The following is a 72,089-nucleotide window of genomic DNA, read 5'->3' as shown; positions in this document are numbered from 1 at the left end:
CACTGTAGGGAGTGTATTGGGTAGGTGATGAGCAGGCATAAAGCATTGAATTGAGGCCTGAACTTTTGGTTTCATTAGACCGAAAATATTGTTTTTCAGTCTTTGGAGTTTATTTTTTTTTTTAAACTCCAGGTGGCTTGAATGTGTCTTTTACTGAGGAGAGGTTTATTTTTGTCTACTCTTACATTAAAGGGGTACTCCACTGGAAAACTTTTTTGTTTTTAAATCAACTGGTACCAGAAAGTTGAACACATTTATAAATTAGTCCAATTAAAAATCGTAATCCTTCCAGTACTCATCAGCTTCTATATGCTCCACAAAAATGTATTTTCTCTTTGAATTTCCTTTCTGTCTGACCACAGTGCTCTCAGCTGACACCTCTGTTCAGTTTAGGAACTGTCCAGAGCAGAATAGGTTTGCTATCGGGATTTGCTTGTACTCTGGACAGTTCCTAAAATGGACAGAGGTGCCAGCAGAGAGCACTGTGGTCAGACAGAAAGGAAATTCAAATTAAAAAATAACTTCCCATGGAGCATACAGCAGCTGATAAGTCCTTGAAGGATTAAGATTTTTTAATAGAAATAATTTACAAATCGGTTTAACTTACTGGCACCAGTTGATTCAAAAAAAATTCTCCAGTGGACTACCCCTTTAAACCCCAATTGGTGGAGTACTGAAGTGATGGTTGACCTTCTGGATGTTTCTACCATCTGCACAAAGGATCTTTGTGGCTCAGCTAGAGAGACTATTGGGTTCTTGGCAATTTCTCTTACCAAAGCCCTTTTCTCCTGTTTCCTTAGTTTGTTGCCCTGGAAGCTGGAGGAAGAATCCTGGTTGTTTGAAACTTCTTCTATTTAGGAATGATGAAGGCTTCTGTGTTCTTGGGAACTTGCCGCAGACTTTTTTGTATGCTTCTCCAGATCTATACCTCCATACAATATTGTCTGGAATTGAGTGATAAATAAGTGGCATTGAGTGAAAAATAGTGGGGAACAAAATAGATTTTTTTAAATTTTATTTCAGCACGAAGCTGTGACATAAAAAGTGAAAGGGTCTGAAAACTTTCCAAATGCTTTGAATGTATATACATGACTGTATATACTGTATACATAGTGTCTTTATTTTCTGGTTGTCCAAAAGGCTAGTTTCAACATTCTGCCCATGCTGCTTGGATTTATGTGCCTGGGGTATGAATTAATTTAGAGGTCTGGGGTCTGAATTGTTTAAGGGTCTGAACTATAGGGGTCTGGATTTTGAGTTCAATTAATGTCTTGGGTATGAATTTATTCAAGGGTCTGGTGTATAAATGTATGCATGGTTCTTTTGTAAAATTCGTCCTTAGGATCTGAATTTATTCAGGTGTCTGAGGTATTTATAGGCATATCATAGGAATGTATTTAGGAGTCTGGGGTCTGAATTCATTTAAGGGTCTGGGGAATAATTTAATCAGGAGTCTGTGTCTCAGGTTATTCAGGGGTCTGCAATATGAATGTATTCAGAGGTCTGCAATATTATTTAGGTTAGAATTTTTAGGGGTCTAGAGTATGAATGCATATATTCAGGGCTTGGAGTAGGAATTAATTTAGGGGTCTTAGGTATTAATTTATTTAGGGGTCTGAGATATGAATTTATTTAGGGGTCTGAGATCTAAATTTAGTTAATGGTCTACAGGTTTAAATTATTTAGAGGAGTGAGGTCTATATTTATTCAGGGTTCTGAAATTATTTGTAAGGAGAAATCATCATTGGGGTCTGGGCTGGATGGAGAAGAAAAGGTAAAGAGACCGACTCTGATCAGAGAAGGTGTCACCTGTGAGTCTCTGGATGTAACTGCACTGTAATCAGTTATATGGATCATGGGGGGAATTCATCATTATTATATACATAGTTTTCCCTGTCTATATTGTGCAATCTTTTTTGCACAATTACGTATTTTGTGTGTTTTTTGGTGCACTTTTTGATAGAACTTTACTAGTAGAATTCTAAATCCCGTTGTACTGTAGAGCTAATTATGTGGTGGACATCGATTTATCAACTGCGTCTTTTCTATTTACATGCACACATTTTGCTGAAGTTCTTATTTTATTGTGCAAATATACACCATCAAGGAGGACACTTAAAATGTTATAAGAATAAGTCCAGCAATATGAAATACATATTTAGATTAGAATCCAATCTGTACAGACTGGAGATCTCTAGAACTATGTAAAATTCTAACTCAGGCTGTTCTTGATGAGTGCAGGAGATTGCGCCTGTGTAATGTAACCATGGTGACCGCACACTGTATATGCAGGGAGGAAGAAAGAGGTACAGCTGTTAGGTCTATGTATAGGTGTGATCATGTGTATACAGCAGAGCTGAGTGTGTTATTGTGTGAATGCAGCAGAGCTGAGTGTGTGATTGTGTGTATGCAGCAGAGCTGAGTGTGTGACTATGAGTATGCAGCAGAGCTGAGTGTGTGATTGTGATATGCAGCAGAGCTGAGTGTGTGACTATTAGAGATGAGAAAATCAAATCTGACGATCCGAATTTGTTACGAATTTCATGAAAAATATTGATTTGCAAAGAATGTGAATATTTCTGTGATTCTATTGTGTGAATCACTTCATTTAACTCCATTTAGTGCGGTCCAGGCTCCAGGGCATCTAAAATGGCAGATCCACATGTGAGGACATGGGGCAACTCTGTGTCTGTGTTCCACAACAAATGTGTTATACTAGTCTGTAGACGGTATAATACATACCCATCAGTCCATTCCTAATAGTCTTTGAGAGAGAAAGTGCAATTTTGTGATTAGTACACAGCGACTGTGTGCTGCAGCACTGTTGTGTACTGCTGGTGTTGTGCACAAATACTTATTTAAGCGTACTGTAGCGAATATTTTTCTGCCCTCATAAGTGCATACCACATACCTACATCTAAGTAGTGTACTAGTTATTACCTGTTAATCTCTCAAGAGCCTAGATACTGTGAAAGTCCAGGCAAAAGTAATCAACGGCTGGCGTTTTACTCAAATACTTTATTAAGCGTACTTTATTGCATTTTTCTGCCCTCATAAGTGCATACCACATACCTACATCTAAGTGGTGTACTATTTTGAACATGTTAATCTGTCAGGGGCCTAGATACTGAGAAACGTTTCAATGTGTGTGGACCATGGCATGGAACACACAAAAAATGAGGACTTGGTCCAAGGCGCTTCCCCTCTTGGTATAAATGGCACGTCCAGGCAAAGGAATTATTAAGATGAAAGAGGTTTATTGGCAACAATTACTTTTGAGTCCTATGCCGGACTCTTCTTCAGGCATAAGAGAATCCATACAAACACACATGGTTAAAAGACCCGGGAATGGTATGAATCCGGGTGAAAGGTCACAATAGTATCAAATTACAATCCAGTGTAAAACAATAAAAAAAAAATAAAACCAGTAAAATTCACACATTTATCCTAATAAAACATGGTATAGTGACTAACATAAAATCTGCGCTGTGATTTGTGCATAATTCTAATTTCGGCAGCGCTGGAGGCTCATGAGACTGTTGCATCCATTGAAGTATCACAGCGGAGCTGAAATTTCTAGAGCGCATGCGCTACTATGTAGCAACCAACACACACAGAAGTGAGTGAGAAGTGTTTATAAATCGCTACTATACAGCGGTTAAACACACGGAAAAGTGTCAGAGTGAGGGTTACTCATCAGCAAACACGGCTGAAGATACCTTCGGCGCATGCGCTATTGTGTTAAGATATGTAAACATGAAAGAGAGGTTGGTCTTCAGCACACGTGCTATTAGTAAACAAAGTAGCGTAATGACGTCTGCCTGATTTATTTAGCTCATGAATGAAACCAGAAGCCGAATCGGGGATGTAGTTACAGAGGGTAACAGAGACTTCCGATGGTAAGTAAAGCTGACTGTATTGGGATTAAGATGAATATTCGTATTATAATCTTCATGTTGTTCCTATTTTAGTTCAGAGGGTCATATTCACACATTTCTCAAATTTGTAAGTGTACACTTGTCACAAAAATGTAAGGAATAATTCAGGAGTGGACATTTGGATCAGAGAAAAGGGGGAGGGGGGGAGCGCCAGAGTTCATAACACTGTTTCAACCATCTCATTGAGACCCTTCGGTGTCACTGTAGACAATTTATACATCCAGTATATACTGGATGTATAAATTGTCTACAGTGACACCGAAGGGTCTCAATGAGATGGTTGAAACAGTGTTATGAACTCTGGCACTCCCCCCCCCCTCCCCCCTTTTCTCTGATCCAAATGTCCACTTCCAGCCTCCAGCGCTGCCGAAATTAGAATTATGCACAAATCACAGCGCAGATTTTATGCTAGTCATTATACCATGTTTTATTAGGATAAGTGTGTGAATTTGACTGGTTTTAATTTTTTTTTATTGTTTTACACTGGATTGTAATTTGATACTATTGTGACCTTTCACCCGGATTCATACCATTCCCGGGTCTTTTAACCATGTGTGTTTGTATGGATTCTCATAGGCCTGAGGAAGAGTCCCGCATAGTACTCGAAACGAATTGATGCGAATAAACCTCTTTCATCTTAATAATTCCTTTGCCTGGATGTGCCATTTATACCAAGAGGGGAAGCGCCCTGGACCAAGTCCTCATTTTTTGTGTGTTCCATGCCATGGTCCACACACATTGAAACGTACTACAAGCACTGAGTGACTACATCATCCAGAGAGGACCCCGGAGCTGCTGACCCCACGTCTACTAAGCGAGACTACATACATGTACAGGTGTTTTGCCCTCAGCACAACTACTTCTGATAAGCTCATACTTTTTTCCTTGGGGGCTTACCTGTACAAACAATTCACACTAGGAGCGAACCTCTTTTTTCTTTTCTCTTACATATATAGATACTGTGAAAGTCCAACCAAAAGTAATCACTGGCTGGTATTTTACTCAAATACTTTATTAAACGTACTGTAGTGCATTTTTCTGCCCTCATAAGTGCATACCACTTACCTACATCTAAGTAGTGTACTATTTTGTACCTGTGAATCTGTTAAGGGTCTAGATACTGTGAAAAGCCAGGCAAAAGGACACATCTGCTGCTGTTCTAGACAAATGCTGTTTTAAGCGTTAAGTATGTCAGGCAGAGAAGTGCCAAGACATGGAGTGGCAGAGGCCTTAATTCATAAGGAGCGGGCAGAGGTTGCAGCAGACTAGGGGCGAGTGGCAGCAGGAGTCACAACGAGAGGCCTGATCTCCCGGTATCAGCTAGCGGTTGACAAGCAACCCATCTTACATCATCGATTGGTTACTACGGTCATCCACTTCATCACAAGTAGCATCTGATAACCCCAGTCAACAGTCAGTGGGTTCCTCAGACACAACCCTCAGTTGGCATGGCCCGGGAGCAATCCCTGTCCTCCCAATGCCTCTGTCCTCTGCTGTTCCCACCACTAAGGAAGTATCTTATGCTGTTGGTTCAGCGCCACTATTCAGTGAGGACAATCTAATAGAGGACAGCAGATATTGCCCAGCCAAAAAGTGGAGGAGACATCCGCTGCTTCCTCTGCCAGGCAGGCTAGTAGTGATGAGGAGAGTGGCGTGGGAGGTGGTGTTGCCAGCATTCAGGGTCCTGAAGCATACACTGTTGAGGAACCTGAGGACATTTAGACACAACTCGATGATGATGAAGTCGATAGCACTTTGGAGCCGGGTGCAGGAGAAGAGGGTTGCAGGTTGCCCGTGAGGCAGCAGCTGAGCCAGCAAGGTGGTAGCATGGTTGGCAGACAGCGTGGAGGCAGAAGTGGAAATTCAGCAGCCAAATGTGCCCGGGGGAGACCACCTTCTTCGCAGCAGCCTTCCTTCCCGGGAGGTAGTGGAACAGGGGTTCCTGGAGACAGCGGCAGTAACAGTCAATTAGTGGGAACTGTTGGTGGGAAAATCAACTACTCGGCTGTTAGCCAGCTTTTCATCAAGTATCCGGAGGAGGTTAACATAGCCACATGCAAGATGTGTATGCAGAAGGTGAAGCGTGGCAAGGGTCCCAATGTTGACACCTTGGCCCTGCGTCAACATATGCTGCGCCACCATAAAGCGGCCTGGGAGAACCGTGGCTCCGATGTGGTGGTCCAGCCTGCTGCATCACCCAGTGGCATGCCGCTCCCTCTTTTAGTCAGCCAAGGCTCCACCACCTGTGTGTCACACCCTCCTTCTGTAGCTCCAGATGCTCCAGCTCCTCCTACTTTTAGTGAGTCACTTTGCCAGCAATCGATCGGTGAAGCCATGCCCAAGAGACAACAGTATGCGCACACTCATCCAACGGCACAGAAAGTGAGGGTGCAGAGTCCACCACTTGAAAAGGGATGGACTGCAGCACCTTTCAGAGAACTGATGGCTTGTGCCGAGCCAAGGGGGAGAGTCCAAAGCCGCCATTTCTTTGTGAAGAAGGCAGTACCAGCCCTGCACAATTTTGTGGAAGAGAAGGTGGGCCAGTCCTTGAGCCTGTCAGTGTGTACCAAAGTGCACAGCAGCACCGACGTCTGGAGCTGTAACTATGCATCACTGCTTGCCTAGTGACAGCTGAATTGTCACCATTCGGCAGCCGGATAACTTCTGGCTTTCCACCTTATTGGACCCTCGCTACCACCACAAAATAGGGGTCATTTTTACACCCACTGAGAAGGAGGACAAAATGACCTACAACAGAGGCATCGTATGTAGTCAGTTGGCTGATGCTTATCGGCGCCATCGTCCATCCTCTCGCAGTTTGGAATCGGGGGGCCCCCTGTGCTCACCTTCCACTGCCAAGGCTTTTGGGGAGGGGTGGGGTGGCAGGAGCAGTACCAGCTCCATCAGCAGCAACCTGAGTCTGCAGTCGCTGATGATGACCTTTATTCACCCGCATAGTGAAGCAACTCATCAGCAGCAGGCAGACCTGGAGCAGGACCTGAACCAGCAGGTGGTGGTATACCTTGACATGCCCATACAAAAACACCTTGAAGATCCGCTGGACTTCTGGGCAGCCAAACTAGATTATTGGCTTCAACTAGCAGAGTTTGCCCTGGAAAAGCTGTCCTGCCTTGCCAGTAGTGTGCCATCAGAGTGGATGTTTAGTGCAGCTGGGGCGATAGTCACCCCTAGGAGAACTTGTAAATGTGGAGAGACTGACCTTTGTGAAGATGAATCATGCATGGATTAGCCAGGATTTCCAACTACCAATGCTAGATGCATCAGAGCAGATTGACCATGGTGCCACACCAACACTTCACAATTATGGATAGTGCCAAACAGATTTAAGGCGCTGCTCCCCAGTTATAAACATTCCTCCGCATCAGATCTTTTTTCACCCTTCATCACCGGGTACTGGTATTGCCACCCACCGCACCTCTCTGTCACCGGGTAACTTTCAGGACTCCTGATGCTGCTGCTGCCACCTCAAGGCTGTCTCATTCTGCAACCATATTGTTTCCTCATGCTTCCGCCACCTCCAGGATGTGTCATTCAGCCACTATATGGTCTCCTCGTGCTGCCGCCACCTCCACCCTGTGTCATTCAGCCACTATATGTTCTACTCAAGCTGCCGCCAACTCCAGGCTGTGCCATTCAGCCACTATTTAGTCTCCTCATGCTGCCGCCACCTCCGGGCTGTGCCATTTAGCCACTATATGTTCTACTCATACTGCCACCAACCTCAGGCTGTGCCATTCAGCCACTATATGGTCTCTTCATCTGCCGCCAACTCCACGCTGTGTCATTCAGCCACTATTTGTTCTACTCATGCTGCCGCCAACTCCAGGCTTTGACATTCAGCCACTATATGGTCTCCTCAGCCGCTACCAACTCTGGGCTGTGCCATTCAGCCACTATATGTTCTACTCATGCTGCCACCAACTCCATCCTGTGCCATTCAGCCACTGTATGGTCTCCTCATGTTTCCACCACCTCCAGGCTTAGTCATTCAGCCACTATATGGTTTACTCATGCTGCTGGGCCTGGGACATTACCTAAAATGTTTTCATGGTAGCACTGGCTACCATAAATCTTCAATTTAACCCCTTAAGGACCAGGCAATTTTACACCTTAAGGACCAGAGCGTTTTTTGCAAATCTGACCACTGTCCCTTTAAACATTAATAACTCTGGAATGCTTTTAGTTATCATTCTGATTTCGAGATTGTTTTTTCGTTACATTCTACTTTAACTTAGTGGTAAAATTTTATGGTAATTTGCATCCTTTCTTGGAGAAAAATCCCCAAATTTGATGAAAAAAAATTAAAATTTAGCATTTTTCTAACTTTGAAGCTCTCTGCTTGTAAGGAAAATGGATATTCAAAATAAATCTTTTTTGGGTTCACATATGCAATATGTCTACTTTATGTTTGCATCTTTTGGAAGACACCAGAGGGCTTCAAAGTTCAGCAGCAATTTTGAAATTTTTCACAAAATTTTCAAACTCACTATTTTTCAGGGACCAGTTCAGTTTTGAAGTGGATTTGAAGGGTCTTCATATTGGAAATACCCCATAAAAGACCCCATTATAAAAACTACACCCCCAAAGTATTCAAAATGACATTCAGTCAGTGTATTAACCCTTTAGGTGTTTCACAGGAATAGCAGCAAAGTGAAGGAGAAAATTCTAAATCTTCATTTTTTACACTCGCATGTTCTTGTAGACCCATTTTTTGAATTTTTGCAAGGGGTAAAAAGGAGAAAATTTTTACTTGTATTTGAAACCCAATTTCTCTCAAGTAAGCACATACCTCATATGTCTATGTTAATTGTTCAGTGGGCGCAGTAGAGGGCTCAGAAGGGAAGGAGCGACAAATGGTTTTTGGGGGGCAAGTCACCTTTAGGAAGCCCCTATGGTGCCAGGACAGCAAAAAAAAAAAAACACATGGCATACCATTTTGGAAACTAGACCCCTCAGGGAACGTAACAAGGGGTAAAGTGAACCTTAATACCCCACAGGTGATTCACAACTTTTGCATATGTAAAAAAAAAAAAAAAATTTTACCTAAAATGCTTGGTTTCCCCAAAATTTTACATTTTTAAAAAGGGTAATAGCAGAAAATACCCCCCAAAATTTGAAACCCAATTTCTCCTGATTCAGAAAACACCCCATATGGGGATGAAAAGTGGTCTGCTGGCGCACTACAGGTCTCAGAAGAGAAGGAGTCACATTTGGCTTTTTGAAAGCAAATTTTGCTCTGGGGGCATGCCGCATTTAGGAAGCCACTATGGTGCTAGGACAGCAAAAAAAAAAAAAAAAACACATGGCATACCATTTTGGAAACTAGACCCCTCGGGGAACGTAACAAGGGGTTAAGTGAACCTTTATACCCCACAGGTGTTTCATGACTTTTGTATATGTAAAAAAAAAAAAAATTTGAACCTAAAATGCTTGTTTTCCCAAAAATGTTACATTTTTAAAAAGGGTAATAGTAGAAAATACCCCCCAAAATTTGTAACACAATTTCTCCCGAGTACGGCGATACCCCATATGTGGCCCTAAACTGTTGCCTTGAAATACGACAGGGCTCCAAAGTGAGAGCGCCATGCACATTTGAGGCCTAAATTAGGGACTTGCATAGGGGTGTACATAGTGGTATTCTACGCCAGTGATTCCCAAACAGGGTGCCTCCAGCTGTTGTAAAACTCCCAGCATGCCTGAACAGTCAGTGGCTATCTGGCAATACTGGGAGTAGTTGTTTTGCACCAGCTGGAGGCTCCGTTCTGGAAACAGTGGCGTACCAGACAATTTTCATTTTTAATGGGGAGGGGGGCTGTGTAGGGGTATGTGTATATGTAGTGTCTTTTTACTTTTTATTTTATTTTGTGTTAGTGTAGTGTAGTTTTTTTAGGATACAGTCGCACGGGCGGGGGTTCACAGTAGTTTCTCGCTGGCAGTTTGATCTGCGGCGGAAAATTTGCCGCAGCTCAAACTTGCAGCCGGATACTTACTGTAATCCTCCGCCCATGTGAGTGTACCCTGTACGTTCACATTGGGGGGGGGGGGGGGGCGAAACATCCAGCTGTTGCAAAACTACAACTCCCAGCATGTACGGTCTATCAGTGCATGCTGGGAGTTGTAGTTTTGCAACAGCTGGAGGCACACTGGTTGTGAAACACCGAGTTTGGTAACAAACTCAGTGTTTTGCAACCAGTGTGCCTTCAGCTGTTGCAAAAGCTACAACCCCCAGCATGTACGGACAGCGGAAGGGCATGCTGGGTCTTGTAGTTATGCAACAGCCGGAGGCATACTACTTTGGCTGGGGATGCTGGGGATTGTAGCTATGCAACAGCTGGAGACACACTGGTTTGCTACTTAACTCAGTGGGCCTTCAGCTGTTGCAAAACTACAACTCTCAGCAGTCACCGACAGCCAACGGGCATGCTGGGAGTTGTAGTTATGCAACCACCAGATGCACCACTACAACTCCCAGCATGCACTTTAGCTGATTGTGCAAGCTGGGAGTTGTAGTTATACAACAGCTGAAGGTACACTTTTCCATAGAAAAATGTGCCTCCAGCTGTTGAAAAACTACAAGTCCCAGCATGCCCATAAGGGCATTGTGGTGGTCTGCCTCCTGCTGTTGCATAACTACAGGTCCCAGCATGCCCTTTTTGCATGCTGGGAGCTGTTGCTAAGCAACAGCAGGAGGCTGTCACTCACCTCCTGCTGCTGCTCCACGATGCCGCCGCACATGTCAGTCCCTCGCCGCCGCTGTCGCTCCTGGGGCCCCGATCCCAACAGGGATGCCGGGGATCGGGGTCCACAGGATCTTCTGCCCGCACCCGCTCACGTCCTCCGGAAGAGGAGCGGAGCGGATTGCGGGAGTGACACCCGCAGCAGGCGCCCTGATTGGTCGGCCGGGAAACCAGCCGATGAATCTGGGTGATCGTGAGGTGGCACCAGTGCCACCTCACCCCTGCTGGCAATGGCTGTTCTGGGCTGTCTCTGACGGCCCCAATCAGCCAGTAATTCCGGGTCATCGGGTCACTGGAGACCCGATTGACCCGGAATCCACTGCAGATCGCTGGACTGAATTGTCCAGCGATCTGTGGCAATCGCCGACATGGGGGGGACATAATGACCCCCCTGGGCGATATGCCGGGATGCCTGATGAACGATTTCAGCAGTCATCTGGCACCGGCTCCGCTCCAGCTACCGGCTGGGGCCGGAAATGTGCAGGGCGTATCCATACGCCCTGTATCCTTAAGGACTTGGAAACGGGGGCGTATGGATACGCCCTGTGTCCTTAAGGGGTTAAATTTGAAAATTCATCTTTTAATCTTAGTGATTGTGACGCCCTATTGTCTCTTCATGCTGCATCCAGCTCCAGGCTATGTCATTCAGCCACTTTTTGATAAACTGATGCTGCTGGGCCTGGGACATTTTATGGCAGCACTAGCAACCATAAATCTTCAATTTAAATTAGAAAATTCATATTTTAATTTTAGTAATTGTGAAGCCTTATTGTCTCCTCTTGCTGCCGCCAATTCCAGGCTGTGTGATTCTGCCAGATTATGGTCTCCTCATGCTATTGCCAGCTCTAGGCTCTGTCATAGTGCCCCCATGTGACTCCTTGTTAGATTGGGTTTTGTGATAATACAGTATTATTTCAAAGTAAACACCAGGACAATAAACTTGGGAATCTAATATAAATCTTGCATTTCAATTTAAAAAAATTGACGTAATCTTTGCAAGACTGAGGCCCTATGGTCATTGACGCCATATTACATGTGGAAATATAACAAGAATCCAATGAAACAGCTTGGAGTGATAACAATGAACCATAGCTGATTAAATTAAGCATTCACACTTTCACAGTCAGGGAGGCACTGAGAGGCAGAGGCTGGGTAGGTGGTATCTCACCTAGTCTGCCAGCTCGACGCTCACCAGAATGGGTAATTTTTTTTTTAATATAATTTCAAATTAAATTAATTAATGTGATTCTAATAGCGATGCCTGTAATCTGCATGTCATACTAAATAATAGTATTATTTCACTAACAGCACACTCCCGTGGTAGAACAATGCAAAGTGTTCTACACCCCTATGGAGCCTCTCTGTAGGCCAGAAATAGCTGTTTTTAATAGCGACTTGCAACAAATAAATTGGTACGAACCAAATTTTTTCAGAAAACTGTGTATTCAGCAGAGCTGAGTGTGTGATTGTGTATATGTAGCAGAGCTGAGTGTGTGACTATGTGTATGCAGCAGAACTAAGCGTGTGATTGTGTGTATGCAGCAGAGATGAGTGTGTGATCATGTGTATGTAGCAAAGCTGAGTGTGTGATCATGTGTATGCAAAAGAGCTGAATGTGTGATTGTGTGTGTGCAGCAGTGCTGAGTGTGTGACTATGTGCATGCAGAAGAGCTGAGTGTGTGATTGTGATATGCAGCAGAGCTGAGTGTGTGACTATGTGTATTCAGCAGAGATGAGCATGATTGTGTGTATGCAGCAGAGCTGAGTGTATGATCATGTGTATGTAGCAGAGCTGAGTATGTGATCATGTGTATGCAGCAGAGCTGAGTGTGTGATTGTGTGTATGCAGCAGAGCTAAGTGTGTGCGTGGTCATGCATACACATAATCACACATTCAGCTTTGCTCCATACACATGTTCTGCTACTAAGTTCTGCTACATGTACATGATCACACACTCAGCTCTGGTTCATGCACACCGTGCTTACCAACCAGAGTGCCTCCAGCTGTTGCAAAACTGCAACTCCCAACATGCCAAGTTTTGCAACACTTGGAGGCCTTCTGGTTGGTAATACTGATATACAGGGTGGGCCATTTATATGGATACACCTTAATTAAATGGAAATGGTTGGTGATATTAACTTCCTTTTTGTGGCATATTAGTATATGTGAGGGGGGGGACTTTTCAAGATGGGTGGTGACCATGGCGGCAATTTTTGAGTCGGCCATTTTGAATCCAACTTTTGTTTTTTCAATAGGAAGAGGGTCATGTGACACATCAAACTTATTGGGAATTTGTGCTTGGTTTTAACGTAACTATTGGGAATTTGTGGTTGGTTTTAACGTAACTTTATTCTTTCATGAGTTATTTACAAGTTTCTGACCACTTATAAAATGTGTTCAATGTGATGCCCATTGTGTTGGATTGTCAATGCAATCCTCTTCTCCCACTCTTCACACACTGATAGCAACACCGCATGAGAAATGCTAGCACAGGCTTCCAGTATCCGTAGTTTCAAGTTCTGCACATCTCGTATCTTCACAGCATAGACAATTGACTTCAGATGACCCCAAAGATAAAAGTCTAACGCCCACAACGACCAATCCACTTTCCAGGAAACTGTTCATCTAGGAATGCTCGGACCTGACACCCATAATGTGGTGGTGCACCATCTTGCTGGAAAAACTCAGGGAACATTCCAGCTTCAGTGCATAAAAAGGGAAACACATCATCATGTAGCAATTTCACATATCCAGTGGCCTTGAGGTTTCCATTGATGAAGAATGGCTCCAATATCTTTGTACCCCATATACCACACCATACCATCAATTTTTGTGTTCCAACAGTCTTGGAGAGATCCAATGTGGGTTAGAATCAGACCAATAGCGGTGGTTTTGTTTGTTAACTTCACCATTCACATAAAAGTTTGCCTCATCACTGAACAAAATCTTCTGCGTAAACTGAGGGTCCTGTTCCAATTCTTTTTTTTTTGCCCATTCTGCAGCACCAGAAACTACGGATACTGGAAGCCTGTGCCAGCATTTCTCCTGCGGTGTTGCTATCAGTGTGTGAAGAGTGGGAGAAGAGGGTTGCATTGACAATCCAACACAATGGGCAGCACATTGAACACATTTTATAAGTGGTCAGAAACTTGTAAATAACTCATGAAAGAATACAGTTACGTTAAAACCAAGCACATCATTGTTTTTCTTGTGAAATTCCCAATAAGTTTGATGTTTCACATGACCCTCTTCCTATTGAAAAAAACAAAAGTTGGATTCAAAATGTCCGACTTCAAAATGGCTGCCATGGTCACCACCCATCTTGAAAAGTCCCCCCCCCCCTCACATATACTAATGTGCCACAAACAGGAAGTTAATATCACCAACCATTCCCATTTTATTAAGGTGTGTCCATATAAGGGGACAGAGTAAGGGGACAGATTGTTTTAGCAAAATTACATATTTTTTAAACCCAGACATTCTGTGTACTTTATAAAGATGTGGGATTTCACTATTGTGCAGAGTTTTGTTCAGCACACACTGCTGTCCCAGCACTTTTAGCTATGTGAGCAGTGTACCGCAGGAAAATGCCACAGCTCTGTGAAGTGCAGCTCTGTGAAGTGTGAGGTAGAGAAGTAGTGAATGGTAGAGTGAGGGGGAGCATATCCCAGGGTAAAGAGAGTTGCTGCTTGCTTTGCAGCCCAGGAACAAGAGAGCGAAAGATTGGTTACAGCGCCCCTATATGGAGAGGGGCAGGCTTAGAGCTTATTGGTTCCCACCAGCTGTCAGTTCTTTCACAAAGCATTATGGTACATCATGTGACCACATCACATACCCTGTAAGGTCCTTAAGCTTAACTTAACTTTAGACTTAGCAGTCATGTGACCTAAGGTCCTGGAAGTACTATACATGTAATAAAATATATACAATTTAGACACATCAAACATAATAAAAATTAAAGAAGGAAGAGGTGACAAGGGTTATCCCACCAGGAGGATCCTACCGGTTCATAGGAACTCTGACTTTGGGGACTTAGCACACAAGGTACGGTATAAGGTACGGTACCAGGACACCACAAATGGACATGTAACAAAACAAAGTACTGATTCTGTAAGGCTATAGTACCCTACACATACTAAAGGTGAAGTTTACTAAGACTTCTACAACAGTCTTTATTTTTATGCAAGTCAAATATGGTCAAAAGCTTTGTGCAGTTTGTATACAAATTAAAGTGTCTGGGGTTTAGAAGCAAGGGGCACAGCCTCCATGGCCCAACACATTTAGGGTATCTCTGCATGTGGAATTTCAATCGGGAATTCCGCTCAGAGATTTCATTTGGCAGCTGCTGCCAAAACCTTCAGCAGAAGGATCATGTGGACCTGCACCCTTAACACTGATGGCAATGCATTGCATGCATAATTTTGTCAAAAGAATGAACAGGTTCATTTTTCGGTGGATCAATTTTTGCTGCAGAATTCTGAAATTTGGCAGTGTAAAGGGGTCAGGGAGGGCCCATTCACACCAACATTAAGGTGCCTGGAAATTCCATAGTGTAAACATACCCTAAGACTTTGGCTTTAAGCACATATTTTTCCTCCAAATTTTACAAAATCCTTCTTGATAACTTTTGTACAAAAAAATCCCTCCTTTACTTTTGGGTTGAGTGTGTATAAACTGCACCTGGTTGGAGGTGGAGTACAAGTGCATCTAAATTTGCATCTGATCAATCTCATAAGAACCCATGCTAATTAGAAACCACAGCTACATAGGATGAGTAATGCAAACTATGGCACACAAAGCTCAATGACTACAAACGCTTGCATAAAAATCATGATAAATTCTGGGCAATCAAAATCCTGTTCATGTTCCCCACTACACCCAAGATAAGCAAAAAGAGTGTGATAAATTTCCCTCATAGTGTGCACATAGCCTCACCATAACTCTCTACGGAAATTAAAGTGAATTGTAATGAAAATCTACGCACACTTCTAGCTGGCTTAGTTTTCATTATGGTCAGTATTATGCTTGGTATTTTTTAGCCAAAACCAAAAGTAGAACTGGCACAGAAAAAAACAATAATGAAAAGATTAACATCTTTTTTGTGGTTTGAACCCAATCCTGGCTTTACGTTAAAACATAAAATTGCTTTATAGATGTCAAACAGCAAATTGTTTTGTTTGAAAATGTGAATTTATAAATATCTCAGATACATTGCTTTTTTCTCTTACCTCTTGACAGTGTCAAACAGCTTGTGCATTGTGTTACTTTGTGATGTTTAAATGGTATTTGCCATAAGCTTATTCCTCCCGTGGTCCAGTGTTCAATATCAGGTTGTTTCATACATTCTGCAGATGTTTCTGGCAAAGCAGAGTGACAGTGCTTGAGGGGATTTGCAAGTTGGACAAAAAGTTGCTGAAATTGATTGGTAATTAGAGCTCGGTGGCCTTCCCCGGGGATTCCGGAATTTCTGGGACTGATTTTGATGAAGTGGTTTTATTTGTCTTTCTATGTATCTAGAGACTGCTGCTGAATTTGCAATAGAGCAGCACGTCTCCTGTTTAGCTTTGTCAGGCTCCACTTAGACATGTTATAATTTATTTTCGAGGAAAAAAAAATATATTTCTCATGAGGGCTCCAGGCTAACACAGTTACAGAACAGCTGGCTACTGTTTAATTCTTTTCTAAAGGCAGCTGTGTTGCTGTGCATTTGCCAAAACAGCGTTTTTATATGAAAGAGGGAAAACTTGTAAAATGCACTGTCTATTTGTTATTATATCAATGTTTAGTAATATAGAAAAGTCATGCTGAACAATATTTTTGTTAAAATGTCATTGTTTTGTGCGGTCAAAATAACAGTCAGAAATGATCAATGAGGCGGCATATATATTTCTTCTTCATAGGGTGTATACCCATATTAATGTCCATCTTATGATTTTTCTTTTTGGCACTGGACACTGGAAGAAGACTGGTTCCAGAACTGTTCATTGTCTATTTATTCCTCCATGGCACAGTGTAACATTTCAACCCTATTGTAAGTTTTTGTCAAAGATCCACAATAGGGTGGAATTGTTATACTGTGCCATGGAGTTTTTTTATTCTGTTATCACCGCTTAAGGATGCTGCTGCTTTCTTTGGATTGATGGATGCCCTTTAGACACGGGTATTGGTATATTGTTTATCCATCTTCATTGCAAGTGCTTCATTCTTCAGGAAGTGCTGTGAACTATACTTTCTATTGATCTCATTGTTGTCTGTGGGATCACTTCTAGCATCCTGCACACCAGTTGCTGAGTCAAACTAGTCCAGGAGCCAGATTTAGAAGCATTGACTGCAGCGTTTTTTTTTATCTGTTCTCCATTACAGTCCAAGCCGTGCCTAAGGGGATGCCAGGTGGAAAACATAAAGCTTCAGGCATTGAGAGCTTTCATCTAGCAGCCTTCTGCTGGGGCTTTGAAGGAGACTTCCACACTTGGCACAAAGATTATACCTTGATGAAATAGATCATTACTTCTTGGTTCACACAGCTTTGCAAGTAAATGTTCCATACAAAATATAATAATGTCATGGGGGCAATGAAAGGGCATGAAAAATTCTAACAACCCTGTTTATGGACTATAATGATGATGGAGACATTAGTACAGTGGGCCCCATAGGTTTTAGGGATCTGAGCGCTGGGGCCCCCCACAATCTCCTGTACAGAGCCTTGGCTCTCACCGGAAGTGGCTTGTCATGACCCCTGCATGAAGCAGGGGCTGCTACGTCCCCTGCATATAGCTCTATGGGAGAGCCAGAGATAGCCGAACGGCTCTCCAATAGATATATATGGATGGGGCGTGGGAGAGCTTTGGCCCCATAGAGGAGATTGCGGGGGTCCCAACTGTCGGACCCACCACAATCTAAAATGTATCCCCTCTCCTATCCTTTGCATAGGGGATAAGGTTTCTGGCATGAGATATTTTCTTTAAAGAGTTTCAAGACTAATCCTTAGAACCCATTTCTTTAAGAGGAAATCCAGAAAGATGGCATTAGAGGGAGGCATATACAACAAATAGTCAAAGCATGTGAGATAAAGATCATTTTGATCAACTATGTATGACCCACAACCTGTATAGGAAGTTTACACCATGAGAATATTTTATGCTGCATCCAGGTCTGAAGGACAAACTGCATAAAAATCTTGTGTTGTCTGATCCTGCAGTCAAACTCTCTTCTGTATGTCCATTGAAAAAGTATGTGATAAATGAAGGTTAACTTAAATGGATATTCCCAATATCACCTACCTTTGATCCCCTCCAGTCTGTTTGCAGCTGCCTGAGGTGGTCAGGACGCTTAAAAAAAACTGCCTTTTATACATTTAACCTAAATTCCATATAGGTAAACTGTGGTTGCGTAAATAGAGCACCCCTAACTACCGTATATACTCGAGTATAAACCGAGTTTTTCAGCACGATTCTTCGTGCTGAAAACACCCCCCTCGGCTTATACTCGAGTGAACTCTCCACCCTTAGTGGTCTTCAACCTGTGGACCTCCAGATGTTTCAAAACTACAACTCCCAGCAAGCCCGGGCAGCCATCGGCTGTCCGGGCTTGCTAGGAGTTGTAGTTTTGAAATCTCTGGAGGTCCGCAGGTTGAAGACCACTGCGGCCTTCGACATCCCCTTTAGATCTGTACTCAGCTCCGCTCGGTGGTACGTTAGGGTGCTGCAGGACTGTCCGGTGGGAAGGTCGTCCAGTGGGATAGTGGTTCCGGGCTGCCATCTTCTCCGCGCTTCGGGCCCGGCCCCGGAATAGTCACGTTGCCTTGATGACGACGCAGAGGGACGTTCATTACCAACGTCCCTCTGCGTCGTCGTCAAGGCAACGCCTCTATTCCGGGCCCGAAGCGCGGAGAAGAGGCCCCCCGGTGAAGATGGCAGCCCGGAACCACTATCCCACTGGACGACCTCCCCACCGGACATTCCTGCAGCACCGTACCAGCGCACCCTAACGTCCCGCCGAGCGGAGGTTAAGTACAGAACTAAAGGGGGAGAGAGGGGGGGCTGGATGATGTCGAAGGCTGCAGTGATCTTCAACCTGCGGACCTCCAGAGGTTTCAAAACTACAACTCCCAGCAAGCCCGGACAGCCGATGGCTGCCCGGGCTTGCTGGGAGTTGTAGTTTTGAAACATCTGGAGATCCTCAGGTTGAAGACCACTGTATCAGACATTGACAAGCGGTGATGATGAAGGTGGGGGGGGAGGCTGATGACATGTGGTGATGATGACAAGGGGATGATGAAGGGGGGATGATGACAGGGGGATTATGACAAGGGGATGATGAAGGGGGTGGGGATGATGACAAGGGGATGATGAAGGGGGGGGATGATGACAAGGGGATGATGACAAGGGGATGATGAAGGGGGGTGTGGGATGATGACAAGGGGATGATGAAGGGGGGGTGGGATGATGACAAGGGGATGATGAAGGGGGGGGGGGGTGGGATGATGACAAGGGGATGATGAAGAGGGGGTGTGGGATGATGACAAGGGGATGATGAAGGGGGGGTGGGATGATGACAAGAGGATGATGAAGGGAGGTGTGGGATGATGACAAGGGGATGATGAAGGGGTGGGTGGGATGATGACAAGGGGATGATGAAGGGGGGGGGTGGGATGATGACAAGGGGATAATGAAGGGGGTGTGTGGGATGATGACAAGGGGATGATGAAGGGGGGTGTGGGATGATGACAAGGGGATGATGAAGGGGAGTGGGGATGATGACAAGGGGATGATGAAGGGGGGGTGTGGGATGATGACAAGGGGATGATGAAGGGGGGGTGTGGGATGATGACAAGGGGATGATGAAGGGGGTGTGTGGGATGATGACAAGGGGATGATGAAGGGGGGGTGTGGGATGATGACAAGGGGATGATGAAGGGGGGTGTGGGATGATGACAAGGGGATGATGACAGGCGGTGATGAAGAAGGGGGGATGATAACAGGGTGATGATGATGAGGGTATTAATGACGGGGGTCTGGATGATGACAGGGGGGATGATGTATTTCCCACCCTAGGCTTATACTCGAGTCAATAACTTTTCCTGGGATTTTGGGGTGAAATTAGGGGCCTCGGCTTATATTCGGGTCAGTTTATACTCGAGTATATACGGTAAGCTGTTTCTGTAATTTAGGAGTCACATAACAAATTTACTCTCCCTAGAAGCAATATTTCTAGAGCTTTGCTTTATGAAAGCAGCGTATGATGACACACATAGTGCCTCCAAGCTCTTGATACAGTAGTTGTGTTGACATTTTTGCAGTTTAACATTTCACACTTGCCAGCAACTTTTCCAACTCATTGTTTAAGCGTGCAAAATTTCTGCAGCTGTTTAACGTGTAACACTAACAATTTTTTTTAGAGATGAGGGAGCCGAGTACGGTGAACCTGGTCTCACTCAGAACTTTGGAGCTGCTGTTATAGTGTGCCTTAAATTACAAATGGCCAAGTCATTGTTGGTTCAGGCTCTGCTGTAGCATATTCCTGATTCCATGGCCTTTAAGCAACTTCAACAACGTCTGTCCAGCTAAGGAGATACGTATCTAGTGGCCAATATTTAGCAAAAAAAAAAAAGTAGTAGTAGTAGTTGGAGTAGTAGATATGGCCATGGCCAATATATGTTTTTTATGGCCCATCGGCTTCACCACAATGTCCCACAAACAAAAAGCCCTATGAAGACGAAGAGGAAAAAAATTAAACGGAAAAAAAAAATAAATAAATTATGAAAAATCTTTTAAGCCTGAAAATGAGTCCATCAGAGTACCCCTTTAAGGACACAACCAATTTTGATCTGAAGGACACAGCCACTTTTCATTTTTTACGTTATAGTTTTTTCCTCCCCAGCCTTTGAGAAACATTCATTTTTTATTTTTTTATCTACAGGCTACCAATTGTACTTTGTAAGGAGACCTTCCATTTTACCATCAAATGTATGGAAAAAAGAAAAAGAAAAATTATTATTTGTGGGAGGAATTTTAACCCCTCAATTTTAACCCCTTTTGCACTTTCGTTTTTTCCTCCTTAACTTTAAAAAATCATAACTCTTTCAATTTTGCACCTAAAAATCCATATGGTGGCTTATTTTTTGCGCCACTAATTCTACTTTGTAATGACATCAGTCATTTTACCCAAAAATCTACGGTGAAATGGAAAAAAAATTCATTGTGAGACAAAATTGAATAAAACATTTTTGTAAATTATGGGGGCTTTCTTTTCTACGCAGTACATTTTTCGGTAAAAATGACACCTCTTTATTCTGTAGGACCATACAATTAAAATGATACCCTATTTATATAGGTTTGATTTTGTCATACTTCGGGAAAAAATCATAACTACCTGCAGGAAAATTTATATGTTTAAAATTGTCATCTTCTGACCCCTATAACTTTTAAATTTTTCCGTGTATGGGGCAGTATCGGGCTCATTTTTTTTATATTAAGTTTTTAGCAGTAACATTTTTGTATTGATCAGACTTTTGATCGCTTTTTATTAATTTATATAAAAAGTGACCAAAAATATACGCTATTTTGGACTTTGGAATTTTTTTTGCACTTATGCCATTTACCGTGCAGTTTAATTAGCACCCGGCGCTACCACATATGTTTATTTTTATTTACATTATTTTTTTTTCTTTAAATGGGAAAAGGGGGGTGATTCAAACTTTTATAAGGGAAGGGGTTAAATGATCTTTATTAACTTTTTCACTTTTTATTGCAGTGTTGTAGTTTCCTCTAGTGGCTATAATACTGCACTAACTGATCTCATAGGATAAAATTGATCGATGATTCTGCGCTGAGCAGTCATTCAGCGAATGGCGACGCAGGAGGAAGGTAAGGACCCTACTTGTGCCTGCCAGCTGTTCAGGACACTGCGATTTCGCCACAACGGTTCCGAACAGCCAAATGACCTAGCCGGGAGTAGCTTACTTTCACTTTAGACGTGACGATCAACTTTAAACGCCGCGTCTAAAGTGCTAATAGCGCGTGGCACGGCACAGGTCCCGGCCCACTATGACCCCTACGCTGTGGCCCCGCGTTAAAGAAAAGGAGCGGACTCAGGGCGTACAGGTACACCCTGAGTCCTTAAGTGGTTAAAGAAAAAAACACATTTGTTTATTTCTTTTATGGAGTGTGCTTTATGGTAAAAATAACATGTTTTGTTTATTATGTAGGTTAATATGATTAAAAAATACCCAATTTATATAGTTGTTCTATTATTGTATTACTTAACCCATCAGGGACATTGGGCATATAGGTATGCCTTTTGCGCCTGGGCCTTAACGCACCAGCATGCGTCTTCAGCACTATACGCAGTCCACTTTGCCATTGCAGATGCACGCCGTCATCACTAGCTTAGTTTGCTTGTTAATTGTCTGCGGCTGCTGCCCATCATTAACCCTTCAGATGCCATGATTAATACTGATCATGGTGTCCTAAGTGTAAAATAATCCATCCCAGCTAACTAGTGGGCCTTTTCATGAACACCAATCCCCCACCTCAACATGATTGTGGGGGTCAAATAAGGTAAAATGACAGCAGAGGGTCCTGTTTCCTCCAGTCACCTGCTCAACTCTACAGTGATCCAACCCGGGAGAGCCAGGATGAATCAGTGGATCGTCGATCTCACTGTTCAATGCTATGCAACATGAATCAAAAGTATCAAAATTGCGATCTTCTTATCAATTTCCCCCACAAATAACATTTTTGTACAATTTATGGAAAAAATTTAAGATGTCATTACAAAGTACAATTGGTCGCACAAAAGCAAGCTGTGGTTTGAAGAATAAAGAGCTATGGGTTGTAGGAGGAAAAGGAGGAAAAAATGAAAACACAAAAATTAAGGCCGAAATGGGCAGTGTATACTTAAAACTGCCCTCTTCTGATGACTTTAACTTTTTTTTTAGATCGGCTTATTTTTTTGCATATGGTCTGCAGTATTTATCCTTTCCATTTTTGTTTTGATGGGACTTTTAGATCACTTTTATTCCTCTTTTTTCTTACATATGATATTACTAAAAAAAAAAAAAAAAAAAAAAAAAAAAAGAACATTTTTGACCAGTTGTATGTTTTTACATTTATGACGTTCACCTTGTGGAATCACTTTGCGTATAAAAGTCCCCTTTGGGGATTTAAAGTGTAATCATTAGATTGCATTTACTGTATAATGCTATGTCTATGGCACAGCATTGTACAGTGTGATCAGCAGTTCATTGGTGCAGCATAACCAGCTTGTATCATTTATACCTTTAGATGCCATAATTGCCATTGATCACGGTGTCTAAAGGATTAATGACAGACAGTGGGGGAATTGCCAATCCCAGTCATTAGAGGTGAGTGTGCGACTACTGATAGTAGACATTATTCACCCCCTAGGAAATAAGTGCAGCCCCATCACTGGATTTTTAGTCACTTAATACTCCAGGTTGTACATTTACACCCTGGTGCAGACAGCCCAGACAGCAAGGACTAATTTGTCCAATGTTGTCTAGGGGTTAAGCATTATTATTGCTGTTGTTGTTGTTGTTTTATTTTTTGCAGTAAACTGAATATTCTAAATTTAACAATCTCAGTCAGAGGTTCTTAATGAACAAATTGCCAAATTTTTGGGTTAATGTTAAGCAATGACATCTGGATTAGCCTATTCTAGCAGTACATATGACTTATAATTGCATTGCTGTCATTTACACATCATATTTACAAATTCTCAACCATGTTATTCTGCATAATAATTGTTCTGCTGTCATAGAATTTTATTTCATATTTTATTATCTATTATAAAATGCCATTATACTGATAATTCTTCCTGAAATTATTTATTTAAATGAATATTTTATGCTATGTGAAACTATCCCAACATGACCACCTCTTATTTTCAGTATGTCAGATACAATTATTGTTCTATCAACTTAAATTCAGGTATTCATCAAAATAATAACGGTGGAACTCTGTTTCTGAAAGTTACTATGTAGCATTAAGGCTCCTGTCACACATGGCATTTTTTTTTTTTTTTTTTTTAGAAAACTACAACTGCAGTTTTTGAACTAAAGACTAAAATAGACTGAAAGGGAATGGAAAATATAATGGAAATACTTATCCTTCTCCTTCCTGCTGGATAGAATTCTGGCTTTGGCTCAAAGATTACAGTGGCACTTTTCCAACATACTGCCATGTGTGACAACAGCTTCAAACAGCATATAGAAGCTTACTGTCATTACATATTTTGGCTGACATACTTTAACATACAAAATAACTTTACTTTATATTTTACATTTTAATTAATCATTTTTTGGCGCTTTTTTTAACAAGTAAATTCCACAGTTACATAAGATAAATGTAATGATGATTGCAGAATTGCACTACATGGGGCATGAGGAAGTAGAGGCTAGCTCCCTCCCTGCTTGGTCATGGTGCTGCATGATCCTGAATCCCTGCGTTTGACCCTGCTTACCTGTCTGGATGTTGTAAGACTCCACCAGAGTTTAACGCTGTGGTCACCAGTCTTCCACAGATGCAGCTGGTACTGTGCCTGACAGTGCTCTGGTTATGGCCTAATAGCACAGATTTTGTAGCCATTAAATAAATAGCATTTTTTGTGTCCGATTTTTTTCAACCATTTTATTAGGCCAAAAAATAACCCTGCACCAGGGGTCCATGATTCTATGATCTTCCATGTGTAAAAGTGTTGGTAAACAGACTTTTCAGGGTGAATATAGGCATATTAAAGGGGCTATCCACCATAAGGTGATTTTAGTAAGTACCTGGCAGACAGTAATGGACATTCTTAGGAAGGATCTGCGCTTGTCTTGGGGCTAAATGGCTATGTTGTGAGATTACCATAACACTATGGCTAGCTTTTTGTGAACTGGTATTTCCTATTGAAACATAAATGAGCTGCATCCATTCAAAGACCTGTGGTTTTCAATCAGGGTGCCTAGATCTGTTGCATTAGCTGCAGATTGATCTCTCTCCCACCAAGCGATTGCTCCACCCATTGAAGCAGACAGGCTCCCTGTCATCAGCTGACTAGTGAGTCAGGTCTCAGCCACATTGCAAGCTGGGTCATTTTGTATGCTGTTAAAAATAAATATTGGGGTGGAAAATCACATAAGAATTGTGAGAAAACCGTCACACACAGGTACAGACACTATATTATGAACTACACTAACTTTACAGCCCCTGTAGCATAGTGAAATAAAAAAAAATCCTGAAATTCCTGTTTAATTGGTGACCATAATAATTTTAAGACAAATTATTGGGAATATGCAGGTGCCTACTAGTTGCAGCTTCCACTCCATCCTTTCTCTCGTTGCTAAAAGCACATTTGACCGGGTGGAGTGGGACTTCTCTAAGGGCTATCTTAAAGAGTTAGGGTTTAGGGGATTTGTTGATGAAAATGGTTCCAATATTTTTTAACGGATACAGTAGCATCTGTCTTAGTGAATGGCATGCAATCTAAATCTTTGCAGAGGTACAAGGCAATGCTGACCCCTTTCCCCTTCTCTTTGCCCTAGCTATAGAATCTTTTGCTATAATAATAAAATTAGAATCAAATATATGGCAGTTTTGAGCGGGAGGGATGGAAAGCAATGTCTTTGTATGCTGATGATGTTCTTTAGTTTTTAGATGACCCTATTAACTCTGTGCCTAAGATAATGGAAAATGTTCATCAGTTTAGTCACTTCTCTGCACTAACCATTAACTGTCTATTCTCTTACCTTTGGGAAATAAGTTAGACCTAAAATCTACAATCTTGAGTATAACGGAAAAAGGGTGATGGAAATATGTAGTAGTGTCCCGATTTGTAGAGCAGATAGGATCTTGTTAATTAAAACAATAAAAAGGCCCCAGTTGCTAAAAACATTGTCCCCCTATAGTGTTACACCATAACACCATATGGAAGAGAAGTCTACCAAATTTATGAAATAAACACTTTGATTACCATATTATTTTATCATATGTTTAAAATCTAAGTTAAATTTCTTATGGTAAACGTAAAAATCATTGGTCCTATCCTAGTTTGTTCTTTTTCATTTCAGTACATCTTGATACTTTCTTCATTTTTAGCATATAGTGACCTACCTTGCATCCCCTATTCCCTCTTCATCACTTTTACTCAAAAGAAACCTACTTCTTCATAAACTTTTGATTAGCTATTGATATTGTAAAATTATTGGTACTATTCTATTTAACACACTAAAACCCACAATGTTCCCTGATATTCCTTGAGACTTACAAAAGTAATGAATTATAATCATAATTAATAATAGAGATGAGTGAATTTTTGAAAAATTCACTTTGGACGATTCGCCCAATTTGATCCAAATAAATTCTCAGCAAATTTTTATTAGTAATATATTTTAATAACGTGTTTAGTAACGTGTGTCTGTTTCCCTTGTTTTCTCTATTTATTTTTTAGGTAGTACTACTACTCCCAGCATGGGACAGACTGTTCCATGGTGGTAGTAGGAGTACCTGTGCTAATAGACAGATTGTCCCAGGTGTCACTCCTGACACCTACTACGATCGTCCTGTATAATGTATAGATGCGGGAGGCTTTGTCGCATCTAGATAGGACGATCGCATCGGGTGTCAGGAGTGATACCTGCTGTGATCTGTCCAACATGGAGCACACTCTGCTTCATGCTGGGAGCTGTAGTACCTACATTAATAGACAGATCGCACTGTTACTCGGTGTTACTTCTGACACCCGATCCGATCGGCCTGTATAATGTAGTGATGCGACCGGCCGGCCACTCTTCTCTGGTCCCACTGTAGTATGAGTATATGCCGTATATATATACCTATTATTCATATTTTCCGCAGAGAGCTGTGGGTGGCTGGAACCATCTGGCCAATCATAGCTCTCTGCGGGAAATATGAGTAAGTGATGTGAATTCTATTCACATCACTGGCCAGCGGAGTATAGTGCAGAGATGCGAGTGCAGGAGAAAGCAGCTCCATCTCTGCCATAGATAGGATGATCGTATCGGGTGTCAGGAGTGACACCTGCTGTGATCTGTCTATTAGTACAGGTACTACAGCTCCCATCATGGAACAGTCTGTTCCATGTTGGGAGTAGTAGTACTACCTAAAAAGAGTAAAAAAATTGAGAAAAACAATCCACATACTGTACCACTAACCAATACTGGATATACAGGATATCTATGACACTTACAGTACGTGGATTTTAGCATATCTCCCTTTGACTCTTCATTATATGAATGGCATTTTTTATTCACTGTATGGTAAAAATGATGTTATTTTTAGTCTGTGGGTCAGTACGATTATGGTGATACCCAATATATATATATATATATATATATATATATATATATATATATATATATATATATATATGTGTGTGTGTGTATATATATATATATATATATATATATATCTATATATACGTAGACAGAGAGAGAGCTCCAGCTCACCCAGCCCGGACAGATGGAGCAGCGGATCTACGACACCAGACTGTGTCGGCCACAAGCAAATAGACAAGAAGAGATGATCCGGCTCTTGCAGGTAAAAACTGAGTTTTATTGGCACCCAACCACAGGAAACATAGACAAAAGTAACGCGTTTCAAGCGCCAAACACTGCGCTCTTAGTCATAACTTGTTGCAAATACTCACAGGATTTTATAGGTGGGGCAATCCCAGGCTAAAACAAATCATGTGAGAGCGTGGGAATTAACCCCTTCCATAGTGATTAAATCTAAGACACATGAAGAGATACATAATATCTCCGTTATATATAAATAGGAATAAATACCAGATCAAAAAATAAATGAAAGAGCACATAAATACAGGAATAGCGGAAAAAAGAGAGAGACACTCTCCTAGAATACAGAGGTAAAAAGAACATGAATGAGAAATGCTGACAATGATAAAAAAAACGCATGGTATGAGCAGATACCAGGGCCAAAAAATATTACCAAATAAAGTCAAATTAAACAAATCAATAATGTAAAATGACGTCCTGGCGTCTGTTCATGCCATGTGGAACACGGGTGGCTAGTTTTAAAATCCAAAAAAACTCTCAGTTCAAAAGTTTTTGTTTATGATTCCCACCTCGCCTAGGTACGTGGACTCGTTCTATTGCAGTGCATCTCAGGGATGAGAAACTCCCTGAGGGAAAATCTGTACAGTGTTTCGATACAGCTGAGACATTCCGAGAATTGAAATGTAGAATATCCAATAAATGTTTGCGGAGTCTGGTTTTTAACGAATTGGTCGTGCAACCGACATATTGCATGTGGCAGGTCGTGCAGGACACCAAGTATACCACAAATGTGGTGTTACAATTAATTTATTGTTTAATCTCAAAAGTATTGTTGTTGGTGTATGATGTAAAATACTTGGTGACCTGCATAACCGAGCAACATATGCCACGTGTATGCCCACATTTGTAGGAGCCAGCGTGTGTAAGCCAAGAGGGCACCTGGGGGCGAGTAGATAAAAATAAACTGGGTGAAACAATTTGGCCCACTGTTTGGCCCACAATTTGGCCCTCCCGGCAACACACCTGTATCCCACTTAAACTGAGGGTCATTTAGAATCATAGGCATGTGTTTTCGTACAATGTTACAAATACTACTGAATTCTGCACTGTAAGCAGTAGAAAAAACTACCCGTGAGGGTCCCTGTCTGAATTTAGGTTTGCGGGAACTGTTCAACAGGTCATTGCGGTTCTTGGAAAGGGCAATTTTTACAGCCCTGTCCAATGACCACTTTGGATAGCCACGAGCACTGAGTCGAGAATGAACAGTCTAGGCTTCAAGGAGGAAATCTTCCTTAGTAGTACAATTATACGTGCCCGGAACATCTCACCCACCGGCAGGTTTCGAATAACATGCGGTGGGTAACATGACCGGGCATATAGGATGGAATTGACAGCCGTGCTTTTGCGTAATGTGTTAGTAAATACCTTGTTATTCAAGATGTCCCCCCGCATATTCAAATCAAGAAAAGAAACGGAGTGAGAGTGATGAGTAACAGTGAAACAAAGATTGCATGCATTAGAATCAAGACTGCCCTTGATCTATTCCAGGGTGCTGTGGAATATGATCTTGACGTTTTATCACAGTCACCCATACAGTCACGATCTAATGTGACACATGCTCAGAAACTTGCCCTTGACAGCCTGTCCACTGCTGATGACCTGGTGGTGAGACAGGCTGACAAGGGTGGTGCAGTTGTTATTTTGGATAAAGAATTTTATAGAAATCTATTCCAGGGTGCTGTGGAACATGATCTTGACGTTTTATCACAGTCACCCATACAGTCACGATCTAATGTGACACATGCTCAGAAACTTGCCCTTGACAGCCTGTCCACTGCCGATGACCTGGTGGTGAGACAGGCTGACAAGGGTGGTGCAGTTGTTATTTTGGATAAAGGATTTTATAGAAAAATTCATCTTGATTAGTGTTGCTCGCGAATATTTGCAATTCAAATTTTATTCACGAATATTGAATATTCGTGAATTCACGAATATTCGTGAATATAGCGCTATATATTCGTAATTACGAATATTCGTTTTTTTTATTATTATTTTTCTTTTTTTTCACAGTACGCATCACAGTGATCATCCCTCTCTGCTTCCAGCTTATGTGGTGTAAGAAGGCTCTAATACTACTGTGTGAGACTGGTGTGCAAATTTTCGCACATGCGAAAATTTGCATATGCTAATTTTCGCATATGCAAATTTTCGCATGTGCTAATTTTTGTATATACAAATTTTCGCATATGTAAATTTTCACATGCGCGAATATTCGCATATGCGAAAATAAAACGAGACTATTACGAATATGCGAATATTCGCGAATATGACGAATATTCGTCCATATATTCACGAATATTCGCGAATTCGAATGTGGCCTATGCCGCTCAACACTAATCTTGATTTGTTATCAGATATAAATACTTATATTATGTTAAAGTCCGATCCAACCATTCATTTTAAATGCCAACTGTCGGAGCTTGTGCACTTGGGAAGAGAACAGTTTTACACCCAAGGAAGTGGATTTCATTCTAGTAGAACATCCTATCATTCCTATATTTCATTCTCTTCCCAAAGTGCATAAGCTCGTGTTTCCTCCACCTTGGCGACCCATTGTGGCCGGCATAGGATCTTTAAATGAAAACCTGTGCTCCTGGGTTGACAACCTGCTTCAACCCCTGGTCCCCTCCATACCTGGCTATATCCAGGATACCAAGCATTTACTATTTAATTTAAATTCACTTACTTGGGAGGGTGATTACTCTTGGATTTCAGCAGATGTCACTTTGTTATATTCAGTCATTTCTCATGATCTTGCCATTCTAGCACTCAGGTGGTTTATTTCTGTTTATTCTTCCTACTCTTCTTCTCTTTGTCAGTTTTTGGAACTTGCTGTCACATATCTTCTTCATCACAACTATTTCATGTTTGATGGGGCTTTCTTTCTACAGACAACTGGTGCTTCTATGGGGGCCAAATTCTCCCCGTCTTTAGATAACATTTACATGTCTTGATGGAAGGCTAACTATTTACTCACTCATGATAACACTTTTTCTTCACTACTTATCTGGTACGGTCGCTACATTGACAATCTCATCTTCATTTGGAAGTCGGGGGTAGCGACCCTACCAGACTTCACATCTTATCTCAATTCTAATGCATGCAATCTTTGTTTCACTGTTACTCATCACTCTCACTCCGTTTCTTTTCTAGATTTGAATATTCGGGTGACATCTTGAATAACAAGGTATTTACTAACACATTCCGCAAAAGCACGGCTGTCAATTCCATCCTATATGCCCGGTCATGTCCCCCACTGCTAGCTATTCGAAAGCTGCCGGTGGGTGAGATGACCCGGGCACGTAGGAATTGTACTACTAAGGAAGATTTCCTCCGGGAAGCCGAGACTGTTCATTCTCGACTCAGTATTCGTGGCTATCCAAAGTGGTCATTGGACAAGGCTGTAAAAATTGCCCTTTCCAAGAACCGCACTGACCTGTTGAACAGTTCCCGCAAACCTAAATTCAGACAGGGACCCTCACGGGTAGTTTTTTCTACTGCTTACAGTGCAGAATTCAGGAGTATTTGTAAAATTGTACAAAAGCATATGCCTATGATTCTAAATGACCCTCATTTTAAGTGTATAGATGAAGTGGAATACAGGTGTGTTTCCAGGAGGGCCCCTACAGTGGGCCAAATTGTTTCACCCAGTTTATTTTTATCTACTCACCCCCAAGTGCCCTCTTGGCTCACACACGCTGGCTCCTACAAATGTGGGCAAACACGTGGCATATGTTGCTCGGTTATGCAGGTCACCAAGTATTTTACATCATGCACCAATAACAATACTTTTAAGATTAAACAATACATTAATTGTAAAACCACATTTGTGGTATACTTGGTGTCCTGCACGACCTGCCATATGCAATATGTCGGTTGTACGACCAATTCGCTAAAAACCAGACTCCGCAAACTTTTATAGGATATTCCACATTTCAATTCTCGGAATGTCTCAGCTGTATTGAAACACTGTGCAGATTTTCCCTCAGGGAGTTTCTCATCCCTGAGATGCACTGCAATAGAACGAGTCCACGTACCTAGGCGAGGTGGTAATCATAAACAAAAACTTTTGAACCAAGAGGTTTTATAAAGAGGCGTAGTGATTGATCAACGGGGTCCACGCCGTCCCCAATGGAACCAAGAGTTTTTTTGGATTTTAAAACTAGCCACCGGTGTTCCACATGGCATGAACAGACGCCAGGACGTCATTTTACATTATTGATTTATTTAATTTGACTTTATTTGGTAATATTTTTTGGCCCTGGTATCTGTTCATACCATGCATTTTTTATCGTTGTCAGCATTTCTCATTCATGTTCTTTTTACCATCTGTATTCTAGGAGAGTGTCTCTCTCTTTTTTCCACTATTCCTGTATTTATGTGCTCTTTCATTTATTTTTTGATCTGGTATTTATTCCTATTTATATATAACAGAGCTATTATGTATCTCTTCATGTGTCTTACATAGTTACATAGTTACATAGTTAGTACGGTCGAAAAAAGACATATGTCCATCAAGTTCAACCAGGGAATTAAGGGGTAGGGGTGCGGCGCGATATTGAGGAAGGGATGAGATTTTATATTTCTTCATAAGCATTAATCTTATTTTGTTCCAGGAATGTATCTAATCCTGTTTTAAAGCTGTTAATTGTTCCTGCTGTGACCAGTTCCTGAGGTAGACTGTTCCATAAGTTCACAGTTCTCATGGTAAAGAAGGCGTGTCGCCCCTTGAGACTAAACTTTTTCTTCTCCAGACGGAGGGAGTGCCCCCTCGTCCTTTGGGGGGGTTTAACCTGGAACAGTTTTTCTCCATATTTTTTGTATGGGCCATTAATATACTTATATACGTTTATCATATCCCCCCTTAAACGTCTCTTCTCAAGACTAAACAATTGTAACTCCTTTAATCGCTCCTCATAGCTAAGATGTTCCATTCCCCATATTAGTTTAGTCGCGCGTCTCTGCACCCTTTCCAACTCCGCAGTGTCCCTTTTATGGACAGGTGCCCAAAACTGAACAGCATATTCCAGGTAAGGCCGTACCAATGCTTTATAAAGGGGGAGTATTATGTCCCTGTCCCTTGAGTCCATGCCTCTTTTGATACATGACAATATCCTGCCGGCTTTGGAAGCAGCAGCCTGACATTGCATGTTATTCTGTAGTCTGTGATCTACAAGTACACCCAGATCCTTCTCTACCAGTGACTCTGCCAGTGTAATCCCCCCTAAGACATACGATGCATGCAGGTTATTAGTACCCAGATGCATAACTTTACATTTATCCACATTGAACCTCATTTGCCAAGTGGATGCCCAGACACTTAGTCTATCCAAGTCATCTTGTAACTTATGCACATCCTCTATAGAATGTACTGTGTTACAAAGCTTGGTGTCATCTGCAAAGATAGAAACAGAGCTGTTAATACCATCCTCTATATCATTAATAAATAAATTAAACAACAGCGGGCCCAGTACAGAACCTTGGGGTACACCACTAATAACCGGGGACCAATCAGAGTACGAATCATTGACCACCACTCTCTGGGTACGATCCATGAGCCAGTGTTCAATCCAGTTACAAACTAAAATTTCCAAACCCAAAGACCTTAACTTACCTGTCAGACGTCTATGAGGGACAGTATCAAATGCTTTAGCAAAATCCAGAAACACTATATCCACAGCCATTCCTCTGTCAAGGCTTCTACTCACCTCTTCATAAAAGCAAATTAGATTGGTTTGACAACTTCTATCCTTAGTAAACCCATGCTGGCTATCACTTATAATACAATTATCCCCTATGTATTCCTGTATGTAATCCCTTATAAGTCCTTCAAACTATTTACCCACAATGCACGTTAGACTTACCGGTCTATAATTGCCTGGCGATGACCTAGAGCCCTTTTTGAAGATTGGCACCACATTCGCCTTGCGCCAGTCCCTTGGCACAATACCAGACACCAGAGAATCTCTAAATATCATGAACAGGGGTACAGATATTACTGAACTTACCTCTCTAAGAACTCTTGGGTGTAGTCCATCCGGTCCTGGGGATTTGCTTACATTTATATCACTTAACTTACCTTGTACCATATCTACATTAAGCCAGTTCAGTACATTACATGATGTGTTACCAGCACTGACCTGGCCAATGTCAGCTCCTTCTTCCATAGTGTATACAGAACTAAAGAACCCATTCAGTAGCTCCGCCTTCTCTTGATCGCCTGTGACAACCTCCCCATTATCACTATTAAGGGGTCCTACATGCTCTGTCCTTGTTTTTTTTGCATTTATATGTCTAAAAAAATATTTAGGATTAGTTTTGCTTTCTTTGGCCACCTGTCTCTCATTTTGAATTTTTGCTATTTTTATTACATTTTTACAGATTTTATTAAGCTCCTTGTACTGTTTAAATGTTATAGCTGACCCATCAGATTTGTAATTTTTGAAGGCTATTTTTTTGTTGTTTATTGCTCTTTTAACATCATGTGTCAGCCATGTAGGATTTAGTTTTAATCGTTTATATTTGTTCCCCTTTGGTATATATTTAGCTGTATAGTTATTTAGAGTTGATTTAAAGATGTCCCATTTACCTTCTGTATCAGTATTTGACAACACCTCCCCCCAGTCTATGTCCTGTAGTGCAGATCTCAGCCCAGGGAAATTTGCCTTTTTAAAGTTATATGTTTTTGCCTTCCCCGCCTGTCTTTGTTTTCTACATTTTAAGTCAAAAGTAACTATATTGTGGTCGCTATTCCTAAGGTTTTCCCGCACAGTTACATTACCAACCAGCTCTGCGTTGTTGGAAATGATCAGATCCAACAAGGCATCACTTCTTGTTGGGTCCTCCACAAACTGGCCCATAAAATTATCCTGCAATAAATTTAGGAATTGTCGCCCCTTTGTAGTTTTAGCCAACCCCGGACCCCAATCTATATCTGGATAGTTAAAATCTCCCATTATTACCACTGTACCTGCCCGGGCGGCCCTCTCTATTTGTTTATGAAGCTGAACTTCTATCTCTTCAGTGATATTAGGGGGTCTGTAGATTACACCAAATACTATTTTTTCAGTATTTCCCTCCTTTTGTAATTCTACCCACAATGATTCCACATCCTCAGAATCATCACACACTATGGCATCGTTCACACTGACTTTCATACCACTTCTTACATACAGACAGACTCCACCACCTTTTCTGTTCATTCTATCCTTGCGAAACAATGTAAACCCCTGCAGATTGACAGCCCAGTCATGCGAGGAGTCCAGCCATGTCTCAGTGACCCCAACTATATCAATATGTTCCTCCAGTATCAAGGCCTCAAGCTCCCCCATTTTATTTGCTAGGCTTCTGGCATTTGTGAACATACACTTTACATTTCCATCCTTTATGTTATTGGGGTTAATGGGATTCAAGGGTGTAAGTTTTATTTTCCTATGAAGCTTATTCCTATTAACTATTCTAACCCCTCCCTCCGCTCCACCCCCAGGTACATTTATAATTCCCACCTCTCTATCTACACTATCTTCCCCCTCTTTGCTGTAGGTTCCCTCCCCCCAAGTCCCTAGTTTAAACACTCCTCCACCCTTCTAGCCATCTTCTCCCCAAGCAAAGCTGCACCCTCCCCATTGAGGTGCAGCCCGTCCCTACGGTAGAGCCGGTAACCGACAGCGAAGTCAGCCCAGTTCTCCATGAACCCAAACCCTTCCTTCCTACACCAGCTTCTGAGCCACTTGTTTACCTCCCTGATCTCCCGCTGCCTCTCTGGTGCGGCTCGTGGTACTGGTAGTATTTCAGAAAAGACTACCTTGGAGGTCCTTGCCTTAAGCTTGCGGCCTAAGTCCCTGAAATCATTTTTAAGGACACTCCACCTACCTCTTACTTTGTCATTGGTGCCAATATGTACCATGACTGCTGGGTCCTCTCCAGCCCCGCCCAACAACCTGTCAACCCGATCCGCGATGTGCCGAACTCGTGCGCCAGGCAGACAACACACTGTTCGGCGATCCCGGTCTTTGTGACAGATTGCCCTGTCTGTCCCCCTAATAATTGAGTCCCCCACCACTAGTACCTGTCTGGCCTGCCCTGTACTCCTCCCTCCCTCCTTACTGGAGCAGACACCCCCCTGGCGGTCAGAGGTGGTATCCTGCTGCAGTTCTCCTAGCTCTGTAATGGCATCCCCCTCATCTGCCAAGCGGGCAAACTTGTTGGGGTGTGCCAGTTCAGGACTAGCCTCCCTGACACTTTTTCCCCTACCCCTCTTTCTAACTGTAACCCAGCTAACTGCCTGACTGTCCTGCAACTCCGTCCCACTGTCCTCCCCCACCTCTACTCCCGAGAGTGCCTGCTCAGTGAGCAGGAGACTCCTCTCCATGTTGTTAATGCTTCTCATTGTTGCCAGTCGCCCCTCTAGATGCAGGATCTGGGCTTCCAAACGGACAACTAGCACACATCTCGCACAACAATATGCACCCTCAAACTGTTGTTCAAGGATTGCATACATTGAACAGGATGTACATTGGACTGCATTTTCCAACATGGAGGCCATCTAGTAATGGGGATTTCACAAATGTATGGGGTTAATTCCCACGCTTTCACATGATTTGTGTAAGCCTGGGATTGCCCCACCTATAAAATCCTGTGAGTATTTGCAACAAGTCTTATTACTAAGAGCGCAGTGGTTGGCGCTTGAAACGTGTTACTTTTGTCTATGTTTCCTGTTGTTGGGGGCCAATAAAACTCAGTTTTTACCTGCAAGAGCCAGGTCATTTCTTCTTGTCTATATATATATATATATATATACATATATATATATATATATATATATATATATACAGCAACAGAAGAATGCAGCAGCACACTGCCAGCACAAGGATATAGGTGCAACATGAATATGCAGTTAAAACATGGAGAGCTATACAGCTATGGTGTAATAGATGCAAATGTGAAACTATGAAATAGTGAGGCACTTAGCTCGCAAATTTGTCTCCGCCGGCGGTCAAATAGCTTGGACCGTCCCACCGCGATAAGGTAGCCTCCTGGGACGGACCCTACACTGTGAATATGCCTCTGTATGAACAGTTCAGTAAGCATGGCAGGATCTGGAACATCCAAGCCACCTTATATACACACCTGATAGAGGTGGGTGGGGTGCAAGGCCAACATGGAGGTAGCCACTCCCCTGTATGTGCAATACAGACAAAGAATAAGTCAGCCAGCACTTTAGTTGATACCAAACTATTATATGGACCTGGCCTACAGGTGCACGCTACTAGGCTAGATATACAGCAACAGAAGAATGCAGCAGCACACTGCCAGCACAAGGATATAGGTGCAACATGAATATGCAGTTAAAACATGGAGAGCTATACAGCTATGGTGTAATAGATGCAAATGTGAAACTATGAAATAGTGAGGCACTTAGCTCGCAAATTTGTCTCCGCCGGCTCCTCCGCAAGCTATTTGACCGCCGGCGGAGACCATGTTTTGGACCAAAATTAGCATTTTTTTTTACAGCATTCACCATGCAGGGAAAGTACTGTTATCATTTTATTGTACATTTATTTATTGTCATTACACAAGTGACAATACCTATTAAGTGTAGGTTTGGCCATTTTTTTTTGGGGGGGGGGGGGGGTGATAATATAGGGTTTTATTGGGAAAGGGGCATTTTTTTATTTGACACTTTTTTTATTTATTTCAAAACCTTAATTATTTTTTAATTTTCACTTTTTATAGTTCATTCTATGCTGCAGTACATCTGTACTGCAGCACAGTATAACAGTCAGTACTACACTGACTAACAGCCTGTGCCCGTGGCTGGTCTTCACAGGCTGCCATACTAGGCCGACATGAGGCCATCAGCTGGCCTCCTGCTGCCATGGCAACCAACAGGATCCCTCGATCGCATCACGGGATCACCATCGGTGGACAGGGGGGGGCTTCACCCTGGTTAACCCCATATATTTTGTGATCAGGACTGATCATGGCATCTATGGGGTTAATGCTGCGGTGCTTATCTCCGTGAAGGAGATTGCTAGGATGTATGCATATGTCCAGTTGTGCTGACTAGCTAGCAGCTTGAACGTATGCATATGTCCTAGGGCGGGAAGGTGTTAGATTTATATAAATTCAACTGGCATGGGCCGGTTGAAGCGCAGTGCATATCAAAATGGCAACTGTCACCCAGAGGAGCTACCCCGCCATTCCATTTTCCTGTATCGTCCTTTACATGCACTGATATTTGTTTTATATAGTTTGAAATAAATAAGATTGAAGAGCTGACGGTGAGTGCCCTGACTTTCTGTTCTGGACTGTCGTGTTAATTTTATATTTGTGAATCTGACCCCTAAATTTGGCCCACTTTTTTGTTTTTAAATATCATTTCAAGTGTATTTTAACAATGTGTAAAGCTTCATGAAAGTTCACCAGTAAAACTGTACAACCTTCTTTTTTTTTCCAAGATTGCTAAGCAGTCCTTGATGAATGATCATAATATGATATTTCTATTAATACGGTATGTGTACCATAGAGGAAGAGATGGACATCATCTACGGAGTTTGGCAACAAATGTTAAAAAGTTGTACTACAAAGCTAATTTTATCCTCTTTTTTTTATTGTTTACTGTACATTTTCTAACGCCTGATGGAAACATCATAGCTTTCATTTTGTATGGGTGGTTTTAACATTCTCAGTGATCTTTGGCTATTAAAAGTTTCTTTTCTTTGGAATTATCTTTCTGTGAACTACTTTAATCTTTAATGTTGACTCACAGCAATGATTTTTCAGCCTTCAATGTATGATGTTACAGAATATCCTTCTCAGTTAATAAAAAAAAGTTCTTTAGTTTCTTGACCTATTAGACAAATAACAAGCTGATATTGTATATCCTTCTTAATCTATGTGAAATGTTTTTTTCTCTAGACTTCATATTGTACATAATAAAATGTGTGTACTCAGTAGATCGATTGATATAAACAGAAAGGAGACCATTCTTTTTTATGCAATTGCAGTGGACTTGGATCATATGAACTATGGTTGTTAAGAGCAAGATCTTATAAATACAGTAAAATAAAATAATCAACTCGACACATTATTTTCTAATGCATGGTACACACCTTTCAGCTATGATTTATTTATGTCCTTGATCTTTATGTTTTTGTTTTTTTCCCACTTTTCCTGATATCATATCACTTCCTAACTGTCACAGGAAGTGATGTCCTCCTACTACATACTTTAGCTACTAATATGGACACACCTACAGAAACTGTAGGTTGCATATACTTCTCTTCTTTTAAAAACTCCTTCAGCAATAGGGTGAATATGTCTTCTTGATATTTCTCACTTATTCTGTTATTTGCTTGTGAAGTATAGCCTTAACCTCTCGCACAGATATCGACCTATATAGTGGGGCAAAAAAGTATTTAGTCAGCCACCAATTGTGCAAGTTCTCCCATTTAAAAAGATGAGAGTGACCTGTAATTTTTGATCATAGGCATACATCAAGTATGAGAGACATAATGAGATAAAAAAAAAAAACTGTAAAATCACTTTGTCTGATTTTTAAAGAATTGATTTGAAAACTATTGTGGATAATAAGTATTTGGTCACATACAAAAAAGCAAGATTTCTGTTTCTCACTTGTAACTTCTTTTTTAAGAGTCTCTCCTCTGTCCTTCACTTGTTACCTGTATTAATGGCACCTGTTTGAACATTTTATCAGTATAAAAGACACCTGTCCACAACCTCAAACTGTCACACTCCAAACTCCACCATGGCCAAGACCAAAGAGCTGTTGAAGGACACCAGAAAAAAAATTGTAGACCTGCACCAGGCTGAGAAGACTGAATCTACAATAGGTGTTAAGAAATCAACTGTGGGAGCAATTACAAGAACAGTGGGCAAAAATCCAAGAACCACACGGGGGGACCTAGTAAATGACCTGCAGAGAGCTGGGACCAAAGTAACAAAGGCTACCATCAGTAACACAGTACGCCGCCAGGGACTCAAATCATGCAATGCCAGACATGTCCCCCTGCTTAAGCCAGTACATGTCCAGGCACATCTGAAGTTAGCTTGAGAGCATTTGGATGATCCAGAAGAGGATTGGAAGAATGTCAAATGGTCAGATGAAACCAAAGTAGAACTTTTTGGTAAAAACTCAACTCGTCGTGTTTGGAGGAGAAAGACTGTTGAGTTGCATCCAAAGAACACCATACCTACTGTGAAGCATGGGGGTGGAAACAACATGCTTTAGGGCTGTTTTTATGCAAAGGGACCAGGGAGACTGATCTGTGTAAAGGAAAGAATGAATGGGGCCATGTAGCATGAGATTTTGAGTGAAAACCTTCTTCCATCATCAGGGGCACTGAAGATGAAACACAGCTGGGTCTTTCAACATAACAATGATCCAAAACACACCGCCTGGGCAATGAAGGAGGGGCTTCGTGAGAAGCATTTCAAGGTCCTGGAGTGGCCTAGCCAGTCTCCAGATCTCAACCCCATAGAAAACCTTTGGAGGGAGTTGAAAGTCTGTGTTGCCCAGCGACAGCCCCAAAGCATCACTGCTCTAGAGGAGATCTGCATTGAGAAATGGGCCAAAATACCAGCAAGAGTGTGTGAAAACCTTGTGAAGACTTACTGAAAACGTTTGTGACATCTGTCATTGCCAACAAAGGGTATATAACAAAGTACTGAGATTAACTTTTGTTTTTGACTAAATGCTTGCTCCTTTTTTGCACCTTTTCTAGACACGAAAAACTGTCTGAAGACAATGAGAAATGGAGGATATAATGTAGTATATTCTTGAACATTTCTTTTTAATAAGATTAGAGAAAAAAGGGCCAGAAAAAAATTACCAATCTGCCATTTTTGGTTCTCAATAGAATATTCAATATTCTTTTTAATAAGATTAGAGAAAAGAGGGCCAGAAAAAAATTACCAATCTGTCATTTCGGGTTCTCAATAGAAAATACAATATTCTTTGTCATGGATGTAAAGGCTCATCAGACCATAAACTGGTCCCATCATCTACCATCTATTTCTGGCAGTCATCTTTTCTGCAATTGTCCCCATGCACCTCACTTAACTTCTCTCACCCTGGAGCCTGCATTGCTATCTGAAAACACGCCATTGTTATAGTTCCTGTAAACGCTGATCATTTACTCTTGCATATTTAACAAGGAGAAGTGATTTATTTGTACAAGTAGATTCTTAACTTATGCTCACAAATACTACATTAATTCAGTTGAGGGACTCCTTGAGGCAGATTGATAGAGAAATTTCTCCAGAGAATAGACATTTTGCATTTGTATCTAAATTCCTGTATAATTAACAAAGAACTTGCCATCTGTGGCAATTGACCTGTCAGAACTGTTCTACTCTGATAATTTCAGTGACATTTCAAATAAAATAAAAAAAATCCGAAATATGGAATGTCTTTGTTACAAAAATATAAAATGCATTGTTCTGAAACAAAACAAATTAATGCATGAAATTACAAATTTAACAAACATATATTGTTATAAATGAAAACATTTAGTCTGCCAGGAAATGTAGATGTAATGTATAATATAATCTTTGACTTGCACAAGCTAATTTAACTTCCACTTGCATAATATGGTGTTACTTGTAATCATAATTGTGACCTGATCTTTATGAAGGACACATTAATAAAGCAATTCCAGTCTCTAAGGATATCTGAATTGAGCTATTTTATAATTAGGGAAAAATAATTCTTAAAAAAAACTTCGATATGTATCAGAACTGACAGGTGCAAAGCGTAACGTCATTTCCCCATTATATTTGTTAGAGGTATGATCTCCACGTTTTATGCTTATTGAATTGAGATATATTTTAACAATGTAATTCTCATATAGGTTTGTTAGTCAATATTGTGATTGATCTGTGTATGTATTTCTCACTTGTGATGTCATACAGGCTAAAAAAATAATGTTTTGATTGTTGTCAGCAGCTGTTGTCACGTTGTTGCTATTATTTAAGTTGTCACTCAAATCCCTAACAAAAATCTATACAAAAATAAAATAAAAATAAAGGTGAAAAAAAGTTTTGCTGTAAAAGTGTTATGTCAATATTAGGATATCATATTGTGTATACAATGACTTGAGGAACAATAGCATACCCTAGCCTAATACCTTTAAAATGAATCTGTCAGCTGCAATTCATATTCCAAGCTGCTGACATTGTTACACAGCTGCTTGTGCAAGATGCCTGAGTGCTGTTGTCATGAACGGGGGCGGCAGGGAGTAGTGAGCCCTAAGTTGTCCCTAAAAACCACTCTCCCCGCTGGTCCCTTCCTTGCTAAAGTGCATGGGCGTCAATGTCAACAAAACAAAACGGAACTGTACAAAGTCGGGGAACAAGTCAGGAACATAACGGAAAGCAATACCCAACAAACAGATATATAAATACAAATATAGCATACTAACAGGTCAGGAAATCACTAGCACTGTTCACACTGGACTCAGAACAAGAAACACACTAGACACCCCACTCCAAACATGGAGAAACATCATTACTAAAGCAAAATAGGCTCCTAGCTAGCGGGTACTCTCCACCGAGTGATCAGGATACTAGCCTAGGAGGAAACAACAATCCTAAATACAAGCAAACACGGGTACAGACACAAGACTAAATCACTCCTAGATAGACGGATTAACTCAAGGCTCAGAAAAGGATTCTATCCTAGGAGATCCAGGATCAATCAAGGTGAAAACAGGACTGACAAATGCACAGTGTGAATACGGACTAAGCAACACAAAGCATATGCAGAATGAACAACACGAGAATACAAAAAACACATAACCCCTAAATACTCCTACCTGGGATCCCATAGGCTGGAAGCATTAAAGGGGTTGTCTAGTATTAGAAAAATACAGCTTCTTTTTTGCAAAAAAACAGCATCACTCTTGTCCACAGGTTGTGTCTGGTATTGCAGCTCTCCTCCATTAAAGTAAATAGGACTGAGTGGTAGTACTACACACAACCTGGGGACAAGAGTGGCGCTGTTTTTGCAAAAAAAAGCAGCATTTTTCTAATACTGGACAACCTCTTTAACTCTCCAAAAACCAGGGAGAATTAAAGGGGTTGTGCTCCGCCCTGACTTTCGGAGCTCCGCTCACAGCATCCGGAAGTTCATTACTCCAAACGCTGTGTGCGGGCTTCCGTGTTCGCAGCCGCCGGGCGTGCTTCCGTGTTCGCAGCCCCCGCTCGCGACGTCTCGCCCGTCCCCTCGTGACGTCTCACCCGCCCGCCCCCTCAACGAAAGTCTATGGGAAGGGGGCGCAACCGCTGTCACGCCCCCTTCCCATAGACTTTGGTAGAGGGGGCGGGCATGACGTCACGCCCGGCGGCCGCGAACACGGAAGCCCGCACACAGCGTTCAGAGTAATGAACTTCCAGACGCTGTGAGCGGAGCTCCGAAAATTAGGGCAGCGCACAACCCCTTTAACACAGAATCTGTTCAGACATGAACATTGTCTTAACAGGACCCATAGCAGAAAATACCAAACACAGAAAAATGGACATTACAGCTGTATTGTAATATGTTCAGAGCTCCAACAGAAGTGAATGGAACTCATGCCGCATACAGGGGGGAGAGCCGAGCCCTGTTCTGGACATCCAAAGGAATTCCAGTGGTCTGACTTCCCCCAATTAACCACTTAAGGACCAAGGGCGTACAGGTACGCCTTTGCTCCCTGGTACTTAAGGACGTACGCCCATGGGAATTTTGGTCCGGGGAACGGATCGGGGTGACTGCTGATATCGATCAGCAGAACAGGGAAACAGACAGAGGACCGTCGACGAAGTCCACTTACCCATCCGGTGATCGGCGGGTGGCGATATCGTGCGGCTGGCTCCCTGGATCCTACGGAAGTCGCTGAGTTGCCTAGCAACATCTGGAGGCTACAGTCTGATACCACTATACAGTGTTCTCTAAACTGTAGCCCTCCAGATGATGCAAAACTACAACTCCCAGCATGCCCAGACAGCTGATTGGGCATGCTGGGATTTGTAGTTTTGCAACAGCTGGAGGGTCACAGTTTGGAGATCACTGTGCAGTGATCTCTAAACTGTGGCCCTCTAGATCTTGCAAAACTACAACTCCTAGCATGCCCACATAGCAGTTTGCTGTCTGGGCATGCTGAGATTTGTAGTTTTGCAACATCTGGAGGGCCACAGTTTGGAGATCACTGTGCAGTGGTCTCTAAACTGTAGCCCTCCATATGTTGCAGAACTGCAAATCCCAGCATGCCCAAACAGCAAACAGCTGTCTCGGCATGCTGCGAGTTGTAGTTGCGTACCTCCAGCTGTTGCATAACTACATCTCCCAGCATGCCCTTCGGCTATCAGAACATGCTGGGAATTGCAGTTTTGCAACAGCTGGAGGCACACTGGTAGGAAAATACCGAGTTAGGTAACAGAACCTAACTGAAGGTTTTCCAACCAATGTGCCTCCAGCTGTTGCAAAAGTACAACTCCCAGAATGCACGGTCTGTCAGTACATGCTGGGAGTTGTGGTTTTGAAACAGCTGGAGGTTTGCCCCCCCCCCCCCCCCCCCGATGTGAATGTACAGGGTACAGTCACACGGGCGGGTTTACAGTAAGTTTCCTGCTTCAAGTATCAGCTGCAGCTAATTTTTCGTCGCAGCGCAAACTTCTAGCGGCAAACTCACTGTAAACTCACCGTAAGCCTGTGTGAATGTACCGTAAAAACACTACACATCACTATAGTAAAACATAATAAAGGGTAAAACACCCCCTTACACTGTCCCCCCCAATAAAAATGAAAAACATATTGTATGGCAGTGCTTCCAAAATGGAGGCTCCAGCTGTTGCAAAACAACAACTCCCAGCATTTCCGGATGGCCACTGACTGTCCAGGCATGCTGGGAGTTTAGCAACAGCTGTAGGCACCCTGTTTGGGAATCACTGGCATAGAATACCCCTATGCCCACCCCTATGCAATCCCTACTGTAGCCCTCAAATGCACATGGTGCTCTCTCACTTCGGAGCCCTGTCGTATTTCAAGGAAACAGTTTAGGGTCACATATGGGGTATTTCTGTACTCGGGAGAAATTGCACTACAAATTTTGAGGGCTTTTTTTATCCTTTTACCCCTTATGAAAAGGAAAAGTTGGGGGGCTACACCAGCCTGTTAGTGTAAAAAAGAAAAATGCATGCTGGTGTTGCCCCATACTTTGTAACACAATTTTAACTGAGTACGGAAATACCCCATATGTGGGCGGAAAATGCTCTGCAGGCGCACAACAAAGCTCAGGAGTGAAAACGCACTATGTACATTTAAGGTCTAAATTGGTGATTTGCACAGGGGTGGCTGATTTTACAGCGGTTCCGACATTAACGCAAAAAAATAAATACCCACATGTTACACCATTTTGGAAACTACACCCCTTACGGAACATAAGAAGTGAGCCTTAACACCCCACAGGTGTTTAACAAATTTTTGTGAAAGTTGGATGGGAAAATGAAAAAAAAAAAAGATTTTCTTTTCACAAAAATGCTGGTGTTACCCTAAATTTTTCATCTTCACAAGGGAAAATAGGATAAAAAGCCCCCCAAAATGTGTAACCCCATTACTTATGAGTAAGATCATACCCCATATGCAAATGTAAACTGCTCTGCGGGCGATGATGCTCAGTAGAGAAAGAGCGCCATTGGGATTTTGAAAAGAAAATTTGTCCAGAATTGAAGGCCACGTGTGTTTACAAATCCTCCACAGTGCCAGAATAGTGTACCCCCCCCACATGTGACCCCATTTTGGAAACTACACCCCTCATGTAATGTATTAAGGGGTGCAGTGAGCATTTATGCCCCACAGGTGTCTGACAGATTTTTGGAACAGTGGTCCGTGAAAATGAAAAATTACATTTTTCATTTGCTCAGCCCACTTTTCCAAAGATCTGTTAAACGCCAGTGGGGTGTAAATGCTCACTGCAGCCCTTATTAAATTCTGTTAGGGGTGTAGTTTCCAAAATGGGGTCACATGTGGGGGGGTCCATTGTTCTGGCACCACGGGGGGCTTTGTAAACGCACATGGCCCCTGACTTCCATTCCAAACAAATTCCCTTTCCAAAAGCTCAATGGTGCTCCTACTTTTCTGAGCATTGTAGAGCACTTGACATCCACACATGGGGTATTTCCATACTCAGAAGAAATGGGGTTGCAAATTTTGGGGGGCATTTTGTCCTATTACCCCTTATAAAAAAAATTCAAATTTGGGAAAAAACTGCATTTTAGTGATTTTTTTTTCATTTACACATCCAACTTTAACAAAAAGTTGTGAAATACTTGTGAGGTGTTAAGGCTTTGTTATGTTCCTTAAGGGGTGTAGTTTCCAAAATAGTATGCCATGTGTTTTTTTTTTTGCTGTTCTGGCACCGTAGGGGCTTCCTAAATGCGACATTGCCCTCAAAAACCATTTCAGCAAAATTTGCTTTCCAAAAGCCAAATGTGACTCCTTCTCTTCTGAGCATTCTAGTTTGCCCGCAGACCATTTTATGTCTTAACATGGGGTATTTCCATACTCAGAAGAGATGGGGTTACAAATTTTGGGGGGCATTTTCTCCCATTACCCTTTATAAAAATTGTAAATTTGGGAAAAAAACTGCACTTTAGTGAATATTTTTCTTCTCATAAATCTCAGTTTCCAAAATGGTATGCCATGTGGGTTTTTTTCTGCTGTTCTGGCACCATAGGGGCTTCCTACATGTGACATGCCCCCAAAAACCATTTCAGAAAAACTCACTCTCCAAAATCCCATTGTCGTTCCTTCCCTTCTGAGCCCTTTACTGCGCCCGCCGAACACTTGACATACACATATGAGGTATTTCCTTACTCGAGAGAAATTGGGTTACAAATATTGAGAGGATTTTTCTCCTTTTACCCCTTTTAAAAATTCCAAAACTTTTGAATTTTCTCTTTCATTTTGCTGTTATTCCTGTGAAACAACTAAAGGGTTAACAGACTTACTGAATGTCATTTTGAATACTTTGAGGGGTGTAGTTTTTATAATGGGCTAATTTTGGGGATATTTCTAAAATGAAAGCCCTTCAAATCCACTTTAAACCTGAACTGGTCCATGAAAAATTCAGATTTTGAAATTTTTGTGAAAAATTTGAAAATTGCTGCTGAACTTTGAAGTCCTCTGATGTCTTCCAAAAGTAAAAACATGTCAACTTTATGATGCAAACATAAAGTAGACATATTGTATTTGTGAATCAAAATATAATTTATTTGGAATGTCTATTTTCCTTACAAGCAGAGAGCTTCAAAATGAGAAAAATGCAAAATTTTAAATTTTTGTCATCAAATTTTGGAATTTTTCACCAAGAAATAATGCAAGTATCGACAAAATTTTACCACTAACATAAAGTAGAATATGTCATGAAAAAACATTCTCGGAATCAGAATGAAAGGTAAAAGCATCCCAGAGTTATTAATGCTTAAAGCGAAAGTGGTCAGAAGTGCAAAAAACGCTCTGCTCCTAAAGTGAAAATTGTCCTTGTCCTTAAGGGGTTAAATACCTATACCCTATCCTATTAGAGAGGATAAGATATTTTTCACTGGACCACCCTTTTTATTCTTTGGGTCAAGGCACTAAGCAGTGATCTATATACATAGAATTTGAAAAGTATCCAGATCCTTCCACTTTTTTTTTTCACATTTTGTAATGGTGCCGCCTTGTGCTAAAAAAATAAAAATAAAATAAAAATGATCCCCCCCCTCCCACCCCATCATCATTCTGCACTCAAAACTCTATAATGATAAGGTGAAAATAGAATTTTAGAAGTTTCAGCAATTTTATCAAAAAATGTAGAATTTTTTTTTCATATAGCGCTGCTTAGTGCCGATTTCTAAACTAAAATAAGCAGAAAACGTGTGCCCAGCCTATGGAGTGTAAGGAGCTAAATTGCAGTGTATAGTAGCACCATCTAACTTCCTTACTTCCTGACTGGGCATGGGTATACCGTGTATGAGTCCTGCTTAGCCCAAGCCGGTCCAGTGTCTTTATTGCCACAAGCCCAGCTCAGGAGCAAGAGGGGCATCAAATGTGGTGCACCTTCTGCTCTTGAATGAGAAACCCCCTACAGAGAAGGGATTTCATCATACTGACAGTAGTCCTGCCTCCTTCAACTTAAACAAGTGTGTACAGTTTACTGTTTTGCCTGCAGAGGTAAGTGGCGATGCTATGCATTGTCACTTAATGCCTTACACTCTGCTCTGCACCTGACCCATAGAATGTAGAATCTGACGGTTTGCTACTAATTTAGGAACAGTTTGACTTTAATTGATAGCAATCCACGGTGGGTTTAAACCTGCACCACTGTATACCATTGTTATTACAAGAGCTTTTTTGTGGACTTTGTTAGCATTAAAGGGGTACTCCTGTGCTTAGACATCGTATCCCCTATCCAAAGGACTCCCGCGATAGGGGATAAGATGTCTAGGCACCGGAGTACCCCTTTAAGACAAAAATTGAAGAATCACCCAAACATCTATCAGTCCCACAGTACTATATATATATGTCATATCAAAGGGCTGGGTAAAGAATATATAGGTTATATAACTATTGTGCATATTGATGAGTTTAACATATAACTTTGTAGTAGTCTATTTTTGTGTAGGTGTGATAAGTAAAATCTAGGTAGAACACTTCGTTAGACAGTGGGTAAACATGATGCACCTACCTAAAAGAGTAAATTGAAATCTGAGCAATAATTTGTTGCTTGCTATGGGCAAAACCAGAAAGTTTTTGCTTTTTTATTGTCAATATTTTGCCCATGTATTGTCTAGATTTTTTACAGATTATAGCCAGATAGCAAAACATGAACTTCTTTGTCTAATGTGTTTCTTTTTTCTGATTGTGATTTTTTTTTGTACTTTTTTACATGGGCAGCCATATTGCTTGAGCTGTTTTTAATAGCTTTAACCCCTTAAGGACCCAGCCACTTTTCACCTTAAGGACCCGGCCATTTTGTGCACATCTGACCACTGTCACTTTAAGCATTAATAACTCTGGGATGCTTTTACTTTTCATTCTAATTCCAAGAGTGTTTTTTCATCATATATTTTACTTTATGGTAGTGGTAAAAGTTTGTCAATACTTGCATCATTCTTCTTGGTGAAAAATTCCCAAATTTGATGAAAAAATTGAAAATGTTGCATTTTTTTTTAATTTTGAAGCTCTCTGCTTATAAGGAAAATGGACATTCTAAATAAATTATATATTGATTCACATATAAAGTCTACTTTATGTTGGCATCATAAGGTTGACATGTTTTTACTTTTGGAAGACATCAGAGGGCTTCAAAGTTCAGCAGCAATGTTCCAATTTTTCACAAAATTTTCAAAATAAATTTTTTTTAGAGACCAGGTCAGTTTTGAAGTTGATTTGAAGGGCCTTCATATTAAAAATACCACATTAATGACCCCATTATAAAAACTGTACCCCTCAAAGTATTCAAAATAACATTCAAAAAGTTTGTTAACCCTTTAGGTGTTTCACAGGAATAGCAGCAAATTCAAATACTTCATTTTTTACACTCGCATGTTCTTGTAGACCCAGTTTTTGAATTTTTCCAAGGGGAAAAAGGAGAGAAATCTTCCTAAAATGTGTAACCCAATTTCACTTGAGTAAGGAAATACCTCAAATGTGTATGTCACGTGCTCTGTGGGTGCACTACAAGGCTCAGAAGGGAAGGAGCAACAGTGAGATTTTGGAGAATGAGTTTTTCTGAAATAGTTTTTGGGGGGCATGTCACATTCTGGCCCCCTATGGTGCCAGAACAGCAAAAAAAAAAAAAAAAAATAAATAAAAAACATAGCCTACTATTTTAGAAATGACACCCCTTTAAGGAACGTGACAAGGGGTACAGTGAGCCTTAACACCCCACAGGTGTTTGACGACTTTTTGTTAAAGTTGGATGTGTAAATTACTTTTTTTTCACTAGAATGCTAGTTTTCCCCTAAATTTTACATTTTTACAAGGGGAAATAGGGGAAAATGTCCCCCAAAATTTGTAACCCCATTTCTTCTGAGAATGGAAATACCCCATGTGTGGACGTCAAGTGCTTTGCTGGTGCACTACAATGCTCAGAAGAGGAGTCACATTTGGCGTTTGGAAAGCAAATTTTGCTGAAATCATTTTTTTGGGGGGCATGTCGCATTCACGAAGCCCCTATGGTGCCAGAACAGCAAAAACAAAAACCCACATGGCCTACAGCAAAAACAAATACACCCCTCAAGGAACGTGACAAGGGGTACAGTGAGCCTTAACACCCCACAGGTGTTTCACGACTTTTCGTTAAAGTTGGATGTGTAACTGATTTTTTTTCACTAAAATGCTGGTTTTCCCCCAAATTGTACATTTTTACAAGGGGTAATAGGAGAAAATGCCCCCCAAAATTTGTAACCCCAACTCTTCTGAGTATGGAAATACTCCATGTGTGGATGTCAAGTGCACTGCGGGCGCACTACAATGCTAGGAAGAGAAGGAGTCACATTTGCAAATGTTGCTGAAATGGGGGGGGGGATGTCGCATTTAGGAAGCCCCTATGGTGCCAGAACAGCAAAAAAAAAAGAAAAAACCCACATGGCATACTATTTTGGAAACTACACCCATCAAGGATTATAACAAGGGGTACAGGGAGCCTTAACACCCCACAGGTGTTTGATAAATGTTCATTAAAGTGGGATGTGAAGAGGAAAAAATAGATTTTTTACACTAAAATGTTGGGGTTTTCCCCAAATTTTTCATTTTCACAAGTGGTAACAGGAGAAAATGTCACTGTAAATTTGTAAGTACATTTATTTAGAGTAAGGACATACCTCATATCTGGGAGTAAACAGCTCTGCGGGTGCACACCGGTCTTGGAAGAGCAGGAGAGCAGTCAGGGGCCTTGAGCTTTTACATACCTGCCTATGGAGCCAGAACAGCGGGACCCCCCCCTAAAGGAGCGTTACATGGGGTACAGTGGGACGTAAAATCATAAAACAGGTTATGTTCCCAGAATGATGACCCAGAGCATAGCCAAAACAAAAAAATATGCCCACCCCAAACCTTATGTTCTGAATAATCATTCTGGGAATGTGATGTGTGTTTGGCCGTCCCTAACCTGTTGCCTCAAATGTGCACCCTGCTCAGGTGGAGAAAGAGCGCTGCACATTTGAGGCAACATAAAAAAGTCCCCGATAATAGTGACTCAGTGACCCATGACCCATTTTTGGAAAAAATACCTCCAGAGGTCTTATCAGGTTATTTTTTTTATTTTTATTAAACAATTTTTGGGCAATTTTGTGGTTTATGGGGTTAAAACTTGGAATGTACTCTGGACTTGGTACATTGGGGTGAAATTATGGAAAATGAAAAGGAAAAATTTAGTACTGCATGAAAGTGTTATACTCCATGAAGCAATTTTTAATGCAGAGGCCTGGATGATTGGGGCAAGTGTCACATTGAGTGGTGATGTCCATCCGTATCCCCCTCTTGTGACACACTCTGCATTTTTTCTGGGATCGTCCCTTCTTTACAGTGTGGGGGACCTCACCTGGAAAGTGTTGGCTGCGAACGATCCTGGCACCTATATTTCCAATGTTCGGGAGTTCCGGCCTGCCCTTTCCCGGTCGCCAAAGATCAAGGCCATTAGGACTTCTTCTTGGAACTGGAGGAATGTCCCTCTGTTGCCAGCGTACTGGGACAATACAAAAGAGTTTTACATGGCAACCTGTACCATGTAGACCGCAATTTTTTTGGACCATACCGGGGTTTTGTGCATGGCCATGTATGGCTTGACGACTTGATCAAAAAGATCAACTCCCCCCATATACTGGTTGTAGTCCAGAATACAATCGGGCTTGAGGACCGTTGTTGTGGTACCCCGCACAGGGACAGGTGAGCTGCCGTTACCATAAACTATGGTCAGCATAAGGACATCCCTCTTAAAGTGTTTGTTTGCGTCTTTTTTTGCGCAAATTTTGATAGAATTCTTCATCACCTTTTCTACGGTTAAGTATACCATAGAGCATTTTCTGCTGCTTCTGGTAGTTTCAAAACTACAACTCCAAGCATGCCCAGACAGTCCAGGCATGCTGGGAGTTGTAGTTCTGTAAATATCTGGCCCTTCAGATGTTGCCGAACTTCAATTCCCAGCACGGTGGTCTCCAAACTGTTCTCCTCCAGTTGTTGCAAAACTACAACTCTCAGCATGCCCTTCGTCTGCCTGGGCATGCTGGGAGTTGTAGTTTTGCAACAACTGGTGTTACGCCGAGCGCTCCGGGTCCCCGCTCCTCCCCGGAGCGCTCGCTTCACTCTCCCCGCGGCAGCGCTCCGGTCACGTCCTCTGACCCGGGGCGCTGCGATTCCGCTGCCAGCCGGGATGCGATTCGCGATGCGGGTAGCGCCCGCTCGCGATGCGCACCCCGGCTCCCCTACCTGACTCGCTCTCCGTCTGTTCTGTCCCGGCGCGCGCGGCCCCGCTCCCTAGGGCGCGCGCGCGCCGGGTCTCTGCGATTTAAAGGGCCACTGCGCCGCTGATTGGCGCAGTGGTTCCAATTAGTGTGTTCACCTGTGCACTTCCCTATATCACCTCACTTCCCCTGCACTCCCTTGCCGGATCTTGTTGCCTTAGTGCCAGTGAAAGCGTTCCTTGTGTGTTCCTTGCCTGTGTTTCCAGACCTTCTGCCGTTGCCCCTGACTACGATCCTTGCTGCCTGCCCCGACCTTCTGCTACGTCCGACCTTGCTTTTGCCTACTCCCTTGTACCGCGCCTATCTTCAGCAGCCAGAGAGGTGAGCCGTTGCTAGTGGATACGACCTGGTCACTACCGCCGCAGCAAGACCATCCCGCTTTGCGGCGGGCTCTGGTGAAAACCAGTAGTGGCTTAGAACCGGTCCACTAGCACGGTCCACGCCAATCCCTCTCTGGCACAGAGGATCCACTACCTGCCAGCCGGCATCGTGACAGTAGATCCGGCCATGGATCCCGCTGAAGTTCCTCTGCCAGTTGTCGCTGACCTCACCACGGTGGTCGCCCAGCAGTCACAACAGATAGCGCAACAAGGCCAACAGCTGTCTCAACTGACCGTTATGCTACAACAGTTACTACCACAGCTTCAGCAGTCATCTCCTCCGCCAGCTCCTGCACCTCCTCCGCAGCGAGTGGCCGCTCCTGGGATACGCTTATCCTTGCCGGATAAATTTGATGGGGACTCTAAGTTTTGCCGTGGCTTTCTTTCCCAATGTTCCCTGCATCTGGAGATGATGTCGGACCTGTTTCCCACTGAAAGGTCTAAGGTGGCTTTCGTAGTCAGCCTTCTGTCCGGAAAAGCCCTGTCATGGGCCACACCGCTCTGGGACCGCAATGACCCCGTCACTGCCTCTGTACACTCCTTCTTCTCGGAAATCCGAAGTGTCTTTGAGGAACCTGCCCGAGCCTCTTCTGCTGAGACTGCCCTGTTGAACCTGGTCCAGGGTAATTCTTCCGTTGGCGAGTATGCCGTACAATTCCGTACTCTTGCTTCAGAATTGTCCTGGAATAATGAGGCCCTCTGCGCGACCTTCAAAAAAGGCCTATCCAGCAACATTAAAGATGTTCTGGCCGCACGAGAAATTCCTGCTAATCTACATGAACTTATTCACCTAGCCACTCGCATTGACATGCGTTTTTCCGAAAGGCGTCAGGAACTCCGCCAAGATATGGACTCTGTTCGCACGAGGCGTTTCTTCTCCTCGGCTCCTCTCTCCTCTGGTCCCCTGCAATCTGTTCCTGTGCCTCCCGCCGTGGAGGCTATGCAGGTCGACCGGTCTCGCCTGACACCTCAAGAGAGGACACGACGCCGTATGGAGAACCTCTGCCTGTACTGTGCTAGTACCGAACACTTCCTGAGAGATTGTCCTATCCGTCCTCCCCGCCTGGAAAGACGTACGCTGACTCCGCACAAAGGTGAGACAGTCCTTGATGTCTACTCTGCTTCTCCACGTCTTACTGTGCCTGTGCGGATGTCTGCCTCTGCCTTCTCCTTCTCTACAGTGGCCTTCTTGGACTCTGGATCTGCAGGAAATTTTATTTTGGCCTCTCTCGTCAACAGGTTCAACATCCCGGTGACCAGTCTCGCCAGACCCCTCTACATCAATTGTGTAAATAATGAAAGATTGGACTGTACCATACGTTTCCGCACGGAGCCCCTTCTTATGAGCATCGGATCTCATCATGAGAGGATTGAACTTTTGGTCCTCCCCAATTGCACCTCGGAAATTCTCCTTGGACTTCCCTGGCTTCAACTTCATTCCCCTACCCTGGATTGGTCCACTGGGGAGATCAAGAGTTGGGGGTCCTCTTGTTCCAAGAACTGTCTAAAACCGGTTCCCAGTAACCCTTGCCGTAACTCTGTGGTTCCTCCAGTAACCGGTCTCCCTAAGGCCTATATGGACTTCGCGGATGTTTTCTGCAAAAAACAAGCTGAGACTCTACCTCCTCACAGGCCTTATGATTGCCCTATCGACCTCCTCCCGGGCACTACTCCACCCCGGGGCAGAATTTATCCTCTCTCTGCCCCAGAGACCCTTGCCATGTCCGAATACGTCCAGGAGAATCTAAAAAAGGGCTTTATCCGTAAATCCTCCTCTCCTGCCGGAGCCGGATTTTTCTTTGTGTCCAAAAAAGATGGCTCCCTACGTCCTTGCATTGACTACCGCGGTCTTAATAAAATCACGGTTAAGAACCGCTACCCCTTACCCCTCATCTCTGAACTCTTTGATCGCCTCCAAGGTGCCCACATCTTCACTAAATTGGACTTAAGAGGCGCCTATAACCTCATCCGCATCAGAGAGGGGGACGAGTGGAAAACGGCATTTAACACCAGAGATGGACACTTTGAGTATCTGGTCATGCCCTTTGGACTGTGCAACGCCCCTGCCGTCTTCCAAGACTTTGTCAATGAAATTTTTCGTGATCTGTTATACTCCTGTGTTGTTGTATATCTGGACGATATCCTAATTTTTTCTGCCAATCTAGAAGAACACCGCCAGCATGTCCGTATGGTTCTTCAGAGACTTCGTGACAACCAACTCTATGCCAAAATTGAGAAATGTCTGTTTGAATGCCAATCTCTTCCTTTTCTAGGATATTTGGTCTCTGGCCAGGGACTACAGATGGATCCAGACAAACTCTCTGCCGTCTTAGATTGGCCACGCCCCTCCGGACTCCGTGCTATCCAACGCTTTTTGGGGTTCGCCAATTATTACAGGCAATTTATTCCACATTTTTCTACCATTGTGGCTCCTATCGTGGCTTTAACCAAAAAAAATGCTGATCCCAAGTCCTGGCCTCCTCAAGCAGAAGACGCCTTTAAACGACTCAAGTCTGCCTTTTCTTCGGCTCCCGTCCTCTCCAGACCTGACCCTTCCAAACCCTTCCTATTGGAGGTTGATGCCTCCTCAGTGGGAGCTGGAGCTGTTCTTCTACAAAAAAATTCTTCCGGGCATGCTGTCACTTGTGGTTTTTTCTCTAGGACCTTCTCTCCAGCGGAGAGGAACTACTCCATCGGGGATCGAGAGCTTCTAGCCATTAAATTAGCACTTGAGGAATGGAGGCATCTGCTGGAGGGATCAAGTTCTCCTGTTATTATCTACACCGACCACAAGAACCTCTCCTACCTCCAGTCTGCCCAACGGCTGAATCCTCGCCAGGCCCGGTGGTCTCTGTTCTTTGCCCGATTTAATTTTGAGATTCACTTTCGTCCTGCCGATAAGAACATTAGGGCCGATGCTCTCTCTCGTTCCTCGGATGCCTCAGAAGTTGAACTCTCTCCGCAACACATCATTCCACCTGACTGCCTGATCTCCACTTCTCCTGCCTCCATCAGGCAGACTCCTCCAGGAAAGACCTTTGTTTCTCCTCGCCAACGCCTCGGAATCCTCAAATGGGGTCACTCCTCCCATCTCGCAGGTCATGCGGGTATCAAGAAATCTGTGCAACTCATCTCCCGCTTCTATTGGTGGCCGACTCTGGAGACGGATGTTGTGGACTTTGTGCGAGCCTGCACTATCTGTGCCCGGGATAAGACTCCTCGCCAGAAGCCCGCTGGTTTTCTTCATCCTCTGCCTGTCCCCGAACAGCCTTGGTCTCTGATTGGTATGGATTTTATTACTGATTTACCCCCTTCCCGTGGCAACACTGTTATTTGGGTGGTCGTTGATCGATTCTCCAAAATGGCACATTTCATCCCTCTTCCTGGTCTTCCTTCTGCGCCTCAGTTGGCTAAACAATTTTTTGTACACATTTTTCGTCTTCACGGGTTGCCTACGCAGATTGTCTCGGATAGAGGCGTCCAATTCGTGTCTAAATTCTGGAGGGCTCTCTGTAAACAACTCAAGATTAAATTAAATTTTTCTTCTGCATATCATCCCCAGTCCAATGGACAAGTAGAAAGGATTAACCAGATCTTGGGTGATTATTTGCGACATTTTGTTTCCTCCCGCCAGGATGACTGGGCAGATCTCCTCCCATGGGCCGAATTCTCGTATAACTTCAGGGTCTCTGAGTCTTCCTCCAAATCCCCATTTTTCGTGGTGTACGGCCGTCACCCTCTTCCCCCCCTCCCTACTCCCTTGCCCTCTGGTCTGCCCGCTATGGATGAAATTTCTCGTGACCTTTCCATCATATGGAGAGAGACCCAAAATTCTCTCTTACAGGCTTCATCACGCATGAAGAAGTTCGCGGATAAGAAAAGAAGAGCTCCCCCCATTTTTTCCCCTGGAGACAAGGTATGGCTCTCCGCTAAATATGTCCGCTTCCGTGTCCCTAGCTACAAGTTGGGACCACGCTATCTTGGTCCTTTCAAAATTTTGTGTCAAATTAATCCTGTCTCTTATAAACTTCTTCTTCCTCCCTCTCTTCGTATCCCTAATGCCTTTCACGTCTCTCTTCTCAAACCACTCATCCTCAACCGTTTTTCTCCCAAATCTGTTCCTCCCACTCCTGTTTCCGGCTCCTCGGACATCTTCTCGGTCAAAGAAATTTTAGCTGCCAAAAAGGTCAGAGGGAAAAATTTTTTTTTAGTGGACTGGGAGGGTTGTGGTCCTGAAGAGAGATCCTGGGAACCTGAGGACAACATCCTAGACAAAAGTCTGCTCCTCAGGTTCTCAGGCTCTAAGAAGAGGGGGAGACCCAAGGGGGGGGGTACTGTTACGCCGAGCGCTCCGGGTCCCCGCTCCTCCCCGGAGCGCTCGCTTCACTCTCCCCGCGGCAGCGCTCCGGTCACGTCCTCTGACCCGGGGCGCTGCGATTCCGCTGCCAGCCGGGATGCGATTCGCGATGCGGGTAGCGCCCGCTCGCGATGCGCACCCCGGCTCCCCTACCTGACTCGCTCTCCGTCTGTTCTGTCCCGGCGCGCGCGGCCCCGCTCCCTAGGGCGCGCGCGCGCCGGGTCTCTGCGATTTAAAGGGCCACTGCGCCGCTGATTGGCGCAGTGGTTCCAATTAGTGTGTTCACCTGTGCACTTCCCTATATCACCTCACTTCCCCTGCACTCCCTTGCCGGATCTTGTTGCCTTAGTGCCAGTGAAAGCGTTCCTTGTGTGTTCCTTGCCTGTGTTTCCAGACCTTCTGCCGTTGCCCCTGACTACGATCCTTGCTGCCTGCCCCGACCTTCTGCTACGTCCGACCTTGCTTTTGCCTACTCCCTTGTACCGCGCCTATCTTCAGCAGCCAGAGAGGTGAGCCGTTGCTAGTGGATACGACCTGGTCACTACCGCCGCAGCAAGACCATCCCGCTTTGCGGCGGGCTCTGGTGAAAACCAGTAGTGGCTTAGAACCGGTCCACTAGCACGGTCCACGCCAATCCCTCTCTGGCACAGAGGATCCACTACCTGCCAGCCGGCATCGTGACAACTGGAGACACACTGGTTGGGAAACATTGTCTGTTTCCTAACTCAGTGTTTCCCTACCTGTGTGCCTCCAGCTGTTGCAAAACTATAACTCCAAGCATGCACTGACAAACCGTACATGCTGGGAGTTGTAGTTTTGCAACAGCTGGAGGCGCACGGGTTGGGAAACACTGAGTTAAGTAACAAACTCTCAGTGTTTTGCAACCAGTGGACCTCCAGCTGTTGCTTAACTATAGCCCCCCCACCATGATGGGAGTTGTAGTTTAGCAACAATTGGAGGCTCCCTGTTTAGGAACACGCTGCATTATGTGCGCTCTTCCCAGCGGAGAGCACACAAAATGTGCTAACCCATATTTCTTGTTTTTCTTTTCTTCTCATTTCAGATACTTGAATGCGGAGGACTACGTCAAATTCAGTGGACTGCGACGATGACCAGCATTTTTTTTTATTTCAATAAAATGGTTAACGAGGGCTGTGTTTTTTTTTTTTTTTATATAATTTTTTTTTCAATGTGTCTGGGTTTTTTATAATTGAATTTTCAGGGTTAGTAGTGGAAGCCGTCTTATAGATGGAATCCATTACCATGCCAGGGCTTAGCATTAGCACCAAAATCAGCTAGCGCCAACCTCCAATTATTACCCTGGTACCCACCGCCACAGGGGTGCTGGGAAGAGCTGGTACCAACAGGCCTGGAGCATCACAAATGGTGCTCCTGGGACTAGGTGGTAACAAGCTGGCGCTATTTAGGCTGGGGAGGGCCAGTAACAATGGCCCTCGCCCACCCTGGTAATGTCAGGCTGTTGCTGCTTGGTTGGTATCTGGCTGATACTGAAACCCTATGTGTTATTTTTTTTTTATAAAAAAAAAAAAAAAAAACGTGTGGTTCCCTCATTTTTTCAGTATCAGCCAGAAACCAACCAAGCAGCAACAGCCTAGAAAAACACTCCCCACAGCCCTCGTTAACCCTTTTATTGACATTTAAAAAAAACGCTGTTCATTGTTGCAATCCACCAAATCTGACATAGTCCTCCGCATTCACGTATCTAGATTTCAAAGAAAAAAAAACAACAAAAAGTTTAGTACATTTTTTTTCCAAACACCAGCAAAAACGCTAGAAAAAAAATGCAAGAAAAACTGACAAAATGCAGGAAAAAGCTGGAACAGTTTTTCTGGCATTTTTGCTGATGGACAAAAAACCTCAATGGAATCCTGTCCTCAAAGCAATAGAACAAAATCCCTACGTCCAGGTCGAGATAGGAGGTCGAGATAGGAGGTCGAGATAAGAGGACGGGATAGGAGGTCGGGATAGGAGGTCGAGATAGGAGGTCGAGATAGGAGAACGGGATAGGAGGACGGGATAGGAGGTCGGGATAGGAGGACGGAGAGGAGGTCGGGATAGGAGGTCAGGATAGGAGGACGGGATAGGAGGACGGGATAGGAGGACGGGATAGGAGGACGGGATAGGAGGTCGGGATAGGAGGACGGGATAGGAGGTCGGGATAGGAGGACGGAGAGGAGGTCGGGATAGGAGGTCAGGATAGCATATGACAACTGGATATGAAGTCAAAATCTTCCTCCTTTGTTTATTTTCCTCCCCAACAAGGATTAGGAAGGAAAAACCGGGCAACGCTGGGTACTCAGCTAGTTGTAAATAAATTAGATCACAAATGCATCAGTTAAATGTTAACACTTTATAAGACCAGAATTACTATTTAAATTCTATTTTATTTATTTACTTTTTTTTTTCTGTGAGACCTCCCTCTCTATGGGGGAGATTTATCAAAACCTGTGCAAAGGAAAAGTTGCCCAGTTGCCCATGGCAACCAATCAGCTCGCTTCTTTCATTTTTAACAAGGCCTGTGCAAAATGAAAGAAGCGAGCTGATTGGTTGCTATGGGCAACTGGGCCACTTTTCCTCTGCACAGGTTTTCATAAATCTCCCCCTATGTATTTAAACATGTATTTGTGTGTATGCATTTTACCATGTTGAACTTTGATATATAATTTTACCTTGAAATATCCTATACTGAAATATACCATGGTTTGAATCAGAGTGTTAAAATAAGCTAAATTCTTTAATGCTGCCTTATGGGTAATTCTTCGAAGTCCTTATCACTCCTCTTAATCAAAGCTGTGAATCTGAAGAAAAGTAGGAAATTACAAGTTGTAACCAGTGACACAATGATTTGATTTGTAGAAGGTGTTTTTTCCATTACCATTTAGATGCATTCATCTGGTAGAATCGGGGTGTCTTTCATAATCAGCATACAAAAAGCAAGTACATTTAATTTCTAATGAGCTCATGTACTGTATTCTAGACTCTGATTATAATCAAAGCTCTATCTCTTAAATCTGTTATAATGTGAATCAGTTGTCTCCGGAGATAGTAGACTGTTGATTAGGAAAGAAACCACTTATTCTACATCGGTAAAGCTAACTATACCATCATAGTAGGTTTGCATAATGGAATCAGTACTTCATTTAAGAATGTGAGAACTTACATTTCAGTGGAACTCTGCTATAAAATTATGTTTTGGGAAAGACACGTCGTCATTGGTCATATATCATACAATGTGAGTCTCCATTACGCAGACTGGGATTCTTCAAATCAGTTATTACAATGGATACATTTATCTGGATTCTTTTCTCACCTTATTTTGCTTTTTCAAGAAGTTTGAAAATTCAACACAATACTTACTATTGAAACACATGTTCATTCATTGTTTATATTATAAAAAAAAAAGTGCAATGATAGAAAAGTCAAAATAGTGGCCTGAAATATATGATTAAAATGCATTATCTGGACAAAGAAAGTGCTAACTTAATTTTGGAAGGCAAAATACATTAAACATGTATGAAAGGGAAAGCTTCATGATTGTTTTTATTTTCTCCAGGGCATTTATCCATCCTTAAGTATAAGGATCATATGGATAATAGTTACCTGTGCAGAGGAGAAGCCATTCAAATTCTGTATTCTATAAACATGCTAAACATTTATCTTCTGTTACACTAATGCAAATGGGGTCAAATGTATTTAAAAAAATTGATGGCTGTAACCCATAATGTTGTTGTCTGAATAACACAAAATACAACAGACAGTCCATGGTCAAAGCAGCACTGTTTCTAGGAAGAAAGAAGACCTTTTTTAGTCATGCAGACATATCAAAAGTTTTGATCGGCTACTGATCACGAGATATAGTTTTTTAAAGCATACATCTCAAGATTAGGGGGATTTCAGCACTGAGACCACAAAACTTTTGACATTTCTGCAAGATATGTTAAGGTGGATACTTAACCTGTTAAGGACGAAGGTCGTACAGGTACGCCTTGTGTTCTGGTATTTAAGGACCAAGGGTGTACCTGCATACCTGGGTTCCATTACTGGGGTTTGAAGCGTGCTCGCGAGCTGAGAACGCTCCCTACCTGGTGGGTCCTAGTTGCTATAGGCAGCCAGGACCCACAGTTAATGACATCTCTGTTCGGCCTGATGCCTGGCATTAACCCTTCAGACACTGTGATCAAAGTTGATCGCGGCAACTAAATTTGGGTTAGCTAGATGTTGGTTAGCTCAGCGGAGCTGATCGGGACATCTGCAGTGAAATTGCGGGTCCCAACCAGCTGAGTGGATAGTGAGAGAGCCCTTACCTCGCTGTCCGATCGATGCTCTGAGGCTCTGGCCGGGCTCTGCAGGCTAGAGCAGCAGAGCACTGATAACACTGAACAACGCTGAGCCAAACGTCAGCATTGAACAGTGTATGGGAACTAAAAAAAAAGTTAAAAGTGTAAAATTTTGAATCACCCCTTCCCATTTTTTTAATAAAATAATGTAATAAAAAATAAACATAATCATATGTGGTGAAACAGAAAAAGAGAAAAAAACTGCCGCACATCCACAATTTGTATTTTGATCTACTTGCTTCTCAGCATAAATTCAAACACTAACTGGTTGTTAGTATACATTTTGATCAAAAAGAACAAGCCCACTTGCCACGTCAAGGCCACCTATTTAGAGTGGGTCCCTAACCCAACATTGGCATAGCACCGGGTGGTGGCCACCACCACTGCAATACTAAGCCGGCAGCAAAATCATATGTGGTACAGCTGCGTGCGTAAATGTCCAAGCTATTAAAATATAAGGTTAGTTAAACCGCATGGTTGATGGTGTACATGTAAAAAAAGTCCAAAACATAGCATTTCTGGTCACTTTATAAACCATAAAAAAATTTATAAAAAGTGAACAAAAAGTCCCATTAAAACAAAAATGGTACGAATAAAAACTACAGATCATGGTGCAAAAAAATTAGCCCTTATATAGCCCTGAATGCTGAAAAATAAAAAAAAAGTTATAGGGGTCAGAAGCATACTAATTTTGGTGCATGTAGTTATAATGTTTTTTAATTAGCAAAATAAAAAAATAAACTTCATAAATTGGGTATCCTTGTTACCGTATGGACCTAAAAAAATAAAGATAAGGTGTCATTTGTACCAAAAAGTACACTACGTAGAAATGTAAGCCCCCAAAAATTACAGAATGGTGTTTTTTGTCTTTTTTTTTCAACCCCCCCCCCCCGCACAAATATTTTATTTTTTGCTTCACTGTAGATTTTGTACTGAAATGATTGATATCATTACAAAGTACAATTGATTATGCAAAAAACAAGCCCTTATATGGGTCTGAAGGTGCAAAATGGAAAGTGTTATGATTTTTAGAAGGTGAGGAGGAAAAAAACGAAAGTGCAAAAACCTAAATTGGCCTGGTCCTTAAGGTAAAAATGGGCTTGGTTCTTAACCCCTTAACGACGCAGGACGTATATTTACATCCTGCGCCGGCTCCCACGATATGAAGCGGGATCGCGCCGCGATCCCGCATCATATCGCGTCGGTCCCAGCGCTAATCAACGGCCGGGACCCGCGGCTAATACCACACATCGCCGATCGTGGCGATGTGCGGTATTAACCCTTTAGAGGCGGCGGTCAAAGCTGACCGCCGCTTCTAAAGTGAATGTGAAAGTGACCGGGCTGCTCAGTCGGGCTGTTCGGGACCGCCGCGGTGAAATCGCGGCGTCCCGAACAGCTGATCGGACACCGGGAGGGCCCTTACCTGCCTCCTCGGTGTCCGATCGGCGAATGACTGCTCCGTGCCTGAGATCCAGGCAGGAGCAGTCAAGCGCCGATAATGCTGATCACAGGCGTCTTAATACATGCCAGTGATCAGCATAGAAGATCAGTGTGTGTGCAGTGTTATAGGTCCCTATGGGACCTATAACACTGCAAAAAAATTTAAAAAAAAAGTGTTAATAAAAGTCATTTAACCCCTTCCCTAATAAAAGTTTGATTCACCCCCCTTTTCCCATAAAAAAAATAAAACAGTGTAAAAAAAAATAAAAAATTAACATATGTGGTATCGCCGAGTGCATAAATGTCTGAACTATAAAAATATATAATTAATTAAGCCGTATGGTAAATGGCGTACGCGCAAAAAAATTCCAAAGTCCAAAAAAGCGTATTTTGGTCACTTCTTATACCATTAAAAAATGAATAAAAAGTGATCAAAAAGTCCGATCAAAACAAAAATCATACCGATAAAAACTTCAGATCATGGAGCAAAAAATTAGTCCTCATACCGCCCCGTACGTGGAAAAATAAAAAAGTTATAGGGGTCAGAAGATGACATTTTTAAACGTATAAATTTTCCTGCATGTAGTTATGATTTTTTCCAGAAGTGCGACAAAATCAAACCTATATAAGTAGGGTATCATTTTAACCGTATGGACCTACAGAATAATGATAAGGTGTCATTTTTACCGAAATATGCACTGCGTAGAAACGGAAGCCCCCAAAAGTTACAAAATGTTTGTTTTTTTCCGATTATGTCGCACAATGATTTTTTTTCCCATTTCGCCGTGCATTTTTGGGTAAAATGACTAATGTCACTGCAAAGTAGCATTGACGATGCAAAAAATAAGCCATAATATGGATTTTTAGGTGGAAAATTGAAAGGGTTATGATTTTTAAAAGGTAAGGAGGAAAAAACGAAAGTGCAAAAACGGAAAAACCCTGAGTCCTTAAGGGGTTAAAGGGTTAAAGGAGTCATGCCAAGATCAAAAATTATCCCCTATAAACAAGATACAGAAGAAATAGCTGATTGGTGATGGTCTGACCAATGTAACCCCCAACCACTTCGACAATGGAAGAAAACTGACCCCTGAATGGACAGTCTTTGAAAAGTTGTCAAGCTCAGGTCAACTTAAAGGGGTACTTCGGTGGAAAAACATTTTTTTTTGTATTTATAAGTCAACTTGTGCCAGAAAATTAAACAGATTTGTAAATTACTTCTATTAAAAAATCTTTACCTTTCCAGTACTTTTTAGCAGCTAAATGCTACAGAGAAAATTCTGTTCTTTTTGAATTTCTTTTTTGTCTTGTCCACAGTGCTCTCTGGTGACACCTCTGTCCGTGTCAGGAACTGTCCAGAGCAGCATAGGTTTGCAATGGGGATTTTCTCCTGCTCTGGACAGTTTCTGATACGGGCATCAGGTATCAGCAGAGAGCACTGAGGACAAGACAAGAATGAAATTAAAAAATAACAGAATTTCCTCTGTAGCATACAGCTGCTAAAAAGTACAGGAAGGGTAAAGATTTTTTAATAGAAGTAATTTACAAATCTGTTTAACTTTCTGGCACCAGTTCATAAAAAAAAAATGTTTATCACCAGAGTACCCCTTTAACATCTTACACGTGGATTGTTCCGCTCTCAAAACATTGACTATGTGTGATTCTAAACGGACAGCTAAACACTTGTTAGAGACTCCAGTAAACAGAAGCCCATGCTTGTATTGTCCACCAGAGGAATCCAACTTTATTTTAGTCTGTGAAACTGCAATACAATACAATAACAACATATCAGTACACATGGAATCATTAGCCTAGCATAAATGACAAATTACTAAGCAGAAAGGCACTTACAGGTGATGATGTCCCAAACCTCATGGGAGAGATAGATACATGCTGCCTGCACAGTGGAAGAGTGACCTGAAGATGGTGGAAGAGCTTCCTGGAACAAAGGTCACTTCCTGTCTGTTTAAGCTATCTGTGTAAGTAAAAGCTGATATTAACTTCTGCCACTAGATGGCAGTGGTACACTACACAACCTATCATTATAATGCAGTTAACCTAAAAAGACAGCACATGGATAGAACTCAAGTCCTTTATGGAATGTGGTTATATTAACTACCAGGGGTGCTCAGCATATAAAAGACATTTAATAGCAGAAAACATTCAGAGAATAATACGTGAAGCACTCACCAATAGCAGTTTTCTTATTCCTTTATTGTGCAAGGTATAAAATGTTGTGTGGTGAGACAGCAGGGGGGCCATAGGGCTGTGTCTTTAAGAGGTTATTATCAGCTGCTGTACTTGTGCCACTGCCGATTTTACTATTACCACCACCACTACCCTCTTTACTGATGATGCCAGTGAATTACTTACTGATGCAAGTACTGTGATTGTCAAATAAATTCAGACTTATGAAATGTTTGTGTTTGTGTGCTGTCTACTGTGTAAACTAGTCAATATTACTGCCTACCTTCTGCCTCTGCCAGCCATGTACCCTTGTTCGCTAGTAACCAAATGGTGCCACTGCCAACTGTAAACAGGGCAGTTTCAGCAAAAGTTGTAATTTAAAGGGGAAAAAAATGTGACATCCCGTAAGCTTCACCACTCTTACCTTGTGGCACCCCTTAAGGACCCGGGGTTTTTCCGTTTTTGCATTTTCTTTTTTTCCTCCTTAAAAAATCATAACTCTCAATTTTGCACCTAAAAATCCATATGATGGCTTATTTTTGACGCCACCAATTCTACTTTGTAATTACGTCAGTCATTTTACCCACAAATCTACGGCGAAACGGGGAAAAAAATCATTGTGAGACAAAATTGGAAAAAAACGCTGTTTTGTAATTTTGGGGGCTTCAGTTTCTACGTGGTAAATTTTTCGGTAATAATGACACCTTATCTTTATTCAGTAGGTCCATACGATTAAAATGATAAAATGATAGATTTGATTTTGTCGTACTTCTGGAAAAAATCATAACTACATGCAGGAAAATTAATACTGTATATACTCGAGTATAAGCCGCCCCGAATATTAGCAGAGGACCCTAATTTCACCCCAAAATCCCAGGAAAAGTTATTGACTCGAGTATAAGCCTAGGGTGGGAAATACATCATCCCCCCTGTCATCATCCAGACCCCCGTCATTAACACCCTCATTATCATCATCACCCTGTCATCATCACCCTGTCATCATCCCCCCTTCATCATCACCGCCTGTCATCATCCTCTTTTCATCATCCCCTTGTCATCATCCCACACCCCCCCTTCATCATCCCCTTGTCATCATCCCCTTGTCATCATCCCACACCCCCCCTTCATCATCCCCTTGTCATCATCCCCTTGTCATCATCCCCATCTGACCCCTATTTCCTGCGTATGGGGCGGTATGAGGGCTCATTTTTTGCGCCGTGATCATGTTTGCATTGATAGGACTTATTGATCGCTTTTTATTAATTTTTTCATGATATAAAAAGTGACCAAAAATGCACTATTTTGGACTTTGGAATTTTTTTGCGCGTACGCCATTTACTGTGCGGTTTAATTAACGATATATTTTTATAATTCGGACATTTCCACATGCGGCGATACCATATATGTTTATTTTTATTTACACTGTTTTTTTTTTTAATGGGAAAAGGGGGGGTGATTATTCCAACTTTTAATAGGGGAGGTGTTAAATGATCTTTATTCACTTTTTCACTTTTTTTTTTCACTGTTATAGCTCCCATAGGGACCTATAACACTGCACACACTGATCTTTTACATTGATCAGTGGTTTCTAATAAGAAACCACTGATTGATGATTCTGCCGCTTGACTGCTCATGCCTGGATCTCAGGCACTGAGCAGTCATTCGGCGATCGGACAGCGAGGAGGCAGGTAGGAATCCTCCAGCTGTCTTGTAAGCTGTTTGGGATGCCACGATTTCGCCACGGCTATCGCGAGCAGCTCCCTGAGCTAACCGGAATGCTTTCACTTTCACTTTAGACGCGGCATTCAACTTTGAACGCCGCGTCTAAAGGGTTAATAGTGCACGGCACCGCGATCAATGCCGTGCGCTATTAGCCACGTTTCCCGGCCATTGTTACAACCCGTGGCCGCGTTACAGATCGGGAGTGGACTCATGACGTACGCGTACGTCATGGGTCCTTAAGAGGTTAATCGGCTTATCATTTTATTTGCCTTAGCAGCAACTGTATGGCACTGGTTGCTAAGATTATACTGTGTTATAAGATACTTCAGGATAACTTTTCTTTGAGGACCTCCAAACATGTCATACACAATAGAGGTTAGAGTTTAGCTATAGATTTTACAGACTTATAATATGAAAAATGGATATTGTATTATTTTTTTCAGTTGAACAATACAATTTCCAACAGATCAGGAATTTTGTACAATAGAAGTTTATGGCAACAGGATATTATAGGATAAGCATGCTGTTGCACCATCATGTTTGATGTCAAATTTTTATGTGATTGAAAAAAAGCCTAAAAGGTCTCAACTGAATAAATAAAAAAAAAAAAAACATCATGTAAACCTAGCCCTAAAATTAAATACCAATAATTGTTAAGAATTATCAGATGAATAAAAAAGAGCCCACAAAAGTTCAAATAACATTGTGATTAGAGATGAAGGAATTTTTGAAAAATTTTATTCAGCTTATTTGCCGAATTTTCCCCCAAAATTTGTTTCGGTCCCAATTTATTTGAGGTGAATCATGATTAAAAAATGGCTATTTCTGGCCTACAGAGAGCCTCAATAGGGGTATAGAACACTTTGCCTTGCAGTAACATGCATAGGGTGTGTGCTGGGTTAGTGAAACAATACTGTTATTCAGTATACATGAAGATCATGGTGGCATCAGTATGAGGAGACCATATAGTGGCTGAATGAGACAGCATGGAGGTAACGGCAGCATGAGAAGGCCACATAGTGGCTGAATGACAAAGCGTGGAAGTGGCGGCAGCATGAGGAGAACATATAGTGGCTGAATGACACAGCCAGGAGTTGGTGGCAGCATGAGGAGACCATATAGTGGCTGAATGGCACAGCCTGGAGGTGGCGGAAACATGAGGAGACCATATAGTGGCTTAACGACACAGCCTGGAGGTGGCAGCAGCATGAGGAGAACATATGGTGGCAGTATGAAACAGCTTGTAGCTGGCACCAGCATGAGGAGAAAATAAGGTTGCAGAATGAGACAGCCTGGAGGTGGCAGCAGCATCAGAAGTCCTGAAAGTGGCCCGGTGAGAGAGTGGTGCAGTGGGTGGCAATGCCAGTAAATTGTGACAAAGCTGGGTGAAAAAAGGAGAACTTGACATCAGATGTGTGGCATCAGGTGGGTGGCAGGATCAGAATAGTAGTTTAGGCAAGTAGGCAGAAGAAAACGATCTCTTTTGTAAAAATGTTAGTGCGCACAAGTAAGTATTGATGATATGCATTACGTAAAACTTAACTTTTAATAATATGCTTAGGATAAAATATATGCCACACCAACACTTCACAAATGTGGATAATGATAAAAATATTTAAGGTGCTGCTCCCCAGGTACAGACATTCCTCCGCATCAGACCACAAGCAAGTATTAAGGATATGCATTTCTTAAAACTTAACTTTTAATAATATTCTTAGGATAAAATATATGTACCCAATTTTTTTTTAAATCAAACAAAAGGAAAGTTGTGCAAAAACACCATGTGCCACCTACATGGTGGAAGGGAACAACGTATGGTCCATTATAACCAGTGGGGGTAAAAATTTCCCCTGTAAGGCCCTACTCTCGCATAATTAATTTCCTTCTTGGTAAATGTTACTCGCCCTAAAAAGGGTGGCCCCACACAGGAACCTCTCCCTACTTCCACCTACAAACACTGCCATTTCCCAGGGTTTTTAGGTGGAAATCGGGATTGGTTCCTGTGTGTGGCCGCACTTTTAAAGACGAGTAACACTTTCCTAGAAAAGGTGAAAGGGAACAATGTCCATTGTAGCAAGGGCGAGTAACACTTGCCAAGAAGGGAATTAATAATGCGAGAGTAGGGCCTTACAGGGGAAGTTTTTACCCTCACCGGTTACAATGGACCATATGTTGTTTCCTGCCACCTTTTAGAGGTATTTGCATCACATCAATACTTGATGGTGTAGGAGGCACATGGTGTTTTTTTCACGCCTTTCCTTTTGTTTTGATTTGAAAAAAATTTGGGGTACATATATTTTATCCTAAGAATATTATTAATAGTTAAGTTTTAAGAAATGCCTGTAATTGGGGAGCGCCGTGGCCCCGCGTTATAGCGGTATTCCCCTGGAAAACTTTTTATTTTTTAAATCAACTAGTGCCAGAAAGTTAGATTTGTATATTACTTCTATTTAAAAATCTTAATCCTTTCAGTACTTATTAGGTGCCGAATACTACAGAGGAAATTGTTTTATTTTTGGAACCCAGTGCTCTCTGCTGATGTCACGAGCACAGTGCTCTCTGCTGACATCTCTGTCCATTTTAGGAACTGTTCAGAGCAGCATATGTTTGCTATGGGGATTTTCTCCTAATCTGGACAGTTCTTAAAATGGACAGAGATGTCAGCAGAGAGCACTGTGCTCATGATGTGAGCAGAGAACTCTGTGTTCAAAAAAGAAAAGAATTTCCTCTGTAGTATTCAGCAGCTAATGAGTACTGGAAGAATTAAGATTTTTTAATAAAAGTAATTTACAAATCTGTTTAACTTTCTTGCACCAGTTGATTAAAAATCCACCACATTTTCTGTTGAAACCTTAGTAAATATGTTGGGATTTTGCGAAAATGTAGGGAACATGCCCCTTTTGGGTGACCATGCCCCCTTTTCCTGATGGCCATGCCCCTTTTTGGGTTTCCTTAGCAAAATGAAGAGTTTTTCAGGGGTTTTTCAATTCTGGTGTAGATAGAATTACTGGTGCACAACCCAACAAAACATTTGCAAGTTTGCAATAGTAAATTAGGGCCATTAGGTCTATTCATCAGCTACTATATATTAATTTTAATATTTTGGCCTTATTCTGTTTCTTTGAAATACATTTCTTTCATATAATTGCTGCTTGTTTTGTCATTTTACAATAAACATTTGATGTAATTTTATTAGCATTTGTAATTTAGTCAGAACACACTTTTTAATTGTTTATTAATAAATGTGGCTTGCTTTTAACCATGTAGTTTATGTAGCAAATAATTATTTTATTACTTTAAGTGTGTTTTTACAATTCATATATTCATCAGTTTGTGTTCAACAAAAATGAATGACATAAGAAAAAAAACTTACAATAAACATCTGTAATACATTTTATTAAACAAACTTATCTTTTCAGGTAGACCTGAAACATTACCTAATTGATTTTTCTTTCTGTTTACCATCATTCCATTCGTTGAACATTGAGCTTTGGTGTACTACCTTATTTTTATTAAATAAGGATGGACCATATTGCAGGGCCATCATCAGTTTTAATGTTTAAAGGGGTATCCTGGATTTTTTTTTACTGTGCTACAGGGGCTGTACAGTAGTGTAGTTCATACCTGTGTTTGATGGCTAATCTTACAATTCTTCAGCATACAAAATGAGTGATGTCTCAGAGTTTCCCAAGTTGCATTGTGGCCCTCGACATTACATCACTAGTCAGGTGTTGAAAGGGAGCCTGTCTGAGCTTTAATGGGCAAAGTGACCACTGGGTGGGAGGGAGATAATTCTCCAAAGGGCTGCAGGGAAATGTAGTTTACTGCACAGCACAGCATGCTAGGCACTCAGGTATGCTGCAATGGATGGAGTGGCTGATGTATGGGTGGAAGAAAAGGGACCTTACAAACAAGAGATCCAGGGACTTGTGATTGGAGGGAGGGAACTTCAACAAGAAATAGCTATTTCACAAAAAGAAAGCAGCAGCGTTATGGTGGACTCACAGCGCTGCCAGTTAGCCCAAATACAAGTACAGATTTTTCCTAAGCATTACTATCTGGCAGGTAAGTACAAAAATCAACTTATGGTGGATAGCCCCTTTTAGTAGCTTGTTTATTTGTAATGTCTGATTTCTTTTTTTTTTTTTTTTTAGCATGGCATGGTGGCACTTTACAGTACAGAGGGTACTGTAATGTGCCACCATGCCATGCTTAAAAAAATAAAGATTATAATTTTTAGTAGAAGTTGAAATTTGTGAGGTGGTTTGGTGAAAATCATAATGATTTCAGTTTTCCACCTACAGACCTATATGAAGCTTTGTTTTATGCGCTACCAATTTCACTTTATACTGACATCAGTCATTTCACCACAAAATCTACAGCGAAAAAACAAACAAACGCCATTTAGTAATTTTCTATGGCTTCTGTTTGTACGCAGAGCACGTTTTGGAAAAATGTACACCTTATACTTATTCTGTAGAACCATACAGTTACAAGGATACCCAATTTGTGTAGTTTTTATTTTGTTTTACTACTTAAAAAAATTATATAAACGTGCACCAAAATTTGTATGTTTAAAATTGTCATCTTCTGATTCCTATACCTTTTTCATTTTTCAGCATACATGAGAGCTAATTTTTTTGTGCCATGAAAAATAGTTTTTATCAGTACCATTTTTGTTTTGATGAAAAAAAAAAAAAAAAAAAAGGAAAACATTACAAAAGGAAATGTTTTGGAATCTTTTTACGCTGTCCCTCGGTCCCTGTCATTATTATATGTTTTGGGGGTTTTAAGGACATGGATGCTTTACATTTAAAATATTTTCTGGAATGTATTAAGATAGTGACAAATTCACATAATCCTAGGTTGGATCTGTTAGTTTTCTGTTTGTTTTTGTTTTTTTGTGCTAAACCCATATCCAGCAACAGAATTTATAGACCTTTCGTGTGCCGTTTGATTTAAAGGGATTATCCTGAAAAAAAACTTATATAAATATATCAACTGGCTCCCGAAAGTTAAACAGATTTGTAAATTATGTCTATTAAAAAATCTTACTCCTTTTAGTACTTATCAGCTGCTGAAGTTGAGTTATTCTTTTCTGTCTAAGGGTGCGTTTACATGGAGTAAATCAAGAGCAATTCACGCCGAAAAATTTACGGGCGGAAAAAAGAATTACATTTTCGCATGAAATTTGCGCGCAATTTGAACGGAATTGCGTGCAGAATTGCGTGCGGAAATTGGGGAGAAAGAAGTGAAGGGTTTTTCAGCCATTTCCGCGCAAATTCCATGTGAATTCTCCGCAAATTGCGCGCAAATTCCGTGCAAAAATGATGTCGAACAGAATTTTTTTCCACCATTGACTTCTATTGATTCCACTTCAAGAATGAACATGCTCATTCTTCAAGCGGAACGGAATTCAGTGCCGGAATTCCGCTAGCAGAATTTCCGCAGTGTGAACAGGACAGCGGAAAAAAACATTAAAGTCAATGGGCAGAGGAGATGTGAATTAATTGGGAGCGGAGAATTCAAGAGGAATTACTTGAGTAAATTCCTCTTGAATTACTCCGTGTGAACTCTGATGCTCTCTGATGACACCTGTTCAGGAACTGTCCAGAGTAGAAGCAAATCCCCGTAGCAAACCTCTTCTACTCTGTGCAGTTCCCGAGACAAACAGAGGTGTCATCAGACAGCACTGTTATCAGACAGAAAAGAACAACTCAGCTGATAAGTACTGAAATGATTACGATTTTTTAACTTTTTTAACTTTCTGAAGCCAATTGATCTCTATATATATTTTTTTTTTCCCCTAAAAAATACCCCTTTAAGTGTATAATTTGCTTGCTTAAAGTA

At 42.1% G+C, this 72,089-nt stretch overlaps 1 long non-coding RNA gene across 1 annotated transcript; it reads left to right on the top strand.

Moving 5' to 3' along the window:
- Positions 1 to 14,615: 14,615 nt before the first annotated feature.
- On the top strand, positions 14,616 to 38,297 carry LOC130367067 (uncharacterized). The gene is made up of 3 exons (XR_008892067.1): positions 14,616 to 14,741; positions 22,982 to 23,061; positions 37,755 to 38,297. It is a non-coding gene; the product is annotated as an uncharacterized LOC130367067 (long non-coding RNA).
- The last annotated feature ends 33,792 nt before the right edge of the window (positions 38,298 to 72,089 follow it).

The sequence above is a fragment of the Hyla sarda genome, chromosome 4 (genome assembly GCF_029499605.1).
Source record: "Hyla sarda isolate aHylSar1 chromosome 4, aHylSar1.hap1, whole genome shotgun sequence".
Lineage (NCBI taxonomy): Eukaryota > Metazoa > Chordata > Amphibia > Anura > Hylidae > Hyla > Hyla sarda.
The sequence above is the reverse complement of the archived record's forward strand: the minus strand, read 5'-3'. Positions and strand labels throughout refer to the sequence as shown.